This window comes from Aquila chrysaetos, chromosome Z (genome assembly GCF_900496995.4).
Source record: "Aquila chrysaetos chrysaetos chromosome Z, bAquChr1.4, whole genome shotgun sequence".
Taxonomy (NCBI): domain Eukaryota; kingdom Metazoa; phylum Chordata; class Aves; order Accipitriformes; family Accipitridae; genus Aquila; species Aquila chrysaetos.
In genome coordinates, this window is record NC_044030.1 from 2,330,552 (window position 1) to 2,402,640 (window position 72,089).

Below are 72,089 nucleotides of genomic sequence, written 5' to 3' on the forward strand. Positions count from 1 at the left end.
TGTGTCCCAGCCAGCAGAGCCAGCTCCTGCATGGGGGGGGCACGGGCTAGGGATGGGGTGGCTGTGGGTCCACGACAGACCCTCGGGTCTGAGGGACAGGGTGTCCGACGTCCCCCCGGTATGCGCGCCGAAGCAGTGTCTCTTCCCACGTGGGGTTCTGTGCAACAGCCTCGACACAGCTGCCCGTTTTGCAGGGAGGAGATGATTTTTCTTCTGGTTAGGGAGGTGATCCTGGTGTTTGGGTGCTTATCTTGGCTCCGGTGAAGGGACAGGCTGATACTCAGTGGGTTCACATTATTTATAGAACAATTTCAAAGACTTTAATCCCCTCCCTTTCCCCTCCCAAACACAAAAGCGTGTTTCTAAAGCAGGATCTTGTGGGAGAAAAGATGTATTACCACTTTAGTTTTTGGAAGACCTTAATGTGGTCATTCATTTTAGAAACAATGGTTACAGACTTCAGATTTATTCCTTATTCATCTTTCTATCTCATTCCTAATCTTCTAATAACCTTAATTAAATGCTGAGTAGTTTAGAATATTATTAAATAGCTTTCATAGGATTTTTTTTTATTTCTGATTACATCATGAGTACAGATTATTGAATATTCTATTCATTTTAAAATTATGATTAAGAGGATAATCCCAAAAAAGATGTTTGTAACAATTTTAACTAAGCTGTGTTAATTGAGTTAGGGGATAAGAAATGAGATTTAAAGGGTGAGCAAGAGGTAAAATCAAAGCCCGCGTAGTTTTAAAATCAAGTGGATTAACAGATTGGTCAGAATGAAGGAGGTGGCTGGTCAGAGACTGAATGAGTGGCTGGAGTAGAAAATTCACTTATCTTTATTTAGGCTACGTGCCTGTCTTTCATGGAAGCGGTGTGCAATGGCACCCAATGTAACGTGGTTAAACGCGAGAGGTAAAAAGTGCTTGTTACGGATCAACAGACTGCACATTGCTCATTGTCAGGCAGAGGTGTGCAACATGAAAGGACATGGAAAAGCCTGCTCAAGTGTTACCGCGTCTGACAGCATTGTGTCCCCTGACATGCCCAAGCACAGCAGATCAGCCTCCAGCACGCCTGTGTCCCACAGGTTGGGATCATTGTCCAAAGTGATGCATTGAGTGGCCCTTAGACAGCAATGGTTTTGATGCAATTTGGTTTAGGATGTTAAGTGTGGGCCTTTCCAGCATTGTTCCTCTGTCTTTACATTTGTTTGTAACTCACTAGTTGTCAGCACAGCATGAATTTTGCTAGGTTATTTTTCCTATTGCTCTGAAATACTGGTTGGGAGTTGATTATTGCAGCTTTTCAGGTGACCACATTCTTCTTGGTGGCCATCTCCCTCTTCCTCACCATGCAGAGGTCTTTACATGGGATGTTCCCAGCTCACCACCTCTTGTAGCAGGAGCGTAGCTCTAACATATTTGGAAACCAGGCAAGATATTTTCACTTGTGTTCCTTAAACTCTGCATGAGTAACTGGAGGCACTCGCATACGGGGGGGAATTTCTGGAGTCATCAGTACTTACGGAAATTACAGCACCCTTTGCAGTTCCCTACTGGGGATGTGAGAGGAAACCAGTGCCTGTGAAACTGAAACCGGGGGAAGAAAGACAGGAAAGCAAATGAAAAGCAGGGCGAAGAACTTAAGCTGCCAGGAAGGGATGATGGAGGCTGGGTGCCTTTTTTAAAGGATGGACAAAGGCAGACTGGTAAAGACAGGCTAACCCACACGACCACCATCAGAGAGGTTATCACGTGCATATCACTTGCACATGAATTTCTTACACTTATACTAGCGTCATTTGTGAATTAAAGCAATCTTAGGAAGAGCAGGATCAATCAGCCCACAAACCATGGACACTGGGAGGATGGTACATGCTGCCACTTCCTCTGGAATGTTTGCTGGTTTCATAAGATCTGTGCTGATTCAGGGCACAAAGGGGCATCTAAAACATCATACATCCCAGTGAAGCTGGGGAAAGGGCGACTACCAAAAAACCAGCTTTTAAACCTCAGAGAGAAAAGCATAAAATGAATTTGAATTTAACTGAGAAGAATAAGATACTGTAATGACTGATGGAAGCATTAGTTTTGTAGGCTCAGTTATGTAGGTTGGGATTTAATCTGTTTAGATCTTTTTCTTCCAAGCTTAACAGCTTTAATTATTTTTACAAAGAAAAAAAAATCAATACATCCTTACACACTATTAATAAAAAAATCAAGTATCATTGATATTTGAAAACAGAAATCATAAAGAACATATTGCATTCACACCAACTACATACCAAGTAGAATGTTAATAACATTAACCTTTACTCTATCAGATATTTTCAAGAAATACCACTATATTTTTTGCAACGGCTCATATCTGTCATTTAACTGACATGTGATCTTTGCTAAGTTTGCCAAATCACTGAGGCCTGAATACCATTCAGCAATGTTAATTTTGTTTTCCTATTCCAGCCTTTACACAATTATTCTCATGGCAATCATTCTAGCCTTGAGTATAAATAATACTTCAAGTGGTTTGTTGATATCCAGAAAATGATGTGTATCTACATTAAGAGATTCTGGAATCTAATGGGAGAACCATGCATATTATTAAGCTGAAATGCCTATTTCTTTCCTCCCAGATGGGAAGTAGTACAGGGTAGTGCCATGGCATATGCATTAATTTTATTCCTTTCGCAAATTTTAGCACATATTATTTTTGCAGATTTTGAGTCTTTGCCTCCTACCAAATATCCAGGAGATTTAAATTGGATTTTGCTGCAGAAAAGATCTACGTCTTAACAGTTAGGACCCTGGATAATTCTCAGGTGAGCTGAGGAAGAAGAGCATGGGAGAAGTTCTGCTCTGGAGACAAGAAAAGAAATGAGAGTTTGGTAGGAGGAATCCTACCTTTGGTAGTAGGATTAACAGGGCCAAAAAGAGAGACAGAGAGTAATTTTCCTGGCTCCCATATGTCAGACCTACAGATTTGGTATGCTTGCTTTGAAGGTTCTAGCAATAAATAAAGAGCATATTTAAAATGAGGGGGATTACAGCCAAAGAGTAATGAAAAACATAATTCCCAATATATGTCCATCAGCATTGTTACCCCATTAATACACACAAATAATCTTCTATTTAAAAATGAGTCTGTAACAGATTTCTTCCTTGGCCTGTGGGTTTCTTGCACATTATCTTCCACATCTTTTTATTTCATATTACTTGCTTTTTCCAGTTCCAGGCCTCTTCTTCCTTTTTCTTTCTTTTCGGTCCAGCGGGACTTTTTATTTCCTCAGGACCTGAAAAAAAGGAAGGAGCACACTGCATTACATGCTGAATGTTTGTGTGGGAGTGAGCTGTGTGGGAGCATTTCCTCCAGCACTTTATAGATACTCTAAAGGCCAAGTTTAAAACCAGGATTGTTGATGTTTGCAGATGTGCAAGCATAACAGGGCCTCAGCTGGAAAGGCTGATGGTTGGAGGAGGCATGAGGCAGTGCAAAATGAGGGTTGGACTTACGTGATCGCTCTTTCTCTCTTTACTGCTTTACTTTCTGGGTTCCGGTAACTTGGTCTTTCTATATGTTTGGACTTCACAGCCTGTACCCATTACTTATTAATAATGAGTTCTAAGTCAACATCAGTTAATAACGGCTGTGGCTCTGAAGACCAGAGTCTAGAGCTGGTGTTGAGTCTTGAGGAGAGCCTTGGGGGGAACTGGCTCAGGAGGGTGGTGCAGGCTCAAAATCTGATTGTCGTTTCACCCTGGCTCAGCCAAAGGCTGCAGTAAAACATCTCCTGTAGTTAGTTGAAGGTGAAGTTACTCCTCCAGCTGTGAGGAGGAGAAGGGCTATCTACAGGTGAGGATGTGGATGAAGACGAGGCACGCGGTGCTTTCCACATCCCACTACCCAAAGCAGCTCCCAGGAGAAGCCCTGCCTGTTGTACATGCATGATGCCTCCGGCAGGCTGGCCAGCCGTGCCTCTCCGCTCTGGAAAGCAGGAGCTCTGCAGGACTTCAGTGGGGGCCGTGGTCCTCCCCACTGTCTGAAGGCTTTCTGAATGGAGAAATGCATCTATCTCCAGAGCGAAAAAGAGTATTATGGAGTATGGGCACACACTGCTTGATTTCAGCAATACGTTCCCCAGCCAGGTCAGCCCCAGCTACGTAACACATTTTAAAAGCACAGATCTGATGGCCAAACACAACCATGCATACCCAGCTGAAAATCTACATACAAACTGATCTTTTCAGTATCTGCCCAATCCATCTTGGTTTTAATTCAACCCACCTACTGTTAATAAATATCTTAGGATCCTCTCTCTCCCCACTGAGTAGCTATGGTCAAAACATCCCTAGTTTAGACATCTCAAACACCCTGAGTTTAGACATCTCAGTTAAGTGCTACCACTTGAAGGGATGAAGCCAGCCTTTATTTCAGCAGTTCTTTTTCTGTCGTCTTCTTTTTTTTTTTTTTTCCTTCCCATCAGCATAGATGCAATTTTTGTCAGGATAACTTCTGTTGTGTCTGAATTCCTCTTTGTGCTCTTCCCAGCATTTCAGGCAGTGCTGCACTGCAGCATCACACCCCTCTCTGGAATGCTATTCCCTCAAGACTCCCATGGCACAGAGAGATGGGTAATGTTTTCTGAGCTTCTTCCACTATTACCACGTTTTCTATAGAGGATCAAAATGGATTATTTTCATCTTGACATGCAAATGCCTAGGCTGTGCCCTTGGCTGAGATCTCAGCATTGACTGCACAAGTAAAAGATATGGGGGTAGTAGCTTTTTAATATCACATATGGAAGTGGCAGTCTTATTTCTTAAGGAAAAAAAAGAAAAAAGAAAAAGTCCATTGTGCCTCGCAAAAAAAGGGCTAGTAAAAATATTTCCTTGTGCACTTACTGAATACTGTATTCACACGCAGTTGTTGGTCTGCACAGAGGCAGATGAACGTTGTGTGCAACTCAAGATCTTACTGTTGTACTCTGATCTGCCCATTTGCCATGCCAAAATATTGATGGGAAGAAAAGACACATGATTAATTTTATCAAGTCAGATTACAAACCTGAATATGAACATTTAATAAGTGATGGAATTAGAACAGAAGTAGGAACTCTTTCTAAGGCTCCTCATGAAATGCTCATAGAGCTAAAAAGGTCAAATTCTTCACCAATTTTCACTCCACACAACAGCAGTTAAGTAAATGAAATAACATGGCCTGCAAATTGGTGCAGGATACAACCCGCACAATATGTCGATACACCGTAAAAGTCATTGTGTGGTTTCATGTTAACGTGAAAGAAATGATATCTGACCATGAGAGCACCCTCACTGACTCACTGTTTCTAATTATTATTATATTCTTTTTCTGAAACAACAGCAGTGACAAAACAACATCAAGCAATTGCCTCCTGGCTAGCATTCTCTGCAAACCCTCATGACTATTGACTCAAATGAGCAGCCCAGCAAGTAAGTTGTTAGCTTAAATGAAAATTATAGCAGAGACAAAAATGTCAGCCTGGGAACTAAACTAATAAGAGAAAGAATGCACACGAAGCTGCCGGTGCAGTTTTAAACCTCTGAAAGAATAAATGAAAGCACAGCTACCAAAATTAACTTGTGAGGCTGAGGTAAACAGGAAAAATCCACATCCATCGTTACATCACGGAAAGCCGATGAGTGCAAGACTTTCAGCAGCAATGGCTTAAGTACGCCTTTATATGCTAAAACTCGAGGTAGGGTTTATGGTAGGCAGTGAATTAAGTGTGAGCTGACAGTTTAGCAACCCAGTGCCACTGCCAGCCAGTCTAACGTTCCTGCTTTTTGGCTTGCATGCAGGAAAAGTGACAAAATGGGGTTAAGCAACGTGGATGTGTCCTTCAAAGCGGCTCCCGAGGAATAAACGGGCTGTTTGTAAGCAGGGAGGGAGCTCTCCGGCACAAGGTCCCGAGCCGGCCGAGTGGGGTGAGGAGTCGGAGGGGAAAGGTGATAAGCCACGTTGGGCTTGTTCTGCAGAGCCCCTGGCTGCAGTTCAGGCTGAGGTCTTGGACACAGTCCACCGACAGGCCTCCTGCCAGGGGATTTGTTACTGCGAGAGCTTGGCTTAGGCAGGATTTTATTACAAAAATTGTCTCGATTCTTCTTCTGTCTTATTAAAATCTATCCCACCCTTCCCTTCCACCCCAGGAGGAGGAATATTTTGTATATATCTGGGTGAAACACACAAACAAATTCATTTTCCACAGATAATATATTCAGAGTGATTTGCTTTTCAGAGTCAGGAGCTCAAAATGATGAATTTATTATGCAAAGTAATAATTGCAAATTATATTGGCAAACTCCATTCCAGAAAAAAATGGGGTATTAATATAACTAAAAGGATTAAAAAATACTGGCTGTTAACTTGGGGCTACTGCAGATATTTTAGGAGGTTATATATCTCTGTTCCACCTAAACCACCAGAGGCAGTAGCTTTCATTTTAAAGGTCTAGTGAGATACCGTAATTAATGGGCCCACCTAACAGCATATGTCGCACTTGTATTGAGTAGTAGGACATGGTGCATATTATGAAAGAAAGTGAAGGAAATGCTTAGCATCATAAAAATTTGCATCTCTTTCTAGTTCATTTTTCAGTGCAAAGAAATGAAATACATCAGAGTCAGAACAGAAAAGAATTGGACTCCAGTTTTTGGGTCAAGATAGCCTGTGCCTTTAGTGGGGTGACTGAATGGCATATTTTGACTTTATGGGTCCTTAGAGGATCTGAAATGCCTCATTAAGAATCCCTTGGAGATATATAGCACTTCCCAAGGATGACCGGAGCAGCCCAGCTGCTCCAGGTGAACCCAGGGGCAGGTGGCTATTCCTCTTTTAAGTTGCCCACAGGTTTCCTGCCTGCCTTGGTCCTTTATGGTCATCAGCAGAAAGGGGCCCTAACAGTTGCCAGGGTTGAGGTCTCTAATGCAGTGCTTGTCAGCTACATGAGATTTATTTGCTCTGCTGGATCTGTATGTTATGTCAGGGGTACTCAAAGGATTAATTTGTAATCATGGTCTTCTTCACAGAAAAGCACAACTCTCTGCTGCTATAGAAGCATTTTCCTCTCTGGCACACATGTCCCATTAGGAAGTACTCTGCAGCAGATTATGTTCTCCAGGATAGTTGAGATTTGTGGGTAATTATGAGAAAAATAAAGATAATATGCTTGTAAACCTTGCAAGTAATAGTTGCAGTACTAATGCTGTGATTCATAGACATGGCACCATTAGAAAATGATGGACTTCTTAAATTAAAACACCAGTGGTATTTTTAACATACTTTTCATGAAAACATTATGATCTGAGTGCAATGATGGGATTCAAGTGCTCCACAAGTTGCACTCCTGGCTCTAGCACACACACTGGCTGTGTTCTTGAGATGGTCCATAGTGCTTCACTACCCATGAGGGATATGCATCAGTATCACCTGCTACTACCAACCCTGGAGCAGCTTCTCCAGAGCTTGTGCTGTGAGAGCCTTAGGGTAGCTGGGCTTCCAGGCCATGCCATCAGGCATTTTAAACCATGCCTGCTTGTATCTAAAGCCTTAAGTGATGTGCCTTCATAAGCTGGGGATAAAGGTGATAGTTATTTAGTGTTTGCAAGGGACTTTGAAGACATAGGAGCTGTGGGAGTTTACACACCACTGCAACCCGAGAACAAACTGTCTAACACTTATTTCCTCACATTTTTTCTTGTAACGTGCCTTATCGACAGACTTTGCTATAAAAGGAGTTCCACCTTGTGGAAAAAAAATCACTGAAAAAAAAAGAGGGGCAATTGAGATGTTTAGTGTATAAACATTGAACTTATGATCAACAACTTCTTCACTGAACAACAGATCTCTATTTTGCTTTTCAAGCAGAGCAACAGAGACCATGACTCACAGATTTTTACACAGATCCCAAGACCAACATGCCTTAGGACTGACAAAGAGGAGCAGTCTGCAGCCTCCAGTGTTGCCCACCTGCCCAGCCTGCAGTATCAGTAGCAAGCACAAAGGTAAACCTACTCCCCAGGTGTCACAACGCAGTTCCTCCAACTGAAAATCAAACTATCTTTTGGTGGTGGTCTTCCCAGGTAGGTGAGGATGCAGACCAGTTAACTGCTTTAAACACACACCAAGTCCAACAAAAAGCATAAATAAAATCAGGAAAGGGAATTGGAATTCAGCAAAATTCAACAAAGCTGAATAAATATTCAGCTAAAGCCAATTATCTTGGTATTTGTAGGGTTATTCTTGTAAGGGAGACATTTTGGAAACAACTTAGGGTCAACCAGAACACTGGTTGACAGCCACTGCCAGAGACGTGTTACCTTGCTTGAAGTGGCAGTGTTTGGATAAGGCTTGAGAAGTTCCTGTCACTTTTGTTGTATGTTCTCAGTGAAATTGCTATGTTGGCTGATGACATGAGCAGCAAAGGACAAGGTAATAGGACCTGTATCACTGAGAAGCCATTGCTCCAACAAAACATGTGCCATAATATTTAGTAATAAGCCTTGAAGTATTACAAATAGTTACAGCTGAACTCTGCATGCCAAATAAATGAAACAAGTATGTCTTATTTCCTGCTAAAGTGCAAAATGGTCAGGCAAACATAAATAAAGAGGCTCTAGTGTGAGCAGAAAATGCTCAGATTAAAAACCATGTTGGTGGCACCAAATTGCATCAAACCAATAATATAAAAATGGAAAGTCAAGTCTGAATTTCCTTGCTAGGGTCTCAGATCTGATTTTGAGGCTTTGGATGTCTTTACTGCCTTGAAACCTGCAGAAATAGTGGGATTTTACCTAATCTGATGTTTTTAAATGTTTGGCAGCCTAGACGGCTTCTACTGCTGGTGAAAAGGACAGGGATGTCCTGGAGTCAGTTCAGCCCATCAGGTGTAGAAGAGAGGCAGTCTCTGGGTCACTGACTTCTGAAGATACCAAGGTGATCCTGGGCTGAAGTGCCTCCAAGGCTGATTATTGCTGCAAATGGCTCCAGTGTGCAATCCAAAATGCTGAATAAGCAGCCTGTGTTTCCTACCCAGCACCTCAAAACGGGTTCAAAACAGCTGACAGAAGCCTCTATTCGCTTGGTAGCCAAACCACCTCATGAGTGTAGGTCTTATGTTCTTTTTTTCTTTCTTTCTCAACGAGCCGAGAAGGGAATCACTGTTTTCTGTTAAAATACTTTGGGAAGAGGAGATAGAAAGTGATAGTGCCTGCCCCCTTCTCGTAATGCAATAGCCTTATTGTCAGAGCAGTCACAGAGGAAGAGGGACACGTGGGTCCCATTTCCCCTTCTGCCTCAGGCAGCTCAAACCCATGTTTCCCACCCTTTAGGGAAATGGCTGTGGTCAAGGGGAGGATTCAGGATTCGTAGGGTGAGTGACGGAAGATGAAAGGGAGCATGGCTCCAGGGCTCAGGGTGTCCTTTCGGTTCCACTCTCTGCTCCCAGGATCGTTTCTGTCTTTTATTTAAAGACTGTTTCATGTAAGCACACACAGTCCTGGGGCTGGGATGACACAGTGACATGGTTTCACCACCTTCTGCTGACCCACGCAACGTGGACTGTGCCTTGCAAAAAATTATAAAATGCACACATTTTCATATGAATTGAAATTGAAGAGATCGGGACTATTCAATTGACAAAAATGAGTAAGAAGGAATATAGTAGCACTATTTGAGATAATGAATTGTACCGAGAAGGTAAAACAGGTTCTTCTGTTTATCCACTCAAGCAACAAAGTTTAATGAAGCAGAAAGGGGGGAAAAATGTAATCAAAGGAAGCTTTTTTTTCCTTTTGTCTTTCTTCTTTAAACCAAAGCCATAATTAACCTGTTGAACTCATTGCTTCTAGGTATAACTTCGGCCAAGAGATTAGTAGGATTCAAAAAGGATTAGATATCTATATGCACAATGAAAATATCCATAAGCTACAGTGGGTAGAATATGATCTCAAACCCTTTTATAGAACAGCTTGCCTCTTAATACCAAGTGAATCCTGTATACCAACTTCTGACTAGTTAAGGACCTTGTGAAGCACCTCTCTTTTTAACCAGGATCTTCATGCATCATCCTTACAGAAAAAAGAAAAAAGAAGAAGAGAGCTAAAATATAATACATTCTTCTGCATTACTGCTGTTCCAGGGAAGCATCTGTCATATTGCTTACATGGAATAGGGATTTTACAAACTTATATTATATTTGTATACTTCTTAAATTGGCATTTTTACACTGTAATTAAAATTCAGCCCTGGTAAATAAAGAGAGGGAGAAACACAATCTGACCACCCACCTAGGAACAAAATATTGGAGCCATCACCATAAGAGGCAATCCACAGTAGTGAGGGTCTGATTTCCCACTGTAAGTGTACTCTTACTTGCAATAAGAGTGAGCTGACAGATATGGTCTTTACAGAATAGCTGTAGACCAATAATGCAGTGAGAGAAATGGGCAGCTACCAAATTCTCCATGTGTGCATTTCATGCAGGCTGAGGTTAAATCTTTCCCCACCCAGTGAGTTATAGGTGCACACTGATGCTTGGAAAATCAGAAAACATTTCTGAAAATCAGGGCTGGGTTCTTCTTCTTCCTCAGTCTGGACTCAGGTATTAATAAATAAATAAGGACAGATAGATCTTAAAGTAACTATCAAGGTTGTATAATTGGTTTTAGTCTCTGGGAGGCCATAGAAGTTAGGGGAAGACTAACTCTTAAATTATATTAAGTCAATAGTTATTTACTGTCTGTAGTAAATGTAGAAATAGAATTGTATTTGAATTTACATAGTCTTTTCTCCTCTGATGTCTTTTTGCTGGTCCCTCTGGCCACCTATACCTTCCCATTCCTGAGGAAGGCTTTCTTTCTAGCCCCTTAATGTGACCCTAGAAATTAGAAGACCACTTGGTTTTCTGGTTTGTGTTGAATATATTGTTTTACTGCTGTGAAAGCATAGAAAGGTCTTGCCTTGCTTGCCAGAGCCACTATCTCACATTCTCAAATTCAGAGAAACAATCCCACCATCTTCATATCCACCACAATGAGTTAAGCATCGACTGGGTTTCTGAGTGTCCTTGAGCCCTCAGGTACCACCAAAGTTTTTGCAGTCCAAAGATGTTCAATCTCTTAAGTGATCGGGACTAGAGAAAGTATTTACTAGTTAAAGCTCTTTCTACCAATACAAATTTACCACCTAAATTTAGTTGTGAGTGATATTTAATAATTCCCGAGTCCCTTTGCTCTTGGTTTACAATTTGTCAGCATTACTTTATTACTGTTTGCAAAAGTAACAAAAGGTGTTGCAACAGGGATTCATTTGGGCAAATTAAACCTGCAGTGGGATTTCAAATGCAGGCATTCGTCCTCTGGGATTAGACATCAGCAGCCTGTGGAATTATTTCTGACATTTCATCCATCATACACTCAGAATAACTAAACAAACCGGTGCTGCTCTCTCCCTGCTCAAAGAACAACTTTCACAGAGCCTTCCCACGGAAATATCCCAACCTATTAGTGTCAGGAAATTGTGCTTGGAAAGTTAAGAGAAAAAAGAAAAATCTTCTGCAAGTGAAAGGCAGAGATGTTATCATACATCAATAATGTGCATTGGGAGGTCTGCTCGTAAACAGTTCTTTGGCTGGTGTAAATCGGAATGACATAACCAGCGTAGGTATATTGATTTTGTTCAGGAATTTTCACCACAGGAGTGACTGGATCTATAACTGTGAGAATCTGGATTTACTCTTCTTAAAGTAAGCTGCCAAATTGGTATTAGGTGAAATGGGAGGAGGACTAGGCCCTGCAAAGACTGCTTCTTTTCCTCTTCTTTGTTTGAAGAAGTAAATTTTAAAACACACAAGTTTTCAAACAGCCTCTTGAATCCTGTGTTTTTCAGCCTTTCCTTGAAACGCCGAGCACATACTGTGGCCAATGTGTTTATTTCAACCAGATCGTTCCTAGCTAAATATGATCAGACTAGATTAGCTGTAATATTTAAATACCATAGCATCAGTGAACAAAAACTGTGGACTAGCTCATTATTAAAGGATAATACCCTTTTAATCTATATTTAAAAAAAAAAAAGTTGTCTAATAGACCTCAAACTGGTTTCCCATTCTGGAGAGACCTCCAAGGATATATTGCAATTACAGGAGGTTTTTTTCCCCCACTTTAATAACTAATATAATGTGCTTTGAAGTAACGTGGTCTCACACTGAAATCTACAATCAAATACCTAAACTAACAGAAAAGGTAAAACCACCACAAGGGAGAATTTAGAAACGGAAGTGTATAATCAGATAAACGAGAAGAAAGTTTTGAAAAGGATTGCAGAGGAGTAACAGGAGATATTGCTGGTGTGTTTCTTACTTCATTGTTGTTTTCCTTCAGTAAAAGTTCTATCAGCTGGGGAGAGTTGCTCACTTCTTTGAAGCTGGCTCTTGTTTCTCTGAAATCAGATTCCTTATTCCCAGGGCTCCACTCCGCGATGCCAGCACAAACATACATCAGCAGCTGCACAGCACTTTAAAGAGTTAGGAAGGAGCTATCAGGCAATTACTTATTCCATTTTAGATCTCCATCCATTATTTTCACTGAGCAAGTTTGAAGTTGGGAGAATAAAAATCAGAGAAAGCAAATAAACATTTTGGAATCCTGAGCATCTCACCTAAGGAGCGAAGCTCACCTACTGCTAACCAAAGAGACGAGACCTGTAGGTGAGAAGTGCTGACAGGAAAGAATAATCCTTTTCCCATGAATAAAGCCTTAAAAAGTACTTGGGTCTTCACTCTGATGAATACAGAGAGTTTTGGTGCACTGAGCTGGTGTCAGCCTTACTTCTCTCAGGGGCAGGTGCAGTTCTGGCTGCTTCTGCACTGGGACAGCAAGGTGTGCAGGCTGGTTTCACCTATGGCAGAGTCACCTTAGAGCTAATAGGGCTGTGCTGTGGATGAGTTGGGTAGAATGAAGTGAATGAAGAAACTAAGCTTGAAATTCTTGGATTACTTCCAAAATTAACTCTTTTTTTTTATTTTTTTTGCTACTGAGCCTAGATTTGTACTGATTTCTGGTGTGTGTGTATGCGTCTCTGTGTGTGTGAAATACAAGCTATTGTAGACAGAGATTGACTTTTCGTATAAACAAGTGTACATTTATCCTTTGGCCTGAAGTACATGATGAATAAAAGCATTAACAAGCTTCTCATAAAATAAGCAATAGTGGAACCACGAACCGCCTTCGCTTCAGAGGCGTCTGTGTGACTGGGGGTTGTTAATAGTGCTCGTAGTGTCCCTCACTTGACACCAACAAAGCCAAACGCCATCCCAACAAAAAGGCAGTAAAATTTCAAGCAGTCCTGTGCAACCTTATGAGAAAAAATTGGCTTTGTTGTTTGCCCTCTAGTTGTCTATTGGCTTGCATGACATTTATTAATTTTATCAATGGAAGAGCTACAATGAATAATCGAGGAAAAAGGACAAAAATATACAGATATGATTTACCATGGTGAGGAAGTCAGAAAGTTTCAGGCCATAACTTCCTGGTGCTTTACAGTTTCCTAGATCTTTAGCTACCTAAAACCCATCCTTCCCTTCATTTTCCTAGGTGAAAAAAATAATCCTTTTTTTGGTGAATGGAGCGAGGGAGAGCTTCTTATATGTACAGTTAGATATACCTAGTTGCTGTGGATGTAGGATTTGGATGTTTTGACAGGACACTTTTGAGAGTTTTCCACAGTTGTCCCCCAAAGCAAAACTGTGGGACTGTGGAGAAAGGACTTTTCTCTCTGCTTCTCTCCTTTCACCCCAAAGCAATGAGATTTACTCCTAGATGAGCACCCAGGGCAAATCTCCCTGCTTGCATCCCACAGGCAGAGGTGGCCAATATTGCTCTGAGAAGGATCACTCAAACTCTGCCATTGATTTACAGCCTGGCTCTTCATCTATCCTCCTTTATTAACCTATGTGTAAGTGCATGCAACTGATTAAATGTCTCCTGTACTAGAATTTCAGAAAATTGTGCTGTAGACAGAGTGAATCCTCGCCTGCCAGGGCAATTTGGTAATTTTGCCGTGGGAATAAGAGGTGCGAGCAGGTCCATGAGCAGTCCTGGGAGCCAAGCTTGCAATCACCTTTCTGGGTGGCTTTTGCATCTTTGTCCCAGACTGGTTTAATTTCTCTGAGAGCGTATTTTTATGAGCTGGGACAGAAAGTGAGAGGGAATGAGGCAGGGCGGGATGGCTTGGGAATACAGCCAGGCTTTGCATAAACCGGTAGTTCAGTCATTCACCCAAAACATCAGAGGATCAGTCCTAATCCCCGAGTCATTTATAAAACAGCATCAACATGGAAGACAGCACTGCATGTTTTTGGAGACACGGGGTTGGATGTCAGCTTCAGGGAGACATGTACAGATCTGAGTTGCAGCAGAGCAGAGACAGGCATCAACTCAGGGCTAAGGATTTCCCCAGATGCTGTAAAATTAGGTTACTTTATATATTTTTTATCCCCCTAGACTTTTTCGAAAATATGGTTCTGCTTCTAAAACATTCACAAGTAAAGAAAGATAGAGTGGAGGGTATCTATAACTGAATAATTTCTAGCAGATAGCTTTTTTAATGAATGATGCTTTTTTTTTTCTGTTCAGAAAGAGTGAAATTATTTTTTCAACCTTGATGCTGGGAGTGGAGAATATAATTTACGTGTGGCCCCTATGTGGTGGCAACAGCTTTTTTGGTTTGTGCAAACAGACATGAGTGAGTTGGGATAAACAGCTCTCAAACAACAGACTAGATGAAACTTGATCACTTTGGTTTCCAAAGTGGTCCTGAAGATGCTGAGACAATAAAGCAAATGTTGTTTTAGTCCATCCTCCCATACTGATCAAATAGTTAGGATGTGAATCTATATGCCAGACTTAATCTCTCTTTCTTGCACAAGGGTGGAAGCCTGAAGAGGATCTGTTCTCCATGATGACCCTCGTTCCCTCCATCCCCTTCATGAAGCAAAATACAGTGTGAGGTTAGGTCATCCCTTGCCTTATATTCCCAAACTGCTCTCTATTTCCAAGCCTTCTACACCTGAAACCTTTGAAAAGGTTTAACAATTCAAATTAGCAATGAGAGAAGGCAAGGCACCTACAATATATTGTGATAGTCCTGCCCAACTGCAGACATCTCTTTCAGACAAAGGAGAGCTGGTTGGGTACCCAACCTGATATCAAGAGACCAACTCTACTGTATTGCTCTTTGTTTCCTGCCCTTTTATATTCGTGGAGGGAAATAAATACTTCTAGATGAGAGGAACTAAATTTTAGACAGTTAAAGGTGGGTGAGTTGAGTCCCACACATTTTTTACAGCTAGATATTTCTATGAGCAGTATAAAACAAAGTCCCTGTCAAATAAAGATAAGTTTTATAACATTTTATCGTAGTACCTACGCATTTCCCAAAAGACATGAAAAAGTTTCAAAAGGTTGTGATATCATTTAATGTATGACAGTAGCTGAGAGAGACAGCACAAGGCCCTAGGCTGGAGACAACAGCTTGATCCTGCATTCCTGAAAATCCTTAGAAATACTGCCAAAGGACAGGAGTAGGTGCACTAAGAATGCTAAGAAGAGATACTAGGCTGGGCTTGGTATATTAAGATTAGGCTAAGGAGAGATACAAGACTCGCTGGGATACTTCTGAGCTTCTTTTAGGTTCCTGGCTTGTGGTCAAAGGTTAATAAATGTATGTAAGTAATGTTTGAACTGTGTTTTGTCATATGTGCATGCATTCTGGGGAGAAAACCTGACTTTAACTGTTTCTACACATCAAGGTTACACAACACTGAAAGGGTCAATAATGGCAAATCCAGGTGAAATTATGGCCCTGTTGATGCCAAGTGGGGGAAGCTTTCCAAGTAAAATCTGACATTTCTTCATTTGGACATCATGTCCTTTGTCTCAAGCAGCTAAGGTCACAAATACTTCAAATCAATATGGCCACAAAAGGCATATAAAGACATAAGGGCTCAACCATTGTTGCTAAAACTATGGTTTCCTTACAAGTAAGGTAATCCCTGACTAGAAAGTCTTTTGTGTGACAAGATCACAAAGACCAATTGATCACTCCAACAGTCAACACCATACAGGGAATTTAGAGTAAAATGCTCATCTCTGACCTGCTCTGTGGATCACCTGGTGGTCTGGACTCACACTACGCATCTGTGGACCTCAACAAGGCTGACAGAAAAGTATGTGTCAAGGTGACCCTGACTTCTGCTTAGATTAATTGACTTTATAATTTGTCACTTTGGAGGGGGAAAAAAGGGAATATATCATTAACTTCTTTTGAAATAACTGTACCTCAATCAAGTATAATTATTTTTCTAGATTAAACCATTACAACCTCTTCCTATGCTAACAAATATTATCTTAGCTCAAATCTGGTATCAGTAAAAAGGTACTTCATGTATTGACCAAAAAATAAATTGTGCTAGGGCTTGTTTGTGTGTGGTGCATTCTGGAAAGGGCTGTGCTTCTTCCATCAGAATAACTTGCAACAAAGGTCATACATTACAAAGGACTGAGTTCCTGAGGACCATGGCTTTGTAACACTGGATTTACTGTAAATTATCACTTAGAAGTCACTGAATATGTAGAAAGAGTCCTGAGCAATTCACAAATATCCAGCTATTTTTTAATTTTATTTTTTTTAAAAACAAACAAATAAAAAGACAACAGCAAAATTTTAAGAAGATATATAACCTTAAGCTATGTGAAGTGTCAAAATACATTTAAATACATGCCGAGAACTGAGTGGTCTTGCTTTGTTCTTATCTGGGGATCATTTTACCCAACCAGAACTTTAATGTTACTTTCTTATTCTGGGTGTAAGACCACGCTATTCACACTGGTTTCCAAGTATGACAGATTCCAGCCCAATCTGATACTGCAGTGACTGTTCATTTCCCACTGGTGATCACCCCCTCATCTTATGGCTGCAAAGAGAAACACAGAGAACGATCACAAGACTCTCTATAATAATAAAGTACACTTTACATGCATCCATATTCTAGCACTGAAGGTAAAACATTGTGCTCTGCTTCCTTACTTTGCCATTTTGTTTGGTGCAAATCTTAAAAATTAATTAGAGATCAGTATTATTTCTTGAGCTTGTTTCCTTTAATTTTGTATCTTTCTTGCCAGGATAATTTGTGCAGATCATCCCATGCCAAATAGCAGGTATATAAAATAAATAGAGATATTTGTAGACAACACATTGGCAAAGGATTGAAAATGCTAGTCTTCAAAAACCCTGAGTATTTTCTTCATCATGTACAATTTGGACTGTAGTAATGTGATTACTTGTGCATGTACTTTCTATATAGGCTCTTAGGACATTTTCATTTGTTAGGCTATAGCTCTGCTGTACACTTCTGTCTGCCGCTTTTTCACTACTCTTTAAAAGATTTTGGCTCTAGCCCTGGTTGCAATGCATGAGTTTAATTAAAATCTGCAGATGTTTTCCGTAGACTATGTAGAGTGGGATTTATGTTTCGTCAGTGAATGTACATTGGCTTTTGCTTGAATATACGCATGTACATTTTGAATACATAGGCAATTAACAGATCCTTTCTCAAGAAACAAGAACAAAACTTGCAAGTGTGTACTCTCTACAGTGGTGAGAAACAAGAACTCAGCACGAGGGGTATCCCAGATCTGGGACCTGTCACTTGTGCAGTATATGCAGAGATAAGGAGGAAGCTATAATATAAACACAGGGAAAAGACTCGGTTTTCATTCTAGTTTAATTTGCCAGAGCATGATCTTTCGCCCACATGCTGAAAACATGGATGCATCCTCTCTCAACCTGCAAACCAGCTAGCTGAAAGATTGGCAGCTGCCTGCAGAGCAGGCACACCTTGCACTTAGTCCCATGCAGGCGATGTTTTAATCACAGCCGCGGTGATGAAAGGGCTGGGAGGGCTCACCTTTCACGCACCGACCTAAACAAACACAACATAACATCTCTGCTGCAACCCAAGCCGGTTCCTGCTTTGGCATTCCCGACACACACTCGGTTCACTGCACACTCTCAAACATAACTTGTCTACATGCTCCTGTGTCGTTTTACATCGCTGAGCTTGGCCTTTTAGAAACTGCGGGATAATGCCTCCCCGTCATCCTAGCAAAATGCAATTTTGTGTTTACCGAAAAACAGGAAAAGGAATGAAATGAATTTCAAAAACCTTCTTAATTATTGATACATATAAAAATGGTCCTCTTGTGTTCTGAAAACTGGTGTAAAATGTCACAGCTAGAGAATTTCTTTCCAGTAAGTTATTCTCAGTAAATTTGGTCTGCTCGTTGCACGCATACACATATAGATATCTCAGATCTGTCTTTATATACGCTTTCTCCTCATGAAAAGCATTCTGACTACTTAACAGGCGTGTGGGATCCTGCATAAATTATGCTGATTCTATATGATTCAAACTATAAAATATAAAATTACATTGCATTTTCAATAAGCGTATACACAAACCTTGTGGAACGTGAAAGGTCAGACTGGAAATTCCTCATTCTCATTTGTGAAATTTTTTTTTTCATCCAACAGTCCCATTGATTTCAACTGGCCTGAGTAAGAGGTCTCATGTAAGACCATCATCTGGCCTTGCTTTAAGATCACTTCAGGGCTCCAGTCGTGCAATCTGATCTGTGCATAGACAGACGCATACTTAACTGATGTCAGTGGGCTGCTTTTTTGGCTTGGGAAGGCATTCCATGGATCAAGGCCATAACAGTTAACTCAGCTACCCAAACAAGAACATGATGAAGCTCCACTGCAACATCTAATCTGATGTCTTTGAGATTATATTAACTTTTGGCTTCATAGATGTGTGGTGCTTCTCCACCAAAAAAGTATAATATTCTTGCAGTATTCCCATGGCTTTAAGAAGACAGGCAAACATGACACAAAGGTTAGAGAATGAGCAGTATTTTGTATACCTGAGGTGGACTACACCATCAGAATGGCAATGCCTACAGAAAAGGTGATGCTTTCAGGATACCCATTCATCCCCTTGAATTCTTGCCTGCTTGTTTTTCTTTGTCTTTGCTGCCTTGCACTGAAGTTTCCAAACTTGATTGTGTATGTGCTGTCATAGGAGTTAGGTGCCTGTTTTCAGAAATAATGGGTTTCTACGAATGCTGCTCAGTTCACACAAAGGCAGATGTGACCTCAAAAAACAGCTATACTTTGGTGCTGGAGATGATATTTCTAGCTTTAGATTTGGAGATATTGGTACTTAGAGACCGGCTCTGATTGCTCTCATATTGCACAGGGATCTGTTCTCTCAGTACAGCCGGTGCTGAGCCAACACTCTTTGAAGTCCATGGAAACTCTCCCACCAACTTCTAAAACAGACTGAGTTCTGCCTGAAAACTACGGCCTATTTTTTCCATCTCAGTCACCAGCATGGTCTCCCTGCTGGGTATCATGTGTATGAAAGCTAAATTAGCCACCCCAAAAATTTAACAGACCATTAGACAGAGGTGCAATTTCTGTAACAGTAGAACAAAGGTACCTATAAATTTTAGAGATCTTTATAGTGCCAGTCGGCTTTCACTGCTACCCATTTTAATATCACCTGTGATCAGAAGTAGAAGTAGTCTCTACAGGGTACTTTCCATATACTTTTACTGGACTCTGCCTGGCACATTCACTGATCTCTGCAGCACTTCAGCATGTTCTCTTCTTATAGATGTATCAGACATCTCACTCCCTTAATATATGGCATACCAATAGACGGATGCACCCACATGAACCCTGTTCCATCAGTGTGCATTGACATGGCAGTCAGGCATACATTACAAGTAGAAAGGCTGGGGTTTGACATGAATAAAAATGTACTGTCATGTTGTACATGAGATGATCTTTAGTGACTTTATCTGACCATTATTTTCCAAAGCATGAACACCCTTGTATGCTTTGTTGGTTACTAACTGTTAAGCACACTATTGTGAAGTTCATACATACCTACAGTTCCAGTTTTTAAATATACCTTCCTTCAGTGTAAGCAAAAATGGTGAAGGACCTAGAAGAAAAACTTCGTTTTGGGGCTTCAGAGTCTCTTGGCTCATAAAGTAATGCTGGTGTGCTATGTGTCTACAACTGGTTGTCCAGGTTAGAGCAGGACTAGAAGGTCTCGGAATGAATCCATGCAGAACTGAATGCTTTCTGCATCTCCTCAGGTCATGAAAAGTCACACTGTTGCCTGCAAAGGTGAAAAGGTTGAATAAACCATCATTTCAGGTAGTATGAATCCATCCAATCCATTGCCTGATTTTAGATGGTCATTTTGATACCTACCAAGAGCTGCAGAAAATTTCAGAGGGCATCCCAGTGGGATTGCTCCTTGCTGGATTTACAAGGAGCTCTTCTGATCCTTCGAACACACTGCAGCAGGTAATCAAGATAGGTACAGGCTTCCTTACCTGTTACTACTACTGTTCATCTTCCCTTTGGCAATTGTTTCACCTGTGCACGTGTTCAGCACAGACTTCCCTGGCTGTGCATTCAGTATGATCTGAATACAGCTGTCAAAATCTGGATAAAGGCACAGTTCGAATTAGATTTCTCTGTCATAGTGAAGGAAAGATTCTTGGAAAGTTGCTCCATGCCATATTTCAACTACCTACAGCTAGTTGTTTTGGATGAAAGTTTTGTTATGGTTAAAAAAAAGTATATCTTTCTAGCTAACTTATTGCTTTCACTTAGAAAAGACATGTTGGAGCAAAGGTGAAGACTACAAAGCTTAGCCTGAAATGTAAAGGCTTGAAAGTAAAGGTTAGAAAAATCTCAATACTTAAATACAGGAGCTTAAAATGGAAACTGGTACACCACCTTAGCCATGGTTATATTCTGTGCTAATCTACCTGTCTGTATGAAACAGGGGGAGACAGACACATTACCAATTTTATGTCATTTTCATTGTCAAGGAAGGGCATGACTTTAACAAAATAATTATTTGCATGATAATATTAATAATAATACCAGAAAAATTAATGCCACGAAGTACAAAAGAATATGTGAAACAAATAAGGGTCAGGATCAGGAATACTGAAATGTGAATATTCAATTAACAATAATAGAAAAAATGTGGGGCATGGTATGTAAATGAAAGCTGCCTGGGGCCAAATGTTCTCAATAGCAAAGCCAACAAGATATTAAAAACACCCCACATGACTTTGTTTTTCAGCTCATGAGCAAATCCATGTTGAAAATATGTTTATCTGTTCTAACAGCAAAAACAAACACATTCCATAATGTATGTATTAAGAGGATGTATAACTTGCACAGCATTCACGGCTAGGAAAATGTGACTACATACAGTAAGTGCTGTGGAAGGGGAGGGGGGAAGAAGGAAAAGTGGTAAGAAGGACAGATGCTTGAGGAGAAAAAAACTTGCTAACCAGAGGTTTTTACATGGACCACAGCATCCCATGTCCCACATGTTGATTTCTCGAGTAGACCTGTTGCCAAGATAAATTTTTTCTTGGACTTCAGAATTTATAGGATGTGCTTGGCTTGCATCAGGAACACAGCAGTTCCTTCCCCACACAAACAGCTCTATCTAGCTAGGCTGGATATAAACAGAGAGACTGCTTCACTAATTATTTATACAAAGATAGCTGCATTCTGGAAGGTTTGTAGGAACTGGAATTTTTTTTTTTTGCGGGGGGGCTTATTATGTTTTTGACTTTCAGGGCTGTCAGACTCCGCCGAAAACCATCTAGACCTTCATCCAAAGGAAGGTAATTCGCAAGTTTACTACTCCGAATTCAGGCAGTGATTTCCTCCCCACCTCTTGAGAGTATTGATACTGCTTATTTAATAGTAAGTTATTTATATAAAACAGGATCTTTACCTGGACAAGGAGTTTCTCTTCCTACCTGTTCTCCTGGCTTTTGAAACTACCTGTGTGATCAAGGAGTACTGCATAGCTACCAGCACCAACCTCACTGTAAATGTTTGCATTATGAGAAGACGACTCTTATATGTCCTGGAAATGCACTACACTGACTTGTTCCAGCAAACAGTGTCTTTCTAAAATCAACATGACTACTTTTATGAGTCAAGGAAAACTCATTCATAAGTGTTTTCAGATTCTAGCCAACAGTTTTTTTTAAATTATGCTCCATCTTCTTTCCCCCTTTCTCCCCACTTTTAGACCAAGGAGTTGAAATAATGAAACAGGCTTAGCAAGGGGAGTAAGAGGAAAATAATTTTCTGAGTGCTTCACATACTGTTATCCTCATCCTCTCACTTGTGCATGAAATGCAGCTGAAGTATGGAATATATGAAATAAGTTCCTAGAAGTTTACAGCAAAGCCACAGTGAAAGGTGGTGAGAGAAGAGAGAATAATGCAGCCAGTGGAAAAACAAGCAGCATTTTGGACAGGCAGAACACTGTTGATCTGCAGTCACCTAGGTATGTAAACTGAACCTTGGAACTAGTCTTACTTCATTTAAAGCACATTTTAAGGGCCTGTGGGATTGGGTCTCAGTTTAGGCTCTGGGATTAGCATTCCTCTTGTGCAAAGTACCATGGAATTTTAATGAATACAAGTAGTCAGAATTTCTGCTGTCTCCCAGAGATTTGTTTATTTACTAATTTAGAGACGTGTTTAATATCTTACTTCAGTGGTGCATCTGTACCAGCACCATACTGCGGCAATGGTTAAAAATCTGGTGTTGAGAAAAGAGTGGTGTCTGTGAGTCATATATAGTCCTAAGCACACACATAAATGATCTCTGAAAAAACTGTCCCCAGCTTACATAATAAGATATTAAAATATTACAATGGACACAAAGATATGGCATCAAAGAGTCCAGTCCAGTTTGCTGTGGGAGCTTTCTGTGTTTAAAAGAAAAGAAAAAATTAAGACATGGTATGAGTTTCTGTTGTAAATGCATGAGTATTTTTCCTCAAGACATGGATGTCTCTAGGACCTGATTAGGTTAGCACTTCGTTTGGTCAAATAGAGTTTTTATATTGAAATAACACATCAGGCCCTTTATCCCAGGTCCTCAAGGGGAGTCAGGTATTTAACTCCATTTGGCAGAACTAAACAGTCACTTTTAAAAGTCTGTATTTCAGCTGCTCCTTTTTTTTTATTTCAGGTTTTCTGAATTCTTTTCCTCTTTCAAATCTTCCTTTACAGTCATAGGGACCTACCAGCAGCACAAGCAAGGGGAGCTGGGTAAGAAACTTTCTGAAGTCCTTGGCCTCATAATGACTAGCCAAAAAGATTTGTCTAGCCTGAGAATCAAGACGCTTGGCCCAAGTATCTTGCTAGGTGTAAAACTTTGGGTAAGTGGGCTATATGGTTTTAAGTGGGCTGATCAAGAATGTTGTTTTTAGCTTTTAGATGAGGCAGTGTGATCTGTGTAGTAGATGCTTTGGGACAAAGTTTTAAACCTTTCATTGACACTTGCTTTTGCAAAAATTAATTAGCTGCCTATATGAAATCTGGTCACACAGTCCTGAAAATCTGGCTGTACTCTTTCTGTTAAACAGAACCAGGCAATAATACACAATGTGGTAATTTTTATTTCAATAATATGAAATATTTTGGATATTAGCTGCTTCTTAAAATGAATATAAATTTCAACAAATACCAGGAATACTGACAACTTCAAACAAAGGTAAAAAATAACACCTCACCACAAGTCCCAGATCTTCCTAGAGCATTTTATATGGTTTCTGAAGCTTAGCTGCACTCTCAACTACCCTCTGGTTCAGCTTCTGGAGCTACAAAAATCTATTCTCTGTCACTTAATTTGTCTCATAATGTCACAGGTAAAAGTAAATTATTATTTGCTGAATTTTCATCTTGAAAAAAGATACATGTTTTTGTTACGATTTAAAAAAGTCACTAGAAAAAAATAAAAATGTTATAGACTGCTGGAGCAAAGGCAAGCTTTGGTAAAATCTGGCTAGATAATATATTCTCTTTATGATAAATTCAGCAGACTGAATATGCATAGCTGAAGTTGTGTTCCCTGAAATACAAAATTTATAATAGAAGTGCGATTGTGTTCTTAACAGCCTATATGAGGCAGTTTTTTAAAAAGGAGCTATCTAATTATCTTTTAAGTCAATTACTCTGCTTGTTCCTCCAGTGACTCTACTGTTCCCAAAATGTATCAGCTGAGTTTTTCATTATTATTTCCCAACCAAGAAAATAAAAACTATGAAAAATCAATAACAAAGTTCACATGAGCAGATGTTAATCTTCTGCCATAGTTCACCATACATTCAAGATAGCAATCTTATTGGCATGGGGCTTGATATTTTTAATGGAGCTTTTTTAGTTAGTAAAGTCAGTAGCAGTAAAGCCTTGGAATTGGTAGCAAAAAGTCAACTGCACATTTGAATACTTAATTTTGTGGCTATAAACAGCCACGTCACATTTCCAGCAACAACAATGGGATGGTTTTCAGCACTGCTCTACCAAGCAGGCATGTTTTCTATTTTCTTCTTGTATATACAATTAAAAGCATTCCCACCAGAGAACTCTGCCCTGCATTCACTTCTGAAACAGAGCATGAGAGATGTCTCTCAAAAGTCAAAATCCTGCCTTTCCTTGGGCCAAATAATGAAAGAACATCCCAGCAGTGCACCATTACTTCTAAGGCTTCTATTAGAAGTTTGAGTTCACTGACTGATTATCAATACTTGCCCCAGAGTGCAATTAATAAGGAGATCTCTGGTCATGAGAAAAGTCTTTTTTTTCTTCTGCGTGGAAAGGTGAGTTTACTTTTTATCAGGCAAGAGATAAGGAATTGCAAGCATGGAGTATGGGCAGGTTCTTGTCTTGCTCTAGGGGATACCCACCAGTGCCTGTGTTCTTGTTGAGTAATAATGAGATACCATAACCAAACAGTAGAAGATGCATGTCAGATGGTTCTCCAATAACATTAGAAAAAAAGCAGCTGATGTATGGGATATTGAAGGCAGATTAAGTTGTTAATGTATATTAGTATATTCTTAATTTCCTTTTAATTGAAAAAGACATATTGACTTTAATTAGAACCATTTCACAGGAACTGTCAATTAGCACATGTCAAACTAGTTAATTCAGAACAGAATTCTTTTAATTAGGGTCTGCTTTCCTTTAACTGTGGGGCCAATGAAATCAGCCTTCCCTTATCAAGATTTTAAATGTCTCTAAGACATACAATACAAATGTAGTCTCTTATCTATTATTAGAAGCCCATATGGATAACATTAAAATGATGATGCTGGCATTGTTCATGCAGCACAAATCAGAGTTTTCTTTATGACTGTTCGAAAAAAAAAAGAAAAAGATGGCTTTGAAGAAAGACTATTTTAAATACACAGATTTATCCTACTTTAAAGAGACTACAAAATTTATGACACGCATGTTCACATTTAAAGTATTATTTAATACGTCTGCTCAAATAAATGGGCCTATTCAAACGTTTTGTGTGTTCTATCAGCCAAAGACACATAAAACATTTTCAAAGCATGCAGTAACGTTCTTCCCTTAAATGAACTGTAATCAAAAGGAGAAAACAGACTCAGTGATTTTTTTGGGACAATATAAAACCAGCATTGTTAACTTTCATTGCATGTGAAGATTTAACACTGATTGCTAATCCAGTGGCTGTGAACACTAGTGAGCGAATGTCATCTCAGTTATCAAACAGCATATAATCCTGGTCTTGACTTTCACATACATTTTCTGAATATGTCTCGAGTTTGCTGATGGATCTCGACTCTTGGCTGACATACTGGTGTCAAGACCTTCCCCATGGTTTCTGGGAGCTGCCCTGTGCAACATCTGTAACACTGGTCACATCCCTTCAGGAGTAGGAACAGCTGAGAAAAATATACCAAAAAATATAATAGGAATGATTGCAAAATCTAGACTTAGTTTTATCATACAGGCTTTAGCCACTGTTTTACTGACCTATATCAACAGAGGATTACAGAGATTAGTAAAAGGAATACTTAATAACTGAACTGTGGATTCCAAAGAGGATTATCTGGTAAGATATTTCATGTGTCCTGATGCTTTGTTGAACATATTAGGGACCTGATTATGGGCCTGAGTAACTCAATAATAAAAGAAGCATAATTTACCAAAATGAATTACAACTGGGATGCACTAAAATTTAATGTGTCCTAGAAGTACACTTTGCCTAGGATCCTAACCACACCATTTTTCCCCCCTGTGGCAACTCTTTGGTATATGGTGAGTAGTACAGTTTTAAGAGTGCCATGTGCTAAAATGTGTGTTAAAGTTTCCACGAACTTTGAAAAGTGGATGAATTTCAACTAGATGATCTACAAAATTGAAATATTTTGTCCTAGGAGTTCTTCAGCTCAAGCAAGAGGCTCTGTAGACATGTCACTTCACTGCCTACTGTCCTGTATGAAGTGTACCCCGAGTATAACTAACAGCTGTAGTTCTACTTTTAAATGTGATTGTAAATAGGTAACATAAGACCCTGATATTTATTCATTAATCCTATTGTGGCCCATATTAAATCTCTGCTTATCAGTTTAAATGCTTACCATAATTTAGAACTCTTTAAGCAGATCTAAGTCACTTTGGTACTGAATTGCATAATCCAACTTCTTTTATAACACAGCAGAAACAATGCTTTGGATTTTGATCATATTGCTCAACTGGCAATATATTGTTTGTTTCAAAATGGCAATTAGCAGTAACTCTTCTTTTACAATCATCCCCACATTGGCTCTGCATAGGAAGTATGGGTACGTTCTCCACCAGGGTTATAAAACCTCAGGTGCCTGCCTTTATGCTCACATATGATGCGTTATGCTGAACTTCAAACTATAGGAATATTTAAACAGTATAAACTATAGGAAATTTTCAGATTATGGTGAAATTTTTAGTCCTTGCAGTATCCCAGTCAGGTGGGTAATAATTTATCTAATCCATACCTTACAGCTGGGACAACAGAGAAACAGTTGTATCAAGGGAAAGTAACTTACCCAAGCCCCGAATCAAGTCAGTTAGAAATAAAGTTAAAAGCAGAAGTTCCCGATTCCCTGAAGTTGCATGACCCACTGTGTGCCATGCCCTTAAAGCAGTGCAAAGCATTTTTTTTTCTAATTAATACTAAGGCGATTCATTGCTTAGCAGCAGCACTAATATTTACACACTTATGGATCTCATGATTAAGTAGCAAGCTTTGACTTCAATTAAACCTGACAGTTTCTGATAGCAAAAAGTCATTACAGAACTTCAAAAGCACTTGAACTGCAGCAAGATCTTTACAATTATCTATATAATATCTTTCAGCCTCTGTTGGCTCCTTGATCTTCTGCGGCAGGCCCAACTTCTCTGTCAACTTTGGTCTATGAGAAGTTGAACCTTAATGCATGCTATTTAAAAAAAAAAACCATAAAAATGCTGCAATATACAATGGATTTCACCCAGTCTGACATTCTTTTTGGGATAAGTGCTTAATAAAAATTGCCCACGTGAATCATGTACTGTTCATGTATTGTTCATGAATCAAACCAAGAGCCATTTAAAAATGACTAGCATTAGGGAAACGTAATAGCTTTTTAACAGATTATTTAAATGACTGTAGCTCTGATTTCCAGTCATTTTATCCAAACAGCTATGGCAGAACTATCCCTGAAAAGGGAGTAACTTTCTGATTAAACTCTTTTGTTGTTGGATTTAAGAAATATTTTAGAAGAGAGAATTTCTCAATTATGTATTCATCTTTCAGAGCCAGGGCATGGAGGGTGTAACAATTTGATCAAACCCAGCTGAAAGCACTAATGGTTTGGAGGATTCATTCTGCTCTTACAATCATGGCAAAGAAAGCCTTTAAATACATTCAGAGCAGAACAGACAGTTTGTTCAGACTGACCAGAGCGTAAATCACTTTCTAGGTAGTTTCTGGTCTCCACAGCTTGGCTTGCCTGGTACTTCCATAGAGTGATGTGACACCAATCGAGCAGTTCATTTGTGCATTTTTATGGCCAGATTATCAACCCATCCAATTCCTTGGTTTTTGCTTTGTTGGCTGTATGCATCCCAAGGTAATTGAAACCAGCAGATACCCTCATCTGCTCATGTGCTGTTGGCTCCTTGGCCCGATGTTGCCCGTGGCTGAACTCTGTCCCTTCCTCCTTTTCCAAGGAGGGTTTTTAACCATGACATTTGTGCTCATGTTAAACCATTACAGCAACTGGTTTGCAGCACCCGAAGATGGAGCCCCCTCCCATTAAACTGGGAGAGTTCCTTACACTGAGTCCTCCAGACTGATGCCTTTCATTTACTGTTGTTGTTTTGAAGCATAGCCCAGATTTTCTCAAAACCATGGTCTTTTGGACAGCTCTCTATTCTGCCAGCTATTTTTGATAAAACATGTGCATGTTCATGTTTATGATGAAAACTACTTAGTGGAAAAATAATGCTAAGGCACCCAATACATGCCTAATTATTTGCAATGCGGTTTAGTAGCTGCAAACAAGGACAATCAGCCAGCTGCGCCATCGTCTCAAAGAAGGGACCTGCAGACCATCAACAGTTCACTGATCATAGATGAGGAGCTGCTGGTCTTGCTCCCACAGTGTCTGTGGGCATATTCCTCCAGGTCACATCGCCTCATGCTACAGCAGTGTTAACTACTCCTTTATTAAACAATTCTCCAAGCATAACTAAAGCATTTGGGTTGTTAACATACATAATAAGTTATATTTAAGAAGGTTTCAAATCAGCACATTGTATTTTGCAGCGAAGTCATAAAAATATGCTAACATGATAACATCTAATGAGGGAAATGTTGCATGCAGATGTCTGTTTGCCTATTATCCCATAAAATGACTGTATATTTTTATTTATATGAGTAATGTTAGACACAAACATGTTACCAAAAAAGCATTCATTTAGGAAATGTATAAACACAATGAGTCTAATATAAGAAACTGTTTTAAAACATGTTTTTTAGTGTTTATAAAATGAAGAGAAATTAAAAAAAAAATTGTTCCAAAGTACATTTTTTTTCCCCCTCATGATGAGAAAGAAATATAGGTCCTCAGCTGGCATATTATTTGCGATGTGGCAGCAAAGTGAAATTTGTGCCTCGCGTCATGTATCCTTTACATGATGCAAAGGAGTATAATTTTATTTTTGTTTTATTTGAAGGCTCTGTCTGGGCACATTGGCCACCAATTTCATTTTTATTGCAGTGCATGGATAGCAAAGTCACATATCCTTACGTTAATGCAAAGGGCATAGGAAAGGAAAGGGAAAGTATAATTTTTGTTGTTGCTGTTGTCATTTGAAATTTCCATAGTGTCTGTGCACATTGGGTACCATTTCATTTTTATTGCGCTGCACTGATAGCAATGTCACATATCATTAAGTTAACACCAAGTTAGAAAAAAAAAAGAAAAACAGATATTTTTTTCCTCCGCTATTACCATTGTTTGAAATTTTTTGTACTGTGTGAATATAATTTCTGTGGGGCGGTGGAAGTACTGAAAAATCTAATATCCAATGTAAAAAAGGTATACCAGTTTATGTTTTTGTATTGTGACAGTGGATAGAAAATGTAATGCTACTCACATTTCGTATCAGTAGGATAAAGGTTTGTTCAATATCTAGAAATGGTTAATGTGGAAATGGCCATTTTTCAGGAAAACTGGAATAATACCAGAGTTTAATTTCCCCAAGTCAGTATATTTTATTAAAGTGCTTATCTCATGCATCCTAAAATACCTTCCATGTACACCTCACTGTCTTTTAACCCCTGAGTAGAGAACCTGACACCCACTTTGGGATGTGGAGGGTTAATCTGTAGTTGTGGTGGACCCACTCCTCATTGCTGACATGTGTAAATAACTGCCACCAGTATGGACATGGTGCTCATCTACATGGGGAGTATCAGGCAGCTGTGTGGTGGCTCTGTTTTACGTGACAGGTCATTATACAGGTCAGCACTAATAGCAGGCAGGAGTACAGCCCTTGGGCTCCTTTGGGAAATTTGTGCCAACAATTGTCTTAGTTTTGGAGAGCAAAAGAGGCCAACTTGTTTTATTTTATCTAATCTATTATTAACCATTCCCATATGATGCCCAACGCTGCCTCTTTATCCTTGACCTTTGGAACAACTCTGTTGTGGTCTCATAGGCCAATGTCCTTTTTTAAGGAGTGACCCTTGGACAGACAGATACAGGGCTGCCAACAAGAGATGGCAAGCTCCAGTATGGTCCTTCTTGGTCTACAGTTCATATAGGTGCACTAGTTTGAGCAACAAAGCTGATGAAAGGGTGAGAAGGCATGTCCAATGACGACATGTCACTCTCTACAGCTTCCTGAGGAGGAGAAGTGTAGAGGGAGGTGCTGAGCTCTTCTCCCTGGTACCCAGTGCCAAGATGCGTGGGAATGGTTCAAAGGCGTGCCGGGGGAGGTTCAGACTTGATGTTAGGAAGCATTTCTTTACTGAGAGGGTGGTCAAATGCTAGAACTAGGGAAGTGGTAGATGCCTCATGCCCGTCAGTGATTAAGAGGCATTTGGACAATGCCCTTAATAGTGTGCTTTAACTTTTGGTCAGCCCTGAACTGGTCAGGGAGTTGGACTAGATGATTGTTTAGGTCCGTTTCAACTGAACTCCTCTTCTCTTCTCTTCTCTTCTCTTCTCTTCTCTTCTCTTCTCTTCTCTTCTCTTCTCTTCTCTTCTCTTCTCTTTTCTTTTCTCTTCTCTTCTCTTCTCTTCTCTTCTCTTCTCTTCTCTTCTCTTCTCTTTTCTTCTCTTCTCTTCTCCTCTTCTCAACTGGCTGCTGTAATTCATACTTGAATTAATGGCTGAAGAGAAGGAGGCTGCATCTAAGGGGCACCCCGGACACTTTGCATTGCTCATGCAGTGTTCCCACCTGATGCTCACAGTGGTGCTCAAGCCTTGGAGGATGGTCTCAGACAGCATATTCAGCATCTGTAATGTCCCTTTCTTCTCTGTCATACAACATTTTGAATGTGAACTTTTTTGGTGCACATGGTTTGACCTCTGCATGGACAGACACAAAGCTGTGGCAATTCCAAGCTTGTCCATGGGCATTTGGAGACCTTTTTACTTGAAGTGGGATAAGACAGCTTCCAGGCTCTTCCACTCTTGACAAGGAGTAGGACAAAGAAGGATCTAGACAGAGATTTGTGGTCTACATGAACCAAGCTGAATCTGGAAGGACAGGAGAACCTTGGGCAGCACGTGTTTAATGAAAGCTATATGACATTCAACAACCACAGATGTATGTAATAGATTTTGTGGTGTCACAATAGGCTACATCCCAATAAGCCACCTGAACACACAAATATGTGACAGATAGCATGGTTTACATTTTTAATGGATTTCCTTGTGTGAGGCTTGGAAAAGCCTCTTCCTCACCCATTGCCACAGGCTACTCTTGTGCAATAGCAGCAGCACTCCACTCCATCTTCAAAACACCATGTATCATGAAAGAGAAAATCATAAAAGAAAGGCTGGCCAGAGGAGTCCCACGAGTCCATCCATTTACGCCAAATTTGAGGTGTCAGCACCTGTACTGCTGCTGCTGTTCCTTGGATAATGTCCACGAAACAAAACACCCTTCTGCAAGTAATGCAAGGGCAGTGGGGATGGCTTGCTTTGGCAGCGTCAGTTGCAGTGATGGGCACAACCTTTGATGGTGCCGGTGTCCTTTTCTCCCTGTACCTCGAGTGAGGCAGAACAAGCGTGAAATATTTTTTAGCAAGTGTTAGAGAAAGAGGGATAACGTGGCAGTTTTGGAAGAAGTGCTGGAATGGGAATATGCTGCTGAGCTCTCCATCTGGAGACAAAACCCAGAACCACCCTTTCCTCGTGAGCTGCAGGAAGAACAGGGGAGTGTGTGTTTGGGGATTTGTAGAAGACAAATTTTAGCTTGTTTCTAAATGTCTCCATATGTTTTTATTTGTGTTATATACTTCCCTCTTGGCTGTACCGGAGCTCTTTTGTTTTATACTGGCACATCCCAGAACATTTTTAAGTTATAAAAAACTTACTTATCTCAGGGCTTCACAAGTGACCTATAACTTTTTTCCTGCCCTGGGTTTTTATTAAGCTCAGTGGGACTAATTCCCTATTGCTCAGCACGTTGTGTAGGCCTTTACACTGAGGCCAAATGGGTGTAAAATGCTGGCTAAAACTACATGACATGCCTCTGACTGATTGAGCTTAAGGTCTGGGATCCCACATCAGAAATTTGTGTCCAAACCTTACCTCTCCAGAGTCTGTTGAGCCTCTCCAGATGGCAGGTGATATTCCAGGTGTTAATAAGCCACTTTCTCTCCCACTTCTATCTCTGTAGCAAAATGGTGACAAACCTTTCGCATAGTCCTTTAAATTAGGAGAGATCATACACACACACACACACACACACACATATGTATATATACAATTTCTTAATTTTTAAGTCAAAAACATTATACATGTATATGATCTCTTCTGCATACATACATATATATAAGGTATTTTAAAATGAGAGGCTCTTAGGAAAAAAAAATTAGTCTGAAGTACTGTTATGGAACATGAACTTAATTTTTGTGAAAACTGTGCTATCTAAAAGAAGTTTAGTTTGCTGCCTGTGCCAGCTGTAAGCCACAGGAAGAAGAGGCTGGAGAAACACTTTGTGCAAGCAGTTTAATGCTCTGCCTGTGGCAGGACCTTGGCAACCAGGGATGGCTGTTTGCAAAGAGTTTAACTCTTTGTCCAGAAGGAATGGCAATACACCAATCTCCCCGCAATGGCGATTTACTTGCTTTAGTTGGATATGAGTCCTGGCAATTTTTGACAGCCAAGGGATGCCATGCAGAGTGCAAGGGCTTGGATCTTGAGGACTGGCCAATGCTCCCAGAGGGCCAGAGCTCAAACATCAGTTTCACATTCTTAAGGGTCCAGGAGACACCTGGGCGGGGCTGCAAGCAGTTTGGGTTTGCAGCGTGGGATAAGCTGCTCATGTTGACATAGCCATTTCTCATTATAACCATGTTGACATAGAAATTAGCAAAGTTCGGTTTTGGTAATTTCAAACCCACATTGCAGTGACTGTATAATGGGAGGAACAATAGAGAACTGGACTCAGTACACAATGCATTTTAATAAAATTCTTCATATGGTTTGATTTCTAAAGGATCTCTCATCAGTCTGTTCCCTGCATTTTTGTGACAATCACCACAAACATTGGCATGAGACTGACTTAGAATGGAAAATATTAGCAGGAAAAATGGGTTTTCTCAATATGTTGAATACACTGCCAAAATCCCTTTGCAATCCACCTGCAGTCTGAAGACTTACTTGTTACCATAATTGGAGTTAAATAACCAAGTATAGACTTTATCTACTCCTTAGATGCTAAAAAAAAAAAACCTTGAAAAAACAAGAAAACAATTTTTAAATCATAATCAAACTCATTTTCATAATATAGATTAGTAATGACTTTCTGTGATAAAATTCTTCTGCGTAAAGCTCTAGGATAACTGTAATGGATGGTGATAGACACCAGTCCTCAAATAAATTTAGGGTTTCTGCCAGAAAACTTATTCTTGGGGCCTTCTGATTAGCATCTCTTTTGACCTGGTATCAACCCACATCTCTCGTCTCGGAGACTCTTCAATGGAAGATCTCTGCTCTTGTGCACTTCTTGAATAACAATTTATTGCATAAACTTCAGAGTGAAAAAAATTCCTGTTTCTCCTGATTTGATCATTTATGAATCTGGCAGCTGAGATACAAACAGCTTGGTGTCATAACCTTTGGAAAATTAAAAAAAAAAAAAAAAAAAAAAAAAGAAGCTGACTTATAGTAACCAAGAATTGCTTTTGCCCCATTCTTTACAAATAGGACAAATTAGGTACTGATAGCTTATAAACATTAGCATGCTCTGGCAAAGCCAATTTAGTAAGAAGCACAATGCTGAATAGTAACTGTCTTGATAGTAACAGCATGAAAACACATAATTTTTCTGGGCTCTATATTTACCACAGTCAAATCCCTATTCACCCCTCACTCAGGCAAGACTACATTGAACAGGAATTTTCACTGGATTGGAGAAATAGGGATTTGGCCATATGTAGAAAGTTAATTTCCCCCCTTCATGAACTCAAGCTCTGATTAAAAAAGAAGTAATTATAATTTTTCAGCAAATTAAGTTTATTAAAACCATTCAGTCTGATAATCTATATTGTCAAGTTATGTTTAATACTTATTATGAGATTAAACCACTAAAATATCTAGTTCAAGGAAATATCTTCAAACTTCAATCATAAAAGAACTATATTAAAGCAAACATTCAGATTAATTGATGATGGGATCGTTTAGTGTCTAACAGCAAAGAAGAAACCTCAGACTAAATCTATTAGTACTGGGTGAAATCTTGAGGTCATAACCTACTCCTTGAAATCACTTCCCAAATGTTTATACATCTAAGTACTGACTAAAAATGAATTAATAACTTCAAGATTTAATCTGATGTTATTAAAGTTTTTGATGATTGTTTACTGTGTCTGATGAGTTTATGTAAATACTCTAAGCTATTGCATCATCCATAATTACTGTGCAATAGATGAGGTTACAGGCTAGCTAAAAGCATGTGTCTTCATTATAAAATGAAAAGAATAATTCTAACTTAATTTCAAAATGGCTGTAAAAATAAATGTATCAAAGTATAGTAAAACACCTGAATTTTTAGACCCAAATGTTAAAATACTGTTAAAATCCTAATTATATAATTATTAAGAAGTAATTTGGAAATAGATAATTTTCTTCTATGTTTTAATACAGTTAATAACCAAAATCTGCAGTAACAAACCAAGAGGCTGCTGGCATGTCCTACAGAAGACTTGCTAATATTGTGAAATACACAGAAAACATGCTGGTACTTCTTTGAAAGCAACTTTTAATGTGAAAACAGTATTAGCACATTTGACCTGTCATGAAGGGAGCAGAATATGATTTGATGCAAATACAAAGAAAAAGTTATTGGAATGAGCCAGAAATTCAACAGAAAAGGCTTTGTGCATAGCTTGATAAACGTTATCTTTCCAGACATCTAGTACAATATATACAATTATTGGTAACATTCATATTTCCTTTCATTGACAAATATCAGGGTTATTAAAATGGTGTTTGGTAGTCTGCTGAGGGTTTGTCGTTTTCCTGGCATACCAAAGGAGTGGAAAGAAAATTATTTGGGAAGAAAATTATTACTTCTTTGCCCCAGGTTGATGATTATATTCATCATAGGAACTCATGTTGTGTTGTGCTGTCAAGTGACTTTGTGTATTACCCAACAGCTCTTCTACCTGGCTTAAGGATGCACGCCAGAGATTGGTCCAGAAGGAGAAGAATGCTCTCTGAACCAAATACTTCTCTCTTTCTCTCAAAATATGAGTGTCAGTGCATTTATTGTAGGACACTGCATCCACTCACGGAGAACTCCTTGCAGCAGAACAAGAGGATAAGGAAAGACCTGCAGATTTCCAGGTGATTCTGTGAGTGGAAACACTGCTCATGCATGGTGCTGTGAACTGTGGTCCACAGGTGGAAGTTACTTCCCATTAGTAATTGATCTTGCAACATGCCTTAGTCTGTTTTAGTGCCAGATAACCTCTTTAGTTGAAAGAAACACTGCCAGGAACTCAAGAGCCATCGGTTTTGGTGAGCACTAAACAGGCTATGACTGGTCTCTATTTTTTTTAGAAACACATGAAAAACAACTACTGCTGTGATCACAAGGGAATAGTGAACCCTCTCCATAAATTCAATTTGTTCATAACCTTTTGACATAGACCATAAATAACCTTCATATATTTCACACACATGGACACATGTAATAAATTACATGAACAATGTATATAAATATTTACTTTACAAAAATACAAACTAAAGTGCCATATGAACAATCCATCTATTAGCAAATGGTTAATTCCCTGTGCCAGTTGATAATTGGATTGCATGCCTACCTGCTCCTTTTGCTACGCCACTGTACTGGTTGCAGGTACAAAGTGGTAGCAAAGAAAATATTAATCAGTTGGCAGTGGGGCTGTTTCAGCAAAGGTTACACCAGAGACAAAGGAAAGGGGAGGCTGAGATCTGGCTCCTGGAAAGGCTTTTATGATTATCTGGAGCAGGTTATGAAGTCTAGAAAAGAAAAAAAAAAATTTAAAAAAGAAGCCATTTTTATTTCTGAAAATTGTTCTCGGTGACCTTATTTGATGTATTTTATTTGCACACGTGATTATTATGATAATAACAGTAAAAAACCTAAAAGAATGTGCCAGAATTCCAAAATGCTAAACCAGAAAATGTTTATGGAAGAGAAGAATTGTTCTTCCTCAGCTTATACCAAAACCCCAGGTATTCTACAGGAATTAAAAACCTCTTTGTGCTTTAAAACCTGGAAGAGATATCCTGTCTGATGAATTGGATGCTTTATTTTTTAAATAATATCATTAAAAATGTTGATGAGATTTAGGGTAGAAAAATAACTGAAAGTGGTATATGTAAGAAAGTACTGAAATTTTTTACCTGTTTCAATGTTAGCACAATGTCTTGCTGAAAATTCAGGGAAAGAAAAAGGGTTAAATTCATAGACTATTTAATTTTGATTTTTGTTCAAAAGAAAAAAACCTAATAAAATTTGTACCTTCCAAATATAATGATGCCCATTTGCATTTTCAAAGTAAAAAAAAAAAAAAGAATTGTTAAACAATGGGAATCAGAGAACCATTCCCACTGCTGGCAATGTCCATAGTACTTTTTTTCATCTTTGTTGAGCATGCAGCTTCTTCTACGAGAAACTGTCAGTTTGTCCTATTGCCATGAGACAACACAGGGCCAGACAGACAATGGATAGATTGAACAGTCACACCAAAAAAAGATGAGGGCCATAGAAACTCTCTGCTTCTTATATACCTTTAGGTGATCAGGATCATGACCCTAGGCACTGCAAGAGCAAAATGGGCAGAAAGCAGGCATCCTCCTCCTTCCCAGACACATCCTTCAGAAACAATGACCAAACCCATCCATCAATTTTAATTAAAAAAGACTAAAATTCCCAGGGACACACGCAACACCGGTGCAGACACTGCTGCAGGTTTGGTGTTACCTGCAGTAAGCCAACTGCCACTGCTGGGTCTTGGAAACCTGAGGAGGGATCTGATCTGCAAGTAATGTTATGAGTCGCTGTGGACCAGCTGAAGTTGAGAAGGAAAACTCTTTAGGACTATTAATCAAAAGGGTGGCCTTTTGCTAATAACTATTTAATTGAGAAGTACACTATTCGGTAGTGATTAACCCTTTCACAGCACCAACTAGTTAACATTATGTGATGACAAGTAGAGGAAATGATGGTAGCACAAGGCATTCCCTTAACTGAATAATAAAATATAGAATCATAGAATCATAGAATGGCTTGGGTTGGAAGGGACCTTTAGAGGTCATCTAGCCCAACCTACTTGCAATGAGCAGGGACATCTTCAACTAGATCAGGTTGCTGAGAGCCCCGTCCAGCCTGACCTTTAATGTTTCCAGGGATGAGGCATCCACAACTTCTCCGGGCAACCTGTGCCAGTGTCTCACCACCCTCACCATAAAAAATTTCTTCCTTATATCTAGTCTGAATCTACCCTCTTTTAGTTTAAAACTATTACCCCTTGTCCTATTGCTACTGACTCTATTAAAAAGTCTGTCCCCATCTTTCTTGTAGGCCCCCTTTAAGTACTGGCAGGCTGCTATAAGGTCTCCCCAGAACCTTCTCTTCTCCAGGCTGAACAACCCCAACTCTCTCAGCTTCCCTCACCGGAGAGCTGTTCCATCCCTCTGACCATTTCATGTCCCTCCTCTGGACCCGCTCCAGCAGGTCCCTGTCTCTCCCGTGCTGAGGACCCCAGAGCTGGAGGCAGTACTGCAGGTGGGTCTCACCAGAGGGGAGCAGAGGGGCAGAATCCCCTCCCTCGACCTGCTGGCCACCCTGCTTTGGATGCAGCCCAGGATACGGTTGGCTTTCTGGGCTGCAAGCACACATTGACAGCTCATGTCCAGCTTTTCATCCCCCAGTACCCTCAAGCCCTTCTCGGCAGGGCTGCTCTCAATCCCTTCATCCCCCAGCCTGTATTGATACCAGGGGTTGCCCTGATCCAGGTGCAGGACCTCGCACTTGGCCTTGTTCAACCTCAGGAGGTTCACATGGGCCCACTTCTCCAGCTTGTCCAGGTCCCACTGGGTGGCATCCTGTCCCTCAGGCGTGTCAGCCACACCACTCAGCTTGGTGTCATGAAAACATAAGATATATGAGTGCAAAGAGTGAAATAGGAAATAAATCTGCAATTACTACACTGGAAACTATTACATGGCTCTACCACAGGTTTAGTTGTTGTTGCTCAATCTCATTTGGGTCTACCATTCTCTGGAGCTTTCAGTTTATAACCAAATGAGGGCCAGTCATGTACGGTAAGCTGGTCATAACCCCTATGCCTTCATGTTCCCCCCGAAGCAGTTGAAAACAATCCCGCTTCAGCTCTATTTGTTTTAATTTGGGTTTAGGGAAATATAAAGTTAAAGAGGGACCTCAAGAACTCAAAGAAATTTTGGAGCTGAAACTCTGCCAGGTAAAATAAATAGATTAGAGCATACACTGACAGGCCAGGGGCAGTTAAGAAGAAAAGAACAAAGAAACTATGAGAAATAAAAATAGCCGGACATCTCTAGGACAGATATCATATTATTAAATTAATTACCAGTGCAAGTGGTACATGTGTAGACAGTACCATGTGCTAAAGTGAGGGCACAGCCAGGTCGGATGTTGAATTTCCCTGTTCCTTCATTTCTTCCTTTCTCCACTTCATTAATCCTCATGTCAAAGGAGGGCTGTTTCTGACCATACATTTCACTGGAGTTTTACATAGTTAATGGGGATTCTGCAGATTAATCTGGGATGCTGCAGCATAATTCAGTGGATTATGCTTTCAAATAAAATTTCCAGACATATCCCTCTATTTTCTTTTGCATATTTTCACCCCATTATCTCAGTTGACTATCTTACAGTGGTTGTGATTAAAGATTTAAAATTAACACCAGTTACCACACCACAGTGTCTGAAATACTGAGCTCATTTTCTCCAATAAGATAGATACATCAGGATAAATATTTTAATGACAAAGTCTGTAATTTTTTTTCTCCATGATTACTGTTAAAAGCCCTCAAATATTTAGAATTTTTATTACATCTCCTCATTGTCAACACTTACTAATACTCAGAACTTAACCTTTTTCTAGTGAATCAGCTCCCCCACTCTTTTAATGTATTTTGTTTCTAAATTCTATTCCAAGGTCACTTTTCACAGGAAATAAAAATGTGGCCTTAACAGGCTGATGTATGGCATGAAAACGATGGAGCAATTTGAGGGATTCAGTAATAGCAAATTACCAGGACTGAATGATCTCCCTCCAGAATTCTGAAGCTAGAAGATTATTAAGTACAGTATGTATAGATGGGAATATACATTGTCTGTTTAAGATAGTAATAATAATATATAACACCCCCCCCATCCCCCTTCATAGTGATTGAAAGGCGCTAATACTATTAACTTCAGGGTTTTGAGTTTCTTTTAAAAAATGTTGTGAAAATCCAGACTCATTTTGGTGCTGGAAAAACCGTTGAGTTCTTCTAAAGAAGATGATAATGCAGGATTTGGAGAACAACCTGAAAGGACTAAAACAACACCTCTTGGAAAAAGGAGCTGAATTAGGGCAAAACAGGTAAAAGTGAGCAAGGAATAAAAAACTCCTGAACTTTCCAAAATTTTATGATAAGGATAATCTAAAGAGAGTTTTTAAGGAAATAAATTGCTGTGTAGGAAGGAATGGACTCCTACCTTGGATTAAACAGGGTATTATTCTATTATTTCTAGAGCATCGATCCTCTTCCCCCAGCATGAAGATGAATTAAAATTGTACTAGAAAATGGTTGGAAGCTATAATCACCTCTGCTGTGTTACTCTGGATGTGTCCATACAGCTGACTGGGAAGGAGAAGGTAAGAGCTAGTTATTGTCAATAAGTTGCTTTGAGGGGCTCTAAAACTAATGTGGCCAGCAGAAGGCTGTTGGGGCAACTGAGATGGCTGTTGAGCTCCGGCTGTCAAGCTCCGGCTGTCTCTGTGAGCTCCTTGCAGGGTCCCACATTGCACAGAAACCTGTCTGTCTGTCCATGCCCAAGCTGGGGCTGTGTCTGCTCCCGAAACTGAGCTTGACTCTCCTGCTCTGTCCTGTGGGAGCAGACTGCAGAGCCTACGAGGATGCCAATAGTGGCAGTGGAGACCCATGCAACATCTACTTCCGAGGAGCAGTGAGCTAGCTTGCGTTCAGGCAATCCCATATTTAAAAGAATAGCAATAACTTAACCAGCAATTAAATAAGTTTTTTTGGTGCTCTAAACCTGTAAATAATACAGGCATCAGTATTATATTGTCATACTAACCACATCTTGTTGGGTGTAGGAGCACATCCAGGTTTGTTCACCTCACTTTAGGAAGGACACCTTTGTCACTCAGGTGACACACTTTGGACATAGGTTTTATTTAGCATGTTGGATTGCAAAGCAAGTGGTTAGACCTCAGTTTGAGACTGACTTACCTTGGATTGACCCAAAGTCTGTAACAGAGAAGAGTGGTGGAGTGGAGGTAGGTAAACGACAAAGAGCATCTCCTCTGCTCCATGCAGCCCCACAGACCAGAAATAGAAGGGCACACGGATGGATAGAAATAAAGATTAATTCCTCTATCTGGCTTGAAATCAAACTGGAATCCAGTGCAATTCAGTAAAATATTTTGACTGGATTTTTTAAAAGGGCTGGATTAGTTCATTGTTATTATTCACTGTAGCTACTCATATAAACAGATAAATATGTGACTATTTAAGCTGAATGCTCTTTTCCAGCTTTGAAATTACACAACTGAGAGCAAAGTTTGGCTATCTAAAAGTAATCAAACCTAATGCTTCATGCTGTACAGTAACCCTTTTGCTGAAGAGGTCAGGAAGGAAGTATTTTCCCACGCTAATGGGTAACCTCAGTTTTATTTTTCAGCAGTTGACATGTTCTTGAGGTACTTGCTTGTTAATGCTGGAGACACAATGTGCCACTGCCTAATTCTTTGTGGCAGAGGTGTTACTACTCCACTTAGGAGAAAATGTTTAACATGCCAGAAAAGAGGGAATAGCTGTTCCCTTTGCTTCTCAAGGTATGGCTCGGTCATTCCTCTGTGTCCTCCAACTTTTGGTCTACTTCCTTACACTTTCAGTAAATCAAATGTAATTTTTAAGGTATCCTGTAATTCTATATGCCTGGGCTTTACCTATTAAACCACAAGCAAGTGTGAAAGTGATGCAGGGCACTGGGTAATGGCAGGTCTCCCATGCACGTAGGTACAAAACTCGTCGAGTACACCTCTGCCTAATGAGAAAGCACAGGTGTTCTGACAAGCAAGAACAACAAATAAAAAAAAAAAAAAAAAAGTTGCTATCCTGTCAAATACTGTGTGCATATCAAGGATCCAGAATACAAAGCAGACTTAACAGCAATCACATTTTGAGTAGAATTCGCTTGAATGTAACACCTTCTCCCTCTAAGGTTTTGAGTGTGGTATCTTAAAGAAGATCACACAAATTACTCATTCTGGGAACAAAGGCTCTTTTTTGAAAGCTGTCAGCTTGCTGACAGTTATGATGAGCATTTACTTCAGGCTTGTAAAACATATTAATCAAACTTGTTCCTATAGCTTCAGTCCAAGGAGGGTTACTGTTTCTTTTAGAGAAATGTTTTACATAAGTGAAGAGCTCTGAATACGTATACACCTTGAATGCAAACCACTGTCTGTGCCATTCATTTATTCGTAATGAATAAATACTAGTCTACACCAGGCTTAAGGAAGATTGAAGCAGTATATGGAAATCTGTTTATTACAAGACTATTTGCCAAAGACCTATGCACCATTCATTGAACCTTGAAAAACATTTGAAAATATGGGTTGCATTTGCAAACTTCAATGTATGACATGGAGAGCTGGCAAGCTGCCTGGTTTCTACTTAAAGGATTGTCATTCTGGGAAAAATAAATTTCTCTAACTAGACAAAAGTCAATGTTTTCATGTTTTACTGCAATCAAACTGATATGGCTGACAATTTAATGTCTCAACACTTAAAATATCTGTGGATAATCAGTTACCTCAATCAATCATAACTACAAGATTTCTCTATTTTCAAAGCCTGTATACATATGACTGAGATATTTAACAGTTTAGAGAAACCTCCCCATCCTTAATCCTTCATGATTTCTCTTGAGCCGTGCAGTTCTTTTTTTTTCCCAAATGCACAATTTTATAATTGCCGGAAAAAAAAAAATCCAACCCTGCACTGTAATCAGATTTTGAAACCTTTGTGTTAATGTCCTGTTTTATTTAATTTTATGTATATTTTATAGTCTGCTTGCCTGTCAAAAAGATGTGGAAATGTGCTGGCATTCCAGCTGAAGACATCATTATGAGTGAGAAAATGCTCAAGGCTTTTTCAAAGCGGGTGCTGAAACATACGTTTCTCTTCTTTGACTCCAGGGGATGCTAACAGCTGCCCCAGCAGACAGGTATTGCAAGGTCAAAGGCTAGCAGAGCTGTACACCTTCAGGATTTGACTGCCAGCAAAGAAGAGGGGTAGTTTCTCAAAACTAATAACAAAAATAGCAACAATGATGAGAAGAAGAAGGAGCTGACAACAAAAATGAAAAGGAACCTGCAAGAAGTGAATTCTGGGTAGCGCAACACTTGGCAGAGCTGATTTTAATATCTGACAGGTTGAGTTCACTAATCTTTGCTATTCATATTGACGTGAAACTTCATACAGTTTTAGAGATTTGTATCTATTAAGACATGCAGCAGTGTTCCTACAACATGGGAACAAGTTTGCTAGTGCCTGGCGTTCGTCTTCCTCCGTGATAAAAATTGATATGAACTGTTTTAAACGTCGAACAGATAATTACTCTCAACACTCAATAAGGAAAGCTACATCTTTAGAGCCTCCTTTATCTTTAAAAAATAATAAAAAAAACCAAGCCCAAAATTCACCAACAAGACAAAACAACATTCGTCCCCCCGTTTTCCCCCCTCTCTTTTGTTTCTTTGATTACTTGGAGCCTTGTAATCAAACTAAGCTTAGTTTCGGGACCCTTGGGGCAGTATCTCTTAGTTCCCTGTCAGGCTGCGTTGCAAAACAATCAATCTTGCTCTTGTGCTGGCTTGGTGGAAGTGCCACGACACGAGGAGTGCAATGCTTTGCTCTTGCTGTGAAGCTTCGATGACAAAAGTTTTTATCAGAAGCTGACTGTATTTAGGGTTATGAATATGCAATGACTCTCATTAGTATTGAAGCACAGGAGCATGGGCTGACATCCCCCGCCACTTTTAGCTGCTGCAGAGTCGTCTAATGAATTGTCTTGCTCTTTCACTCGCACAGACTTTGCTGTTACAGCTCCCCGTTCCAAGGGGAGTTGCCCAGTTTGAGAATACTATTGATGGCAGAAATTAATTGCCAAGAACTGCTCTTGATTTTGTTAAACAGTGTTGAGACAGTGTTTAAATTGTCAAAACAGAAAACCATTAAACTCTACAGGAGACAAAATCATTGCGAGTGAGAGGACCTGTGTGTCTTCACGCATAGCCATGCAGAAGCATACAGGTGTGGCACAGGTATGCGTACAGTCTTGTAATCATACCTACACATACAAACATGTGCGTGTGTCAGTGACAGGTCTCAGAAACCTGACATCCTGCTGATTTACCTATTATTCTTCCAACTAGAACAAACGGGGATAACAGAAAGTTCTCCAAATGAGCAGGAGTCCAATACATTGCTATTTGATCAAGCCTTTAATACTCTTTCTTTTCCCTTTGGGACCCTGCCAAACATTTTTCAGCTCACACATCTGCAATCTTTATGAATAAGTTACTGATAAGGATGTTTCCAACAAATGATTAAGATATCTGGCTTGATTTGTTGTATTTGAGGAGATGTGTAAGCTTTCAGAAACAAGTGGAAATGACCCTTTTTTTCCCAATTGGTTAAATTAAGTATTTTTTTCCCTATTCATCTGAAATTTCTTCTGACATAAAAGGAGCTTTTGTGGCTCTCTGCAGATTGTGAAGGATAGAGTGAATTGAAACGGATAATATATTCCAAGAAGCGTAAGTAGCATTCTGAAAGGTGTGCGCGTACTGCAAATAATAAAGGATATGAGGTTCTCCCAAGAACATGTCAGCCCCACACAGCTCTTTATCCATTTAATCAGTAATGGAAATGGTCCCAGTGCAAGGAAGGAGGATCTGTTTAATTTTTACTGCGATTTTTGGCACTGTTGCTCTAATGCGAGCTTGGCTTACCTCTTGACCCAACCCCAGGAGTGTCTGTTCTCATCAGCTGGAGAAAAAATAAACATAAAGAACATCTACATGTTGGGAGTATCAAATATAAGAGCAGTTTAAAATAAATGCAGTTCTGACAAAAGTGGCTCAAGTATCATACATCAAACACTTGTTACCTCTCTTGGCCTTAGTGATTGCACGTGACTAAGAAAGAGTGAGTGATAAAATCTGAAGAAAGATGAAACCAATCTGGGCCTTTTTAAAGATCATCAATCATTCTGCGCAGCCATGGTATTATTAGTTCCAGTAAGCCTTGTTCTCCCATTTTATGGACATCATAAACCCCCCACCCCTAGACCAATGTTACCATGGGAAATCATTTTTATGGGCAGCATCTTAGTGTGGGCCAATCAGATCCAATCACATAACAAGCTACTGAATTATTCAACGTTCTCCCTAATTTTGCATTCTTCCTGCACTTTGCTGTCACTGCAGGGTTTTAAAAGTATGTGTTTTTACAATATTTATTAAGAAGATAACCATACACAGGAATTTTGCTTTCTCTATGTCTTTCAATAATTGTTTGTTCCCTTAGATTGCTGCAGTATATACATTGCTATATAGAGAATATTTTTTCTAAAAGGAATAGCAATCCACACTGTGGCACTCGGCTTTAAACTCTTTCAGCTTTTAAAATACTGAACGTAAGGAAAACAATAGTGAAACTATTGTGTTCAAACATAAAATATTCAGATTTACTGAGCAAACTGTAACCAGCATGTCTCTTAGCTGTTGCTATGAATACAGGGCTCACATTGTATATGAAAATATTTCAGTTTTAATTGCAAATCTGTGCAGAGATGATTTGGGGTCTGTAATTAGCACATAAATTCCAGACTTTGTGACTGCTGTGAAAACACACATTATTTATGGAACTATTATCTAAATATAATTCAGTGTTTTTTGCTTTCAACAACTACTGTAAAAGTCTGATTTAATAAAATGTGAAAAATTTCCTGTCTCTTGGACTTCTGTTTACATTACGAAGCATTCATACCGCTGCACTGCTATTTCCCACTTGATCTGCAGTGGACTTTGCTTTCAGTGGCTCCATACTTCACTCACACCTCGGGGAGGTTTCTTCACAACCATAAAGTGCCAGGCACTTAATTTGTTTAAAATGAAAGCTTGGATTATGCAAATAGCTCTGAACTGCATGAACGGAGTGAGTTTATGTGACCTCCATCCTTGTGCTTTTCATCCAGGCTAGAAGTGGGAATAGATAGGAGCCCTGTCTGAGCTGGTTTTAAGCTACCGTATGCAGATTTCCAGTTATCTGGACAGGGTTACTGGAAGGACAAAGTGGTCTCTTGTTCCCACCCACTTATTGTAAACTGCAGGCTCAGCCACTTCTAGCTCCCATCAATGTAGGGTACAACCAGCACAAATTTTGTCTTTTTCCTTACCAGCAAACCCATGCATTTTCAAAGCTGGTTACTTGCACAGCCTGTTTTACAGCAATAATTTTTGAGACCCTCTTCCGTTCTAGAGTTTAAAAGCATATTTTCAGGTTATATGGAACTGAACATTTCCCTTGCCAGTTTCATCTCTAGTGTGTCTCTAGGTTAAGGGCTGGAGCTGCTGGTGAAGGGGCTGGACACTGGGTATGCACTAGGGCTGCAGTAACAACAGCAGCAAAATCCATAATATGGACCTAATTTACATCAGAATGCAACAGACCTGAAACTTTCTACTTTCTTCCTTTTCCCCCCCCATCCTCTTGGGTCGCTCTGTACATAGTTTTGAGGTCTTTGAAGAAAAATCCTTCCCCGCTCTCCCTCTGCATCCTAACTGAGAGACACCTACCGCCTTGCTCTGGCAGCAATGTGCAATGCCAACCTCAACAGCCACCGCAATAATAATAGCAATAATCTCTAGCAGAGTTGCTTCACCTCTCCCAGGGCTGCCTCCCCTTGCACTAAGAGCTGTGCCTGCAGGAGCATCCCCCAGCCCACCCCATGGGAAGAGAGTGGGTGGTCTGGACACTGTCTCAGTGCCAGAAATGTGCAATTTTTTTGCACGAGGCTACCAGGATTTGCCCAGACCTGGGAGCACCACCTCCCTGTATGTCTGCCCCGTTGCTGGTGATGGAGTCAGGCAGGATCCATGCACGGTGTACCTCACAGCCCGGCCCCCAGGCATGAATTTCGATTTGAACAGCGATATCAATGTCATGGCGCACACGCTCCGGGAAGGGAGTTACGAAGAGTAATTGAGAGATTCAGCATGAAGCCACTGAAAGCTGTAATTTAAAGTTCCAGTACTACTATTACCATTGAAATTTAAAGTGACAGAGGCCCAATTATGAATGGTTATTTTCTTAAATAAAATTACTTTTTTTATCCTCTGCGAAGCACTCATTTCTGCCTAGCAGTTGCTGTCACCAGGACCTGTCTTTGTGGCTCCTGGTGTCAGTGAGATGCTGAGCCTCCTGCCCCTGATGAGGAACAGATCAACAGGGCAGCGAGGCTGGGAGCCTTGTGGGGGATGGCAGAGCAGACTGCTTTGCAAGGAGATCTGCAAGCAGTCCAGCCTGCTCTCCCAACAAAATTAGGCACAGCTTTGCTATCTGAAGGAGACCCCAGCCCTGCCCTTGTAAGTTGGAAATGGCATCCAGGGACAGAGGAGACACGGAGCACATTTTTAGTGAGGAAAAAAGGATGGGTGAGATTGGAGATATTTTCTGACAGATGAGTGGGTTAGTAATTATTATCATTGCTTCCTTCATAATTCTAATGCAAAAATTTGCTGGTTGTTTACATGACAAACCTTAGCATGCAGTACAGATTCTTAGACTGTCTACTCAATAAAAAAGATTCTCCTGGGTATTTATTTGGCTGGTGCTACATCTAGTTTCACTTCCTATGAATAGGGTATACCGTCTTTAAAACATCAGTGGGACAGATGGCAGGAAAGCTACAGGACCCAAGTGCTTGCAGTGGTCTCACAATATTGGTACATTTTTCTTAATGCCTGGCATAAGGAGACATCACGAGGACCTCAACTTTCGTACAAGAAGGAAGGTCCTGCTTTCTGGGAACACAGCAAGATTTAATAGAGAATGTCTTTGAAAAGTGGCAGAGTTCTGTTGCTTTTCACACAAGGACTTCCAAAAGTGAGAGCGGCATTTGGCTCACAGGTAGCAGAAATGTAGTCTAAGAATCTGGGGAAGTAGAGCTGTCCAAAGAATATCAGCCAGACCATCTAATGTATGTACATACAAATTCAGATCAACCAGGATTTTTTTCACTTTATTATCAATATAACTGCATTTTAATTCCAGATGCAGATCAAAGAATCCAGTGATTTCAGGTGAGATCAGTGACACACAAATAACCTGGGCAGTCACTAAAAAATACCCAGGTAGAAAGGAAAGCAGAGCACTTTTTGCAAATCTGACAGAATCAATTATTTCTCCTTACAAATGATATCAGTATATTAGGTTATTTTCCTAGACACCTGTCAAGCAGCTGCACACAAGACCATAACATACCATTCTCACCTTCAGCAATGCTGCTAAACAGAAGAATATGAGATGTTTTCCATACATTGGTCATCACCAGCCTGAACAGTTTTCATTTTTAATCTTCACATTTAACCAAAATGGGAGGGATCAGAAGAAAATATCTGAGGAATCCCTCAGACCACACTAGAGAGCATTCACCAGGAGGGGTGTAACGTAGAAGCAGAAGGATGTTCTCTTTGAAGGCACCTCTAGGGAGGCAGAAAATGATTGCAAGAGCAGAAGACAGCAATACACCCACCAACTCACAGAATAAACTCTATTTGATAGTCAAGAGTATCCGTGTTACAAAAGAAAACTACAGAACAGGGAGACCATCTGGTGATTTGGTGGACCTTTTTCCTGGCTACTCCCTATAGCAGAAATTAAGGCCATCACTGGGACAAGTTTTTAATTATGGACTGTAGACAATTGTTGGTGGCTACCTTCTGCAACACTGGCAAAATCAGTGTTGGGGGTTCATCCGCTACTTTAGATATTTGAAATGGGACACCCTGTAGCAGCCACAGGCCAGCATTCCTCTGTTCTAGCTGCTGTACAAACACAGGACCAAGACATCTGTTCTCCGTGTCTAGGAGTTTGCAACACAGGGAGTTAACTGGAGACACTTCGCTGTCCTGTTAAGGCCATGCTGGCAGTGACGTTTGTCCCTTATGTCACTCCAGTGGCATCCATGCACTCATATCATCACGTATTTGGTTCTGAGTTTGACCTGGCCAGGGCTGGCCCCGCACTCGAAATAAAGCACCACCGTGTAGCATCACCAGAGCAGCTCCTCCCGGCACCATCCTCACAGCTGGCTGAATACTGGGCCAAGTGACCTCCATGATTCAGCCAGGGCTTTCCTGCAAAGACCGGTAAAGACCGGTCCCAAAGAACGTTAATTAGTGTTGGCCTAGCAAATGCTGGTGAAATCATTCAAGGAGGGACACATGCTCTGTGCAGATGGACAAAGCTGTGATCTGCTGCCAGATAGAAAAAAAAAATAGATTTTATGTTATGCACTGTAGATGGTCTTTACCTGTTTTAATTTTTAATGGAAATGTTCCTTTTTAAGTACCAGCAGCAATATGAATTTAATGTGAACTCAGAGGACCATGCAAAACAAGCATAATTGACTCGCTGCCATCACTTGCTAGATATTTTTTCCTTTCCCTTTCCTAAGTCTTAATGTTTCCTAAGTTCTTAATGGAAAGAGAACATGCTAGAGAGCCAGCATTTGACACAGAGCTTACAATCTAGTAGTCAATATTGAAATTGGATTTGAATTACTATGTAAGTAATTGCTGATAAGAAAACTGGAGTAAAAGGTCCATGGAAAGACATATAGCACCTGCAGGTCATAGGCAAAAGAAAGCAGAAAAAATAATGTTTACAGAGGTCAAAGGTTTAAATTTTTAATTATTATTATTATATCAGGGAATGGAGGCCACTTTTTGTGTGTGTGGTTTTCCTTTGTAAAATTTGTCTTACATGGAAGTTTGGTATCTTTCCACTAACCAGTGTCACAACTGAAAAGCCAAACAGATGAACAATATTTACACTGAACCTTTGAACTGTTGGCCTGATACTATCACTCTTTTTAATCACAAAGTACCTCAGTGTTTAACTAACCTTACTTTCATCTTCTCTGTCTCTGCTTGTGCTACATTACCCCATCTGCAATAAACAATGAAGAAAGCTGCAACATCCTGAGTAGTGACTATAACCTGTCCTCCCCTTAATGACAGGTTTATGCAGTTCGTCAAAACCCATCATCTGAACAGATAAGATTGAATTCAGTGAATGCCGGATTGGACATATTCTGAGCTGAAATAAAAGCAGCAAAGTGTCTGTGCTTATTAGGGCCTTCCTAATAGGAGCAGTCTTGGTGTCCTACTGAACGGCAGCTTTACTGTCATCTATGGTGTTTTCTGGAAGCTGAAACTGTAAAAACGAGTGAGAAACAATATTTGCTCTATTCACCAGACAAAACCTTATAATACTACTTTAACTGGGAAAAGAACATCACTACTTAAAAAAACCTGGAGCCACTCCCAGTTTTAGGGGACAGGTTAGGGGAGATGAAGTCATCACATCCTCACCCAGGACTACTAACAATGCTCTGTATTGCACACAAAGCTCCCAACCAGTCGATTCTGTTAAAAAGTTCAGTGGTGTCAGCTGGGATGTAACCTGAAGTTCCCAGTTAGGTTTCAGAGTAGACAACATGCTGGGCAGAATGAGAGCTCCTCCAGTCTCTAGGAGATTTTTATTTCTCTTTCTTACTTACTTACTACTTGCTTAGTAAAAAGCAAGCCAGAACAAAATTAATATTTTTTACATGTTTTTGCAGAGAAGGATGGCTTCACAGCTGTTTCCTGATCCTGCAAACAGTACTGACTAAATGCATATGAACAGTATAACATAGTAACTTTTGGATATTACTCCCTACACATAACAGCATGGAACAGAGGAGGGGGTCTATTTAGGTGCAGTCTGGACCTGTGGCTCTATTTCCAGCTTTAGCAACAACTTTATGTTATTCTTGATAATGACATTTATTTTTTTCTGCATTTCAGTGTATTCACATGAAAACAAGTATAATAATACTTTTCCATTGCCTAGTGGGACTAGGATTCTTGATTTATGCAAGCAAAGTATTTTGAGATCCTTGTAGGAAAGGAGGTATAGGAAAGGAAAGCTGTAATTGGAGATTAGCTGGCAAGTAACACCAGCTTACGGTACCACCACCATAGGGTGATGCCATTACCTCACAGTATACCCTTTTCCCCTTTCCATTAACAGATCTTGTCTCAAATCTTATAAAGATATTATTTGCACAGATGCAGAGGTGAACACAGCCCTCAGAACTGTCTCTGAGACAAAAGAAAATGTTTTCTTGTGGAGAAAGCTCATTAACAGTCTAAGCAACGATGGAATCAGCACTTGGGGTAACTCCAAAACCACCTACTCAAACTGGCGAGGAAGAGAGTCAGAGACAGATCCTGGTGGCAGGATTAATATTTCCCCTGGCTTGGCTCTTGTGATTTATGTTCACAGCTATTGAAAGCAAAAGAAAGAAAGGTTTCAAAGCTGTGTTTGTATTCCCCAGCAGAGCTGTTTGTGATTTCCATTTTGTAGGAGATTTTCGTTTCTCTTTTATCCATTACCAGGCAGACAAAACTGAAAGACTTCTACTAATTCTTATTCCCCTCCGTTGACATCACCACCAGATATAAATTTGGGAAAGCTGCTCACAGCATTTGGCTCAATTAATATGCTGGTGTTGTCCCTGGACTGGAGAATGCATGTAACTACGTACGTTTGCTGCTCACCGTTCCTTCAGCAAAGGAACTGGAGACGAGAAGGGAAGGAAAGGAAATTTTTAACCTCTTCATCTGCTTTCCTCTCTCTGTGCAGTGTCTTTCCTGCCAGATAAATAGAAAACTAGGATGCATGCCACTTAACACCTTCATGAACAATAAAATACCTGTATATATGAGATAAGCAAGTGGACACTACTCTGAGGTTTTGAGTTTGTTTAAAGTTCTTCTTGGTCCTATTCCTCCTTTTGCTCTTTAATTTGTATAAGCACATAACACATGCAGGGCATTCACGCAGCCAGCCTCCCAGTCCATAGGGTGTGGAAGAGAATGAAGGAGACATCATTACAACACCTTTCACTTAACTGTATCTGCATTAAGAGTACCTTATTAGGCACACTGATGACAACATTGTCAGGAGCAAAAGGAGCTTACAAGAATCGACTTCAGTTTTGCCATAATTACTGAGAATTAAGTATATATTTAAGACTGTCTTTGCTCAGGAAAGTCCTCACTTAAACCTGTTTGAGAAAGGATGCAAGACATCCTTTTAAATATAAGCATATGTTGTTCCCAACAAACAGACTTTGCATTTTGTAAATTTAATTTGCATCAATAGTGAAAAAGAAATGCATATTGCTGTATGACTTTCATTTGAGCCCCAATATCATACCCTCCACTTCCCCAGGTATAAAAGGTAGTTTAGACTGCTTTTGTAAACATACGATTGGGCAGTAGCTGCGCTGATGTTTTCCTTCATGATAAGGCTGCTCTAATGAGCCTCAGTTACATGAGTTATGGTTCCTGGCTACTGGGACTGCTGGGGCACTGCTCCCCATGCCATCTCTACCCATGCATGGCTCTCACTGGAGGCAGCAAGAAGCATCCCGGGATCTCTGAACAGAGGAATGGGAATGGTACCATCCTCACACAATGCAGTTAAGGGGTCTGGGGTAGTCTGACCTGAATTCTCAGCACAGACCTAGCCATAATGCTTTGTAGGAACAGACCCTTGGTTTAAAGCAATAGTGGAAATCTTGAGCTAAGTTAAATTGTCAGATACAGTGAAGTGATAACAGATCTGTCCATGGATGTCCAGTTGAAGGCATGGAAGTTCCTCAGTAACACTGAGGAACACAGCAAGATGGGCACATAATGGGGGAAAGAAAAGAAAAACTCTCCTTCATCCCTCACTCTCTCAACCCACTACCCTGCATAACCTCTTGTAGCTTGAAGCAAGACAAGAAAGTCAGCATTTCACACCCTCCAACAGCTCTGACATGACAGGTATGGTATTTTCTTACCCACAGAATTGCCAAGGAAATCCACCCTAGCAAAAGTGCAAAAGTTTTCAGTGTAAGGAGGTGGGGTGCAAAAACTGGCTTGTAGGCAAAGGTTGAAATGACTCAATCTGAAACAAAATGTAAAGCAATTACTGCTAGGAAAAAAAAGATCATGCTGACATTTAAAGGCTGCAGTGATAGTATCTGTCCCTTCCCAGGCTGATATAAGCAGCCTTGATTTGATCCCCTAATGTTTTTGGGGGTTTTTTTTGTGTTTTTTTTTTTTTTTTATATTTACGATACCCTTTATTTGGAGGTGGGGGGCAGCGGGATGGATTGCCTTAACTCCAGTTGTTGATGCAGAGAAATAATTGCCACCCCGGAAAGGTAATTACATATGCCATTGTTTATACACATAATAGGCCTGGAAAAGCATGTTCTGCAGATAGAAAAAAAAGAAAATCCTGCTTTCACATCAGGGCGGAACACTATGTAAAGTGACAGATTGCCACAAATAGCATTCAAAGCCTTGCACATTAGTGGTTGATTTTTCTTCTGGGGAAGAGGGGGAAGGGATGAAGGCTATGGAATAGGGTGGAGAATAAAAAAGAAGACAATTTTGTTCAACAGCCATAGTAACATATCCAGTGGTTTTTACTCTCCTGATTGCTGCTAAATGAACCTGATCTTTAAGAAGTTGTTTTTAAAGTCACTGCCTCAAAGGGACATTTTCTGTTGTTGCCATCTCGTGCAAATACCACTTTTCCTAAAGTGGCCTTAATTTGAATTGCTTTGAAAGCAGACCAAATAATCTGGTAGGATATGGTATGGCATGATACATCTCCTCTTTCTGCCTTTAGTACCACGTAGAAAGTGAATTTCTGTCATAAAAGGGCAGCTAAAGTCTCTTTTTTCCCCTCCCATTGTAATGTATCTAACAACAAAAGAATAAAACAAACAGTGTGCTGTGATGTCAAACCCATTTTGTTTTTTTTTTTTAAATGCAAAATATGTATTTCTTCAAAATATTGAAAGTATCAGGGCTGAACAAAGGAAAAAAAATACATATGTATTTCGATATTGAACTGGGCATTGTTAGATGCCTAAGCAATTCATAGCAGGGCTATTCTCTGCTGCAGTGTCCAGCAAATTGCATGACCTGCTTGTTAGGCTTGACAACAGTGTTTTACCTAACAAAGGCCTCAACAGCTCAGAGCAGCAGAGGAATGTCAAAATGAGCACATTTCACACACAGATGTGTGACCATAATAGTCTATAAGAAGATGCATGGGGTGGAGGGAAGGGGCTGGGGGCTGGGAAGGCTAACAGTTAGCAGTAGGGACATGGCCCTACTGACCACATTTAATCAACCCTTCTGTAAACAATTCAACATTTTCATTGTTCTCTAAAAACTAATAAAGAGAAACAAGCACTTTTCATTCATCTTGAAGTAATTTTCTGTCAGGTTTGAGCCCCTTGTGGCCTACAGCTTGTGCATTGCTAGCTGTGTGATACAACAACTATTTCAATTTATTTTACAAACTCTGGCCATTCACATGTCAGTTAGTGTTCACCAAGCCGGCATCTGAAATTGTGCAGTTAACGAGTTTTACAACATTTCTATCAAGAGAAACTGTTTAGCATAACTGACTCTTAAGGAGTTATTATACCTCTAAAAATCCATTTTAAGGGGCATTATTTAAATAAAATAGAAAAACGGTTCACTGCCTTTTAAAGGGGCTACAAAAAAAGTCCATCAGATCCAGTGCAGTAATCCTCAGCTTAAAGCACTCTTGAGAGCACTTCTGGGAATTATCAGCATAATGAAATGTTTTGTGAAATGTCCAGATAGATTCCTCTACTCAACAATTTTACTGCACCATATTTATTTTCCTCCTAGTTTTTAAAGAAGTGAATTACTTTTTTGAGGGGATGACTCTACATCGTGCAGATTAACTGAACACATTATTGCCAAGACTGTAGCATAAGTGAGGGGTTCAGTCTGTGTGCAGTCTATATACATTTGCAGGGGGAAAAAAAAGTCAAGCCCTTTATGCTACACTCAGCTCTAAAAGGGTTAAATCACAATGAGGCTTATGCAGATTTGCATTTCTCTTGTACTGCATTTTTCCCATACTCTTAAACAACTTTGTTATACAATGGCACCTGTAAAATGCTTTATTGAAAACAATTCTTAAGCTAATTAAACAAACAAAACAGCTTATAAAACTGAAATTTGGTTTTAAGTGCTCTGAAAAGGAGAATTTTCTGAATTTTAACTTGAAGAGTAGATATCTATTTACTGCGGTGACCAATGATGCAAAACTGCTAATACCAGGAGTCCATAATGGTAGAAAAACTGCAGCATATGAGTGAGTCAATCTCAGCATATTGTACCACCTAATGGAGTAAAACCCACGCCTGCCATATAAAGTAGTGAGTGTTTCCATGTAAAATGAGCATTGGTAAGAGCAAAATTACATTACAGTACAATTACAGATACAGTAGGTACAATATCCAGATGTACATATACAACATGCACAGATACAGTGACAACATGTATACAGTGGCCTATCTGGCATTATTTGTTCAATATCACTTCTACCTAGTTCCACTATAAGCCTCAGGATTAAGCACCAGGATAGAAAATTTTCCCAGGTCTTGAGAGTTTTTTGCACCGATTCTGAGACAGAGTGCCTAACATTGTCACTCCTGGAGATCAATGGATAGATGTTCAGTAACTTTGATCCACAAGACACCTGGACAATAATTCGTGGTCTTGGCACCTTCTCGGAGCAAAGGTATAACCTTTCCCCAATCACTGTAGGCAGTACTACAACAGCAGTGCCAGAGGAGCTGTGTCCCAGGGGCTACCAAGACAGAAATGCATGCAGGATGGATTCTAGACTGGCAAACCTATGATCAATCAACAATATTGAGTGAGATAGAGGACACTTTCCTAACAACTGGGCTACATCTCAGTTTTGCAACATGCTAAGCATTTTGGCACTGACTCTGTACATATTATGTTTTAAACACACAGTCACTGGCAGAGCTGGTTACCCCATGGTTAAAGCAGTGGGCTTGTTTATGACTGAAAGCTTTACTGGAGAGGTGTCATGCTCCTTAGCACTCTGCTTCAAACCTTGGTGTAGCAAAACACATAAAACAGGAGAAAAAGGAGAGGGTTTTATAAATATATTGCTCAAATTTATGTTAGAATCAGTGGAAAACTTAACTACGCTTAAATAATGTATGGGGAGTTGGACTACTGAAAGGTAGGGAAGGATGAAGGCTATCAGAATTCTGGATACTAAAGATTTTGGACAGTGAAATTTAAAAGTACCCAATGTACAGAGAAAAAGTGAGTCCAACTCCAGAGAGCAAACCAAGGAGGGACAAGACCAGAAGTGAATGCTCATGTTGTACAAGACAGCCAATACAGGCAAACCAGTTGAAGAAACAAAGGAGCGAGCTGAACTTAATCCTAATGAGACTTTCTAATCTTATGCATTAAGGCTTAGTTGTTCCTAGCTTACTGCATGGTCAAGAAGTAGATGTTGTAGCAGGAGCAGGGAAGGTCTACTGGAAGAAGGTGGAAATGGGTCATTAAGATATCCTACATGGTCCTCCTGTGTTTATAGCATATGTCTCCTCCTCTTTACAAACCCCACTTCTTTCTGCTTCTTGGCCCGAAGAGGGTTTTGATTGGAAACTCAGAGCTGTATCTACAACCAAGGGCAGTGGCAGAAGCTCTGAAGTGAAAATGAATGGAAGATCACAAATTTGAAGACCTCAGAGTGGCCTACTTTGCCGTGTGCTGGGGAGATGGAAAAGATGCAAACACCTAAGAGGAAGACAAGGATAGGAAGCAGCTTGACTGCAGTCATGTATTTCAGCACAGCTAATTGCAGTCATATATTTTCCATGAGTTTAAGTACTATGGCAGCAGGATTTCTTTGTCCTGTCATTATTTATACCTAAGTATTTGGCCAAAATGGAGGTAAATATTTTTCAAGCATGCACAGAGGTATCACTGATTTTCTGTTCTGCAGTGGAAGGTCTTTTTCTTTTGGGGAAACTTTTATGTAAAACAGAAAAAGAAAAAAGAGGGTGAGTTTTAGGTATGACAGGTTCATCTGTGACAAATGAAAACTCAATAACTGATTTTTCACGTGACCAAAGCTTTGCTGCTTGCTCTACTGCTTTTTTATTTGTTCACACAGGTTCAACTTTTTGCACAGCAGTTGTTTCATTTCATTTTTCTCTTTTCCAAAAGGACTGGTTTCCCCCTCACAAGTAACATGCACACCTAACTTAAAGGAGACTACAGTAGGGCTTGGAGGTACACAAGCTTGAAGGGGTCTAAGCTTGGGTGCAGACAATCTCTAACTATGTCCTCCTGCAGCCCTGTGCTGGGTAAAGCCCCTGCCAATGAGTCGTGGGTGGGAAGCACCTTGGCTGGGTGTGTTTGTCCTTAGTTCGGTGTTGCTGGGAATAGGCTGTTGCCAGTTCATTAATTATTCCACCAAAAACTAGCTTGGCTATCCTTCATCCTACACTGAAGTCTACAGTTTGGACATCTTGAAGCTCTAAAATATGAGAGAACATTATTATTTTAACCCTGTACCTATAAGCACAGGCAGTCTTTTGGTTCCTATTCCTCTACGCTGCCAGGCTAACTGTTTTCCATATTCCATGAAAAACATCTCCCTTATAAGTAGGCAGGGAGCATGGTCAGTGGAAAGCTGCATAAGTTCACTCTACCTCTCTGGGGGATTTGTTGTCCTTTTTAAGCCTTTTCCCCTTTAGAGAAGGCTTGTGAATGCTTTGTAACACCAGGACTGAACTAAAAGAATAATGTTAACAGCATTTGAGACAACTAAGAGACCATAATTTAGGTTTAGGTAGACAAGTCTGTCTTCAAATTATAGTTCAAAAATATTTGAAATCATATAGAAGTAAACCAAAAACTGAACAGCCACAACATCAAAGCTGACACTGGATGGTGAAGAAGACACTTCTCTTCACAACCTCTGTCCCTTGGTTGGTGACAATTTAAATGCCAAATTCCCTTGAGTTCAGCAGAGCTATGTATCAGGATAATGAGATGCAAGTCCATGTCAGTTTGGTACTACTAGTAATAATATCAAAAAGCTTTATTCTGAGATACTTGTGACCTTTGATAGTCAGGAAGAAGCAAAACATGAAGGAAAAGAAAGGAAAAAAAACATTAAAAGAAAAAATTCCAAACTTTTCTTTTAGCTCATCTTTTATACATTGTCAGGTGACTTAGGCCAACTTTCTTTGGCCTTTTGGGATGTGATGACACAGCTATTTGCCACAAGTCCGAAACTCCAGTCACGGACTTTTAAAACAAAGTTTCTTTTGCCTGTGAAGTTGAGGCTGGTTGGTATAATTACCTCTGTGAGAGCTGGAGATGCAGCCTGCTTCTATCACTGCTACAGCTCTGTATAAAAACAAAGGCATAACAGTAAGAATATCCCTTTTGTTGCTTTTTTCTACCCTGGCTTCCAAGAAAAGAGGGTTTTTTGGTCATGGAAAGGCTGCATATGTGTCGTAATAAGATTAGAACTCACTAGCTAATTGCAGCTGAACTGCTAAGTGCATGGAAGAGATTGTGAACCTAGAAGCAGAGCGAGAAACTGTTTACACTTGTACCTTACCATGGTCAGGTACAACCAAATGATGCATGTGGCAGGTACTGTCCCATCCCATAATATGCACATTGACTTATTAATATCCAAGTCAGTTGCTAGATGTTTTCCCATTTATTTCTGGATCACTTCTGGATCACTGGTTTTGCCCATGGTCCCTTCCCCTTCTCTTCCTCTTTCAGCCAAGTCAAGCACCACTCGCAACAAATGGACTAGTTTCAGCCTCACGCTATGGGTTGCCATAAAAATGCAAGATTAGGCTTGAATTCACTCAAAAAACACTTCACTTGCTACTTCACAGGCATGAAGGTCTGCTTATTTTTAAAGGATGGTATAAAAGAATATATAAAAAAACATACTTTTGTAACCAATTGCACCAACCACAGACAGTAGAAATAACGTCTAAATGATTACCACTAACTAAAAAAAAGTCCATAAACACAACCTACCACAACAGGCTTTTGAAACCACTCTATAAAGGTAGCAATAAAAAGCATAGTGCACCCTATCTTACAGAAGGAATAGGTGAGTGAGCAGAAGAAAGAAGAGGAAGCATCGCTGTCTAGTTTGTGAACCTGGAAGGTGACTGGTTATACTGGAATCTGGGATAAGACCAACACTTCAGTTGACAAAAAACGTGCAGACACACCTGTTGCAAGAAATGTTAGGGAATTTTTTCTGAGAGGCAATGACACCTAGGACTAATGCTCCTCTGCCATCGGCTGCTTGTGGGTATTTTGGCCATGGGGCAGCCCTGGAGTGGGGCCAGGCCCACAAGTACAGTCAGAAACCGAGTTGGGTGGAGGAGCAAAATGGAATCTTAGAACTCATGTGATTTAATAGATTTCTGTCATCAAAGTGGTCTGGGACCTGTCCTGGTATATGAGAAGCTTTTGACAGCAAGCTGACAAGGAGACTGAGCCACACATCCCTGGGGCAGTCTGAAGCCTTGTCCTTCCTTTGTCATCTTGGCTGGCATCGGGACTGCTGAGATACATTTCCTCAGGGAGGAGAACACCCCGTTTGTTTGGGCACTGCCATTTTCTTCAACTAAACCACTATTTCTGCTTTCACTGAGTGCAGGATTCACATGCTTTCATCTATCTGTGGGGAATTGTCTTCATATGAATAACAATGGCATCACTGATACAGTGATTTTCTTGGGAAGGTCTTGCAGTAGGTTTGCAAGTCAGACAGAAGCTCTAGCTAGCAATCACTTGAGCAGCAAATAATATCTTTAATGTCCTGGAATACCGGTGCTTGATGTTTCAGGAGTCGCTTTTATTTATTATTCTGTATGTCACCTACCTACCTCAGATGATAGTGTTAGCTGTTCTTTCCGGATGAAAGGCAAAAATAAAAGTCTCGCTGTATTTTAGAGGCACTTCAAACAGATATTTTTGCATTGTGAAATCTGCACCACCTTTAAAGTAAAAACCTTCTGAAATAGAAGAGAGTGGACACTTAATTAACATTTAGCAACATCTTGTAGTTAGTCAAAGCCTGTAGTCATAGCCACATTGTGCCACAGCTCAAGTGACAAGCTCTGTTTTGTGGGACCTAACTTAAAGCTTGCAAGGCAGCCGTCCCCGTGCTCCTGCAGACAGTACAATATGGAGCAGTGTAAAAGAAAATTGCAAGGGGATCTGTCAGTCACTGCCTGTTCTCGGTTATCAAAGTTCACACTGTAATATTCGGATGAACTGAGGCAGATGCCTTGAGTGGTCTGATCACACTGAGGCCAGCAGATGTTGACTTTGGTGGATTTAGACTGGATTCCTTCTTCTCTGTCAGTGGAAACGTGACACTGGATAATTTATTAATCTCCTAATGATCTAGGATCTTTAGTGAGCCAAGGAAGGGGAGAGAAAGGGAAAGTGGAAAGATTTTCCCTAAAATTATTCTAAGAGTATTTCCTTCACTCTAACGAGAACTTGCAGTATTTCATGTGCTTTTGCACTAGTTTGGCTAAGGGTGAAACACATATTTGCAAGATTCACCTGTAGCCTATGAACATGGGAACTGAGTCTGTGTGTTACGGCTTGAGCAACAGGTCAAATTCAGATTTCAGAATTTCATAGGTGTGAGCTGACCACAACAGAAAAAAGTCAGGAAAAACCTAACAACCAGAAGTCATTGAATAGTGATTTGTTCTGTCAAAATAAGCATAAGTAAGAAAAGTGCAACCTGTGGTATTTTCTGTTGTGTAATTCCATTTGAAAGGCCATAGGAAAAAAATTGCCCATCTACAAATATTAGTATGTAGATGTTTGACACAGGGCTCTCTAAAGTGATTTGCCCAATTCTCTTGAGTGTATTTTCCAACTGTACATCAAACTACTCACAGTTGCAAGCTATGCTACAAATTTATCACATCACATGGTTCTGTGATGCTCTAAGTAAAGTACTTGCTAATGTAAGTTGTTCTAAATGAGCTCTCAAAGAGATAGGAGTAACTTTCTTAAACATCCTGATGCTTTCCTCAAATATTACAGTGCTGTCCATGTATAAAATGTGCATCCATTTACCTGACTTATTTTACATTTATTTCATTAAAATGATGCAAATGTTTCATGTGGACTTTTAAATAAATTTATTCTAGGTTTATACTGATTTCTGAACTTAGTTAATTATTAAGTTTTCCTAGTTTTTTATCAAAATAAATGTGTTCTTAATAAGCTTATTAAACTGATAAATTAATTTTAAAGTGGCGGTTGCACCAATGCACCTTTTGTTTAATGTAAAGACAAGGTCTAAGTTAGGATGCATCTAGAAAGTCAAGTGGTAGCAACAAAATGCATATCCATTACCAAATGATACCTTTATTTTTTTTATCACAACTGACTCTCTGTCTCTGTGTCAGACGTTGTTATATTGTTTACCACAGAATAGGTCCATTCAGGGTGTAAAAGGTGGATGTGTGGCTTTCTCAAATTCCTGTGCAATAATTCCTACGTAAACTCTGAAAATGTAACTGATAATATGTCAATGATTACTATACAAAGAAGTTAAATATTACAGCTAATTTTCTCACTGAAATCCAATCCAGGGATTAGCAACAATGGGGAATCTGTTTTATTTGCATTTAATTTGTACCTTCACACTATTATCTCCCATGTTTTAGTTTCAGGAAATGTGGTCTCAGGCTATTATAACCACATTTCATGCTGCAGTTGCACTGTTATTTGAGCTGTATGCTTGGAAATGACTTACTGAAAAAATAAAGCCAGCATACTTTATTTTAATTATACTAGAGCTGTGTCTAAATACAAAAAAATACTACAGTATATATTTAATATGGAGCACAGATTAACAGTTTTATGAGACATAAAATCTATCTATATCATTTTCTATTTACAAATCAGTTATATATCTTTCAACAAAACAAATGCCTATAGTGTAAAAATGAATAAGGAGAGCGTCAAACTAGCAATCACGTAAGCAGTAAATAATGTCTTAATTGGCCTGGAATGCCGGAGTTTGATTTTTTGGGGACTAGGTTTTATTTATTGATCTATATGGCATATTTATCTTTCCAGTGATTTGTACAAGTCTATTCCCTTTCCTCAATATCGGATCCATGTATGGTTTTATATTGCAAATCCCATCTGGGGAAATAGCCAAGTAAGAGAAGCACTGTTCCTTCTGGAAAAGCCATCCATTTAAAAGCTTTCACCAAGGCAAGGATAACTTCGCAGTTTTTACACTTTGTCGTCTGATGAAAAAGAAGGGGACAGAGGGAGAGGGAAGAAATGCTGCTATTATGCAGTTGCCATCCAACGCATGCTTCAACAGTCCTTTACTCTTCACTGGTTTGGCAGCAGCGAGAAAACAAGAAAGGATCCCGTGTGCACTGGGAAATGTCTTTTAAATGCTCCTGCCTATGTTCCATTTACCAGTGAGGCTAGCAGACAGAAATGGATAAGGTGGGCTTTATACATTGTCTGCAAGCTCCGGATTCGATTCTTCTCAGGAGCATTCCCGCAGATTTGTTCTTAATACTCCCGTCGTATTTCAAGCCAAGAGGCACTTCATCCCACACATCGCGCTCTGCAGTGCAGCTGAGAACTGGCAAACTCAATCATCCTTAGCCGAGGTGGCTGGCAGGGGTTTCTCCTCTTTGCTAAAACATAGGTGTCTGCTGCTGAAGTCAGCACTGGAGGAAGAAGGAAATCTATCAATGACTCTCTTGTTCCTTATAAAAATGTTGCTGGAAATGTCACCCTGGAGACATTGCTTAGTTATTTTGCTTAGGATTGTTAAAGACTGGCCCTTAAAAGCACTTCTGCTGTTGACAGTGGAGGAAAAAGTTTACAAACAGCAGTGTTGCACTTGCCTGACTTCTGCTTTTGTGAAAGTGATGTTATAAACACGAAAAAGATTGTGCTCTGATAGTTGTCATTGCTCTGGTATAACCTTAGCTGTCTGGAAGCGAGCTAATGAAATTTTTTGGTGTGTCTTTTAGAGAATACATTTGCATTTGACAATAATTAGTGGTAGGCAGATCCAGCTACATCCAGGGGGAATCTCAAGACAACTGCTTTGCCGACTATTAGTGCCTAATTTCTGAATGTCAAACCCTGCACATCTTAATTTCTAGAGAATAAGCTCAATTGAACTAGCTCCCCAGTTATGCAAAAACTGCTCAGATAAAACCAAGTGGACACCAATGTAATGAATGTGGTTATTAAATTGTTTCAATTGAAAGAACCCTATTCTTACACCATCATAATGGGAACAATTTATCCCCACTGATCGGCCTGTCTCTTTTTTCTGAGCTCTCTTTGATCTTGAAGCATATTGCAGTGGTGTGTCCTATTGAAAAGCAAAACTGGGGCAATTTTAATGCTTTTGTACCTTACCAGTGCTCTATTTTTTCGCTGTTTAAAAATAGCTGTTAATTATAAGTGCAGTTTAAATGTCTCAAGTGACCCAGAAATGCAGGTTGGAATGAGACAGATTGTGTGTCTCATATAAAACAGATGTACTTTCACAGAGCAGTCTGAATTCAGTCCTCAATATGTATCTTTCTTTAAGGTTATTTCAGTCAGGTATTGAGCTTGTCTAGCACTAAGCTACAAAATCCCACACATTTTGAACAATGAAGAGAAAACTGGATCTATATTTACCTCAAGAATAAAAAGCCTCTTTTTTTTGTGTGGGTGTATTTTGCTGGTAGTGGTTGATGGGATGAGGGCATTTCCCTTCGACTTCGGAGACCCAGGAGACCAGATGCCTCATTTAATCTCCACCTCTTCTGCCTCTTGACGTAATAAGCTCATGCTTTTAAAGAACATTTAGTGGTAATAAACTTTCAGGAGCTCCTCTTATTGCGACTGGATTAAGCACTGCACGAGTACCAGCCATACCTTGCAGATATAAAATTTCAAGCTTTTTCCTGTGCTTTGAGTGGCTTGAAGAAGTCTTTTTTTTTTTTTTTTCTCTTTTGCCAACAATCCCTTTTAATTCCTGTTTGTGATGAGGTTCATCAAGAAAAGTCTGAAAAGTAGCATGCAAATTAAATTAAGGCATGTTAATGATTTACTGGAGGGCCTGAACAAATCAGTTATTTATATGTCTATTTATTTGTATGTTGTTAGACAGCAATTTACAGACGTTTCAATTCAGCAGCAAGACTCTGTTTCAACTTTCTGATTAGAATAGGCTGTCGAGTGCAATGAGTTTGATGAGCTCTCCCTTGTCCCCAAAGATCAGCGGTACACTTTTCAAAGCCACCACCACTTCATGAAACTGAATGGTTTAATGGTGAAGGAAGCCAAGGGTCAACCGAGCTTGGATTGTACTTTCAGATCTCACTCATTAAGAGAGACTGACACCCAGTTAAGGGGTGGACGCTGCAGGAAGGACCAATCTGCAAGCGTGGAAGAACCCACCTGCTCTGCAGCTGAGCAGGAAACCTGAGCCAAAAGAGCATTTTAAACTTTTTCCTCTCTGCTTGGTTATTAAGCATCACACACTTTTACTTCTTCATGCCACCTAAGAATAAGGGGGAAAAAAAAAAAAGAGGAAAAAGTCCCTCAGCATATTCAATTCATTGGCTTGCAAAACCTTTTTCTTAAATAAACAGAATTTTGAGGTTCATACTCAGACACATGCTCGCATAGTCAGATATTCACGTGATGAATAGAGAAATATACACATTTGATAGTGGGATTAACTGCACTTCTTTGTTTTCCACACTCCTGGAAATAATTTTCAATTCAATGCTTAAAAAAATTCTCCCAAATCTCAGAGGATGCTAAAAGAATAAATTGGCTATGAGACATTGCAATACTGTGAGTCCAACTTCAAGAGAAGCCACAGACCTCACTAGTTTTGAACATCAGTCCCCAAAAGACCACAGTGATTATATCTGCCTTTGGGAACTTTCTAATTGTGGAAACAAAAGTGCTTCCTTTAACTATTCCCACATTAACACTTAATGCTATCACGATGGAAAACACAGATTTGATAGTAGCTGAAAAAAATAGCACATCTATATTTGAAACAAGAAAACCAGCATTTGGAAAAAAAAGTGTTCACCAGCTATCACTATCCTTCCACCTCTTTGGGACTATATTTTGGTGCATAAAGAATTTCTCAAGACAGTGATGTCAAGAAAAAATTTTCTACTAAAACTCCATGGGCTTTGTTTTAGCCTGTAAATTTTCACATTGTTATTCCATGAAGCACCAGGATTGAACCTCAATTTAAACAAGTGCATGAGTTAACCACCTCTTTGACAAAGCAGTGCACACTCAAACTCAAACATATACTTAGAATTGAGTGCTATGCTGATGTGGGATGGAGACACACTTAAAACTGAGTTAAGGAGGGACAACTGTACTTCTAGAGGAACTTTGCTCAGTGCAAAATGAACTTTGCTTCATTGCAGTGGTGGTTTGGGCCCATATTGCTTTTTGTGCTTTAATTTTAAATTTCCCTTCACTACTGGATGACAGTGCCTATGTTACTACATTAAAATAAAAGCCTTTTTATAGATGAAGTAATAACTATTTTTTTTTTTTACACAAAGAAAGGGCAATCAGCATAGAAAAGGTTTTCATGTTTTGCTTTTCATAGAAATAGGCAAAACAGAAAATTTGTGTTTCTGAAATGAAAGAAATAACCTTATGAGAGCAGAATGGGTCACAACATGTGAGGAGAAAATACGGAGAAACAGTTCTCTAAGGTGGTAGAAGTCACAAAGACTTTTCTGAAATCTTCAGGAAAGACTGTACAGATCATATAAATAATAAATAGGTAGCAAAGAAGAGCAGACTGCAAGGTTAACAGGCAGCAGTGGTAGAGGACTGTTGCTTTACGTCTGCCTTCATGGCAACAGTTCTCTGTGTAAAGTCCTAAACTGGCCTCCGCTGGACAGCTGAACTGGTTTTATCAACCAGTAGCTCTATTCAAGCTTGGCAAAGTTCATGCAAAGATGCTGACTTTTTTGTGTTAGTAACATTAATTAGACTGATTTTTTATTTTAGTCTGATAAACAATCTTTTAGTAAATTCCTATTTGTCAGGGAAAAAAACCCACTGTGTCAGGGAATTCATTATGCTTGCTGGGAGTAGTTCTGTTATGATTTCTCCCCTTATTTCAGACATAAAACAGAACAGCTGTATGTTGCATATCAGACAGAACATACACATGCATATAAATGCTTTCTATCTTCAGCCTTTGAATTTGCTGTCATGAATTGTAATGAGTGAACCTCAAATATTTGGAGACTCAGTTTCAGAGAGGGACCCAATGATTTAAATATCTAGGATCCCTTCCATGAAGCCATCTTTCCACCCAGCATTAGTGAAGCTTCTGCTGTTGTCCTTTATCTTATTTCAGACACTACATGACTGAGGGCCTTTGGAGAAAGTCCAGAGGAGAGGAGCAAGAACAAGGTCAGGGAAACATGATCTGTGAAGAAACCTTGAACTGAAGGTGTTCAGCCCATTAAAATGAAGACTGCCAAGGGACATGGTCACAGTCTTCGCCTACTGAAAAGCCTGGTGCAAAAGAGCACAGAGATTTGTCCTCCCTGAACACAGAGGGTAGAAAAATTAATTATAGGCTTTAGCTGCAGAAAGGTTGAATCAGGCTGGATACTGGGAAAAGGCCAGTTTTTTGGGGGTGGTTATGGGAAGATACTAAAACCATAACATGATGAGGTGTTAAGGGCAGGTCAGACAGAAATAGAAATAGTTTGTCCTACTTTGGGGATGTACTTGAAGTGTTTACAAACCCTTTAACTTTATTCTCTCCTAACTACTCTTTCCATTTCCCTTCCCAGTAATCCATTGCATTGCTTCCTACTATAAGACTTCCAAATAAACATTGCCTGTCTTCCATAAAAATGCATTTATCAGCATGATGCTCTTTCCCTCTCCTTCCCCTTCCCTTTTGCAATTTTCACCTCTCCATTGCAGCTATCTGTGAATATCTAATTGACAAACCAAAATAAATTGAAAAAATACAATGTGAGGAGGTGAATGGGATTTTTGGTGGCCCACCAGCTTCTCTCTGCATTTGTGTTTACAATTCTCTCATAATCAGCAAATTTATGATTTACATTTTTTGTTTAAATCCAAACTGATGGTCCTAAAATTGATGCCAATGTTTCAGCTGAAGCTAGATGCATCTGAATTTTGTAACTGTAACTGCTTTATGTTATATTTTCCTAACGAGACTAATATTTTGCTTTCATTTTTGCCCACAAGTTCCTTGGCTTTTACAGTGATGAGGAGCTTGGAGCCAATTTCATGCTTATGTTATGGTAATCCCAAAACTGTTTCATGCAAACTAAATAAACTCTCCTTACGGGAGGGACAGAACCAGGATCCTTTCCAGCCAGTGTCCTAATGAGCAAGCTTCTTTTGGCTGTCTCTAATTCCTCCTCTTTTCTTTCTTTGTCACACTGCCTCTTACTCTCTGGTTTGATGAATTTTGTTTTGGGTGATGGACTCGCTTCAATAGGAAGAGCGGAAGATATTCTGAATAAGGGTTTGCATGGTAGATAAGGCACTTTTTCAGGGAGGAGGGCTTTAAATACAAGAAGTAGAAGATAGACTTTACATGGGATGGGGTCTCCCATCACTGAGCTATTGCAGAGACAGGAGGGAAAACCACCCCTCCTCTGGCTGTGGTTTAAAAGGAAAGAATGAACACACGTTATGCTTTTGGTTTTCTGGATTTAGTCCCAGATCTGAGATACTGGTGATACTAACTCACATTCATAGAAATTTTAAGAACTGGAGCTGGAGCAAACCCCTTTTAGGAGAAACCAAGTTGGTGATTACCCATACCGGTGCTCAGGCATCCCTGTCTCAGGCGCTGGATGGAGGCCAAGTCAATGAATCTGTAACATGCTGTAATCCTGGACCATACCAAACAACATCTGGGGTTTGATTAAAAATATATTTAGTTACATGCATACTTTCAAATTCTTCTATGCAGTGGATTTATCATAAACAGCTTAGTCCCATTTCCCAGGACTTGTGCTTTATGCTCCCACTCGTTGCATCCCATGGCTGCTACAAGCGCCGGTACCCAATTACGGTGCCATCAGCCACACGTTTATCAGGTGTTGTCTGTCACAACGGAGAGAGCTGTGGGCAGAACTGCCAAGCAGATGCTGCTTATTACCTCTTTTGCTGTATTTGCTCTATTTGTGAGCAAAACTAAAGAAAAAAGCTTCAATAAGCTGCAAAATGCTTCTGTAAATTATATTCCATTTAAAACGGCCAAGCAATTTTTACTGCCCATGTTTTGTGCCACATCACCCTTTGAGACAAACTGTGTAAAGCTAAGGATGTTTTCCCAGGTGCTAAATCCTCACTAATCACTGAGCAGGTAGGAAAGAAGAAATCTGAATTTCTGTGATTCCTGACCCTTTACTCCAAATCCATTAATACACATGGATTTAGCATGATTGGACCTGCTGGCAGCCAACTAATGGATTGACTCTGTAGTTAGTGATAAGGAAAATGATTCCACTACAATTCAAGCACTTCATTACCTCCTGCACCCAGCCCATATTACACATATTTTCTAAATTTCAAGATTGAAAAGATACATGCAGTCTAAAGACAAAAGCTTTATGCACATCTCTGTGCACAGAAAATCATAATACACTCCTTGATTTTTTAATGTGCACTGAAATTAGAGGACAGTCTCCTTCTGGCACAGTTCCTTGCTGCCACAGTGCCACAGGGGAAAACTCATTGTATGTTTGGTGGGAGGAGAAGGAGTGCAGTCTCAGAGGGCGGTTTAGTTAATACATCATTGTAAATTAACTTAGTTGGTTTAGATGGGTGTGTTATTTGTGCCTTTTATCCATAAAGTGGGGGCAAAAAAATATTCAAGGAAACAGTCCTGTTTCTAAAAAAGTAGAGAAAATGTAAGCCTGATGCAGTGGATTTGTTTCTATTCAATTTGCTAACTTGCACAGAAACTTTGGATCAATCACATAACACTTCTGTGCCTGCGTTTCTGTTCTATAAAATTATGATAATAAAACTCCAGAATATCTTGGAAAAGGGTTCAGACAAAGACCAAAATAAAAGCCAAGTGATACTACTTCCATAAAACCATCTGGGGTTGGGTTACTGAACCACCACAAGATATAAATGGGGATCTTTTTTTTCTACTAATCACAGAGGTAGCTAATGGCAACAAAGCTGTGGTGAAAATAATGAGAAGTTTGGGAAGATCTGATGTGGCAATGTGAGTGGAGACTGAAAAGATCAATTAGATTAGAGGAAAAATGAATTAAAGCTGGATCTTGTTCTCCCTGGAGTCAACGGCAAAACCCTCATTGACATTATGAAGCATAAAGATTCAGATCCAGAAAGTACAAACATGTATACATGAATAAATGGTGTAGAGGTACTCAAACCCTTAAGGTAAAGAAAAGGCTCGTCAGTGAAACTGCAATGCAGAAAACTTACAGCAAACAGAGAAATTCCTGTCCTTATGGAAAATCTCTTACAGGTCAGTGCTGCACAAAGACTGACAGATCAGAAAAGGAAGAATATCCACAATAACATTAAATAAAAATGCCTAAAAGCTGAGAAAATTGGCATATTATAGGATGTGACTTAAACCTAGTATTGTGTAGAAACAGCTTAGAATTTTCTAGAAACTGGTCTCAAGGTAAATTGTCTCTTTCGAGACTTCATGCGACTTTGGCTGTCTTGCCACTATCAAGGCCTGAGTGGACAATTTCATACATTTCTTGTTCTCATGCATCCTTAAAGTGTTCTTTTCTGCCCTTTTCACATAGTTTATGTATAATGGATTTATTCCTCTTTATTGAGAGCAGGAGGTATGGCAGATACCAGAGTTAGAAATGTAATAATGGGAATTACTTACTATTTTTTTTTTTTTTTCTATGCATCACTGTTTGGCTCCTACACAAACCTTTCTTTTTTAGACTAACTTTTGAAAGCCGTCGGTTTGTGTTGGCGTCATGGGAACTTGGATCTTACACAAAGAACTGCTCGAAGTGTGTGGGACTGCCACACAGCCAGGTATTTCCATACAACCACTGTTACGTCTTCTCTCTGTCATGGGGATAATAACATCTGAATCAGACACCTGAGTTAGAGCACAGAAAAACAGATGTGTCCTCCAAAACATTATGTTATTTTCTTTGGATTTTTCCCTTTTTAAATTGCTCAATAAAGATTTTAAATATTTTTTCCTACAACATTTAACACAAAGAAATGTTTTTCACATGTAATTTGTACATCGAAGGGGATCAAAAAAAGATATGTTTTGTTGACACATAAAAGGGTGGTGATAATGCTTTGGAATTGTATTTGTAAAAACCTTACTGTGAAAGTTTTTGAATTGTTTGTGTGGGAGGAGAAAGGAAGAATAGTTAAACTATTAGTTGAAGTGAAACTACTCAAGCATCTGAATTAGACATTATTTATCTTTAGCACAAAATTGTGGAACTCATTGCCACAGAGTGTTGCAAAGTCCAAAGGTATAATGGAAACCAGAGAGGAATTTGATAAATTTGCTGGGGATTGACTTGATAATGGCTATTGCAAGGTTGAAATATGCAGGTCTCACACTCACTTGGGTGATTCTGGAGGCTGAATCCTGTGTGTACGTGGTGAAGGATGCCCCTCCTTACTCTGCTTGACTCTTTCTGTAGGAGTCTGGCTGCTCTTGGAGGAGGAACTGCACACTGCTTGAGTCAATACAGTCCTTCTTAACCTCTTATGCTCTGCAATTTGTAAGTAAACAGGGAGATAGGTGCAAGGATGTCTAGGGGGAATGAGCAAGTGGTGGGAAATAATGACATGGTCAGTAATTTGGAGAAGGCAGAAAGAAATAGTAGACTTGAAGAGTACTTGGTACCTCAGGTGAAGGAAGAGGCTTGAAATGATAGAAGGAGCTTTAAGTAATAAGTTGTTCACAGATTTTTGGATAAGGTGTCTCCTTCCCTCTTTCCTCTCCTCACCAACAGCTCATAGAATTTGACAGTCTTTAAAGGAGAGGGGGTCAAATGCACAGAGGAAAAAGGGGGATAGAGTCACAGAGGAAAGGATTATATGCAAAATTTTACAGATTAAATACATGTTTAAACAGCTGATGAGACACTAACACTCTTCTTTACCCGGACATAAAGACCAGTATGCTTAAAGTGAGTGCATCCTGTCCTAGAAAGTGTAAAACAAAAGCAAGGGCAACATTTTTCAGAGAGCTGTGTACAGCAGCCAGAACACTAGACCTGTGGGTAATCAGAACGTAGAGGTGGAAAATAACTTCACAGAGGTTGTGTTGTTTTAACTAGTCCTATGGGAAATGATGCTGATAGTCAGGAGTTTTTGACAAGTATAAGCAAATCACTGCCTCTCAATCTATAGTTTAGGTAGAGTGTTAGCTTAGATCCTCCTAAATATGCTGAGGTAACTAACTGAGCATCCAAGAAAACATGTATTGAAAGTGAAGGCACTGCTTAAAAGTGATTCTAGTATCTGCAATGCTAAATAATTTATTTTACATAACTCTGCATGTGAACAAAAAGAAAAGAGAAAAAGCCACCTAGAAATAATGGGACACAGTAGGCACTGAACGACTGTTTTTGCAGTCTTTGTGAAACCAACTTCTTCACTAAAGCCATGTGAATATGTTGAAGATTGCAAGTCTGGGTCTTCAGGAAGAATTTGAAAAGTAACAAGAGATCCAGATATAGAGAGTCCTTAGTGCAATTCTCAAGCTAGAAAAATGATGGCAAAAAAAGTCATAATTTTTTACAAATGGTGCCAGAGGTATTTCCTAGTTTAAGACTTAAACCCAGAGCTAGCATGAATATATTAACCCAGAGCTAGCATGAATATATCAGCTGGCCTGTAGAAACCTGCAGAAATTCTGCTTAGTCCAGTTGTTAACCATTATACCTGGCAAAGTGTAGGATGCTTCGTTCAGGAAAATATATGGGCCTGAGTCTGACCCACCTAAAGAGTGAGTTTCAGGGTTCTCAGGCTGTTTCTAAGGTTTATTCATGAATAATGCGAAAGAATATCATCAAAACTGTGGAAAGAAAAAAGCATTTACACAAGGTAATCCATGTTATTTGTGAGAAAACAGGTAGCGAAACATGAACTCACCACTCATCAGAACTCATGTCATTCTGATATATCATTTCTCTTTTTTCAATTAAAAAATGTTTGACTGAAATATGGGGTCTGACTCTGATGCACCTTGC

At 39.7% G+C, this 72,089-nt stretch overlaps 1 long non-coding RNA gene across 1 annotated transcript; it reads left to right on the forward strand.

Annotated features, from left to right (window-relative positions):
- Nucleotides 1–8,967: 8,967 nt before the first annotated feature.
- Nucleotides 8,968–45,531, forward strand: LOC115336607. Its single transcript, XR_003921843.2, has 6 exons — nucleotides 8,968–9,146; nucleotides 21,786–22,510; nucleotides 23,203–23,392; nucleotides 35,407–35,604; nucleotides 40,023–40,146; nucleotides 42,588–45,531. It is a non-coding gene; the product is annotated as an uncharacterized LOC115336607 (long non-coding RNA).
- Nucleotides 45,532–72,089: the final 26,558 nt, after the last annotated feature.